A 72089-nucleotide genomic window follows, 5' to 3' on the forward strand; every position below is an offset into this window, starting at 1 on the left:
TGGAAGGTCTTGGGGCTCACTGGTTTTTCATTGGATCCAGGCTAAAGGAAATAGGACATGTACTTATAATTTTTTTGTTTCCATTCCTTCTATACGCCAGAGTGAGATGCTCCTGATGTCTAATCGACCGAGTTACCAAAGCCCGATTAGACGAGACGCCCTGGAGACCAAACCATGGACCAGATGCAGAGGATTCCAAACCAGCCGGCGACCAACGCAATCCGCCACCTCCTGACTTACCTCCCGAAGAAAAGAATCTCCGAGTCAATATTTGTTTTTAAGATTAATTTTCTTTGCCAAAAAAAATCTATGTGTCAAGATTGACTTTTTGTTTTCCATCCTCTGTTTTGTTTTATGGATTCAGGACTTTTCGTAGAAAAGAGGAGGGACTGTTGTGGAAATTTTATTAGGATGTGTTTTTAATATATTATATATTGTCATCATGTCTCTCAGTGTCAGGGTAAACCATTGGAGTGGATATCTTCCTGTGCATGTGGAGACGCAGCCGCCGGGCGCAGAGATCTCCATTGGCGAACGGTCCATGTGCTATGCGCTGGGCTGTGGGCCTGGGGAGACTGATGTGCGGCGGAGCAGTGTTTTCTTTGCAAATGTATGGACGCCGGCTAGGGCCCCCGTGCAAGGCGCAGATTTATTGGCTTGGTGTGCATGCATTTGTTAAGAGAACAATATATGAAAGTAACATGCATTTGTTGTCTCTAGTGCGCCTGATCAACCGCTGGAGATAATAACATTGTCCCTGTAAATAAGAACGCATGAGAATCATAGTAACTTTATTTGGCATTGATCACTGAGCAAGGCTGGATAAAGTTCACTCCAGTGGTAATGGGAGATTATTGTATATATGTGTTTTGTTAGCTGGCTATGATAGGGCCCGGCATGAAGTACAGTGGCAATTTCAGGCCCCATCAGAGCACTCCATGCCTCCATTACATGCATAATATGGGGGGGGGGGGGGGGGGGGGGGGGGGAGGGGGGGGGGCGCGCACTCACTCACACACCCGGCCAGGCAGTTCGTTTCCATAGTGAAGCAGGGAAACCTCTCTGCTCCCTGCTTAACTGGTCTGACAGGAGCTCCCCCTGCTGGCCCCACATCGCACTGCTGGCTGTGGGAGGAGAGCTAAAAGCCCGGGAATCTGCCTTCAGCACAGCCAGCAGCGCGATGAGTGTGGGAGCCTGTCATCAGGGAAGAAGGTAAGTATGTGTTTTTTTTTTATTTTTCTAACGCTGCAGACTGGGGGCAAGGGGGAAGGTGGGTTGTTTGATGGGCACAACTAGAGTGAGGGGGCACAAAAGTGGGCATCTCTACTGAGGGGCACCTAATCTGCCATAACTAATTTGAGGGGGCACATATGAAGGCATAACAACTGTGAGGGGGCACGTAATCTGGCATAACCACTGTGAGGGGAACATATGTGGCCATATTTAATGTGAGGTGCACATAATCTGGCATAACCACTCTGACGGGGCACATATCTGGGCATATCTACTTTGAGGGGGCACATAACCGGGCATAAATACTGTGAAGGGGCACATAATCTGGCATTACTACTGTGAGGGGACACATAATCTGGCATAACCACTCTGAGGGGGCACATATCTGGGCATATCTAGCATAACCGGGCATAAATACTGTGAAGGGGCACATAATCTGGCATTACTACTGTGAGGGGACACATAATCTGGCATAACCACTCTGAGGGGGCACATAATCTGGCATTACTACTGTGAGGGGCACATAATCTGGCATTACTACTGTGAGGGAACACATAATCTGGCATACCTACTGTGAGGGGACACATAATCTGGCATTACTACTGTGAGGGGACACATAATCTGGCATTACTATTGTGAGGGAGGCACATATCTAGGCATAACTACTGTAAGGGGACACATATTTGGTATAACTACCGTGAGGGGGCATATCTCTGGGCATAACTACTGTGACAGGATCAAAGGTGGGCATAACTACTGTGAGGGGCCACAAGGTGGGCATCAGTACTGTGTGGTTGAATTTAGGGGAAATGTCCTAGATTACCCTGCTATACATTGTCATGGCTCAGTCTTAAAGGCCAGGACAGCGCCCCCTGCTGGTGATTTCACAGGGGCAGTCACCATCCCTTCTTTATGTGATTATTATTTTTTTCTCACCACAGAGATCTTGTTCTGGATCCAGCGGACATCACGCCAACGCCAGTGACACACTGGATGAGGTAGGACCAGATTTTATTAGGACTAGCTGAGTGTAGCCATGCATTGGGCTTAGGGCTCTTTAACACGAGCAGATCCCGTGCGGGTAATCAGTTGCGTGAAAGAGAGCCAAGCTCCATTCCGGACAGCAGAGACACGGAGCAGTAACATGATTGATAATGCTCCGTGCCTCTCTGTGATCTTTTTACTACAAAATCACAGTGAGATAAAGTTGTCACCGTGATTTTGTAGTAAAAAGATCACAGTCAATCATGTTACTGCTCCGTGTCTCTGCTGTCCAGAATGGGGCTTGGCACTCATTCACGCAGCGGATTAGATGCACGGAATTAGCCCTTAGTAAGAAAATCTGCCGCTTCTTTGTAAAAATGGGGGGGAAGAGGGCCCAATCCAAAGTTTGTACTGTTGCCCATAACACTATAGTTAAGCCACTGGCCACTGGGCAATGTTCCCTCTAAGCTGCGCGGGGTGGGGTTGGGTGGAGGTAGGTTGGGGGGGCATGACGGGGAGGGGGGCCCATGGATCAGTTTTGCACTAGGGCCCCATGGATTGTGTGTACGCCACTGACTGTACATGAAGGAAGTGGTCGGGTGACAGACCTGCCCCTTTATATTTTTTCCCCTTTGGTGGCTATAAAATAAAAGTGAAGAGACTGGGCAGGAGGAGGGGGAGTGCTCAACAGAAGCTCTACGATGAAACACCTTATCTGACTCTGGATGAGTGTTACCTTTCCTTACGCGAAAGAGCTTGATACACGTGCTTTTAAGCACGGAAAAAATTATTTGTGGTTGGCGTACTTTGGCACACTTTTAGCGCAGCTTGGATATGTGCGTCTGACGCAAGCACATTTTTACAACACTGGTAATGTCACTGCCAGAAGCGGACACCGTCTATTGAAAAAGTACACTGGATGTCGCAGATTTTTTTTTTCAGTGCATACGTTACACTGCAGATGTGGCCCTGGTAATGTCACTGTCAGAAGCGGACATCGGCTAATAAAAAAGTACACTGTATGTCACAAATATTTTTTTTTTGGATGCGCACACTGTACACAGGAAATGTGGCGCAGCTAATGTCACAGTCCGCAGAGGACACCGTCTACGGAAAAAGTACACTGGATGTCACAAATATTTTTTGAATGCGCACACTTTACACAGGAGATGTGGTGCAGCTAATGTCACTGTCTGCAGCGGACACCGTCTAGCAAAACAGGAAACTGGATGTCACAGATATTTTTTGGATGAACACACTTTACACTGGAGATGTGACGCAGCTAAAGTCACTGTCCGCAGCGGACACCGTCTATGGAAAAAGGACACTGGATGTCACAGATATTTTTTGGGATGCGCACACTTTACACAGGAGATGTGGCGCAGCTAATGTTGCTGTCTGCAGCTGCCTAACTATTGCATGCTATTTAGCGCAGGATGCGCTAAAAATAGATATTGCTGCCAGACACAACAGTCCTTAAAAGGACTTTTGGGTCTGTAAAGTTTTAGCAATTTAGTGCAGTTTGCGCTAAAAATATATATTGCTGCTGCCACACACAACAAAAGTCCTTAAAAGGACTTTTGGGTCTCTGAAAAGTTTTTCTAATAAAATTATTCCTATACCACTCCCTACACTGTCCCTACCTCAGCACAGCTCTCCCTCACTAAGACTGAGCCAAACACGCGTCATCGGGTGCTATATAGCACCCGATGACGTGTTCCGTCCAGCCAATCACTGTAATGCCAGTAACCAAAATGGCTGTGGCATTACATTAAGGGCAGCACTTACCTGCACGTTTATTGGCTGCGTAGCAGCCAAGAAACGTGCGAGGAGGAGACTCGAGCCTCGGCCGAATACTGCCATGTGCCGAGCATCGAGATGCTCGAGCCGAACTGGTGTTTGCCAGAGCATGCTCTATCAACACTACTCATTTGTATATAGGATCATAATCCCTGACAAGTAGAGCAGAGAGGAGGATGAGGCAGCTCTTTACCCCAGTGTTGTAAAGTAACGTGTGTGATCAGGACAGGTTTTGTGTTTACTAGTAGGACAGCGGCCATTTTGTTTCTCCTAATGATTGCTCCCCAGACAAAATGAACCATTATAACTAATGAAATGTATTTGGGAATATATTTATACTAAAGTAATATTTAAGTATTTTCATTTTCTTAATTCCCATTTAATGCACTGAAGGTTACACATTGAATGTACGTATTATTTTATCCACTATTTTCATGTTTTTTTCTGTTTTAATTCTACAGTAGTTTCTATTCAATGGGAAAAAAGTTAACCCGGTGATCTTCAGAACAATGCACAGACATGCTTTTACTTTCGACCCTTCATATAAATATATCATATGTTCTGCCTTTTCACTTTTGAAATCAAGGCTCTGACGTGCATACATTAAATGCGTTAGTAAAACAGTCAAATAAAATGTGATTTGCAGTAATCAAATAATGTAAATAACATAGGGCATTGTCTTTATACTAACAATGTTCCATTCAGGGTCTGACCTAGAGAATGAAAGAATTTATGTATACCATTTATCCTCATTCTGGTATAACATGGCACTTGTCATCTCAGTACTGCAGATAGTTTCTTAGCCCATTAATAGCTGTTTTTGTTATATAAAATAATTTAAGCTAGATATGTCTGCGTGAATCCTATTTATGCATCTATTAACATTTCCTTTTTGGCGCTGAGGTCTGCAAAGTGATGTTTCTATTATAATAGTCCAGTGAACTGGGAGATCACTCACAAAAACATGTATTCTTTATACAAATAATTTAGAGAAGTCTGAAGCTGAAGACAATAATCACTATATTAGTGCACCCATTATCCTACAGTTCACATGACAGAATTCCCTAATTATATCTGTATCTTTAGACCTCTGGCTGCGCTTTAGGTCTCTTTGCACGCAATGCTATAAAACAGGCATCCTCAAACTGCGGCCCTCCAGCTTTTGCAAAACTACAACTCCCAGCATGCCCGAACAGCCTACAGGTATCAGCCTACAGCAGGGCATTGTGGGAGTTGTAGTTTTACAACAGCTGGAGGGCCGCAGTTTGAGGATTCCTGCTATAAAATATGTACACTAGAGACATTCAAGGTGAATGTCCGCCCCAAAGGCTACCTGCACATGATGTGGACGTATTTGCACAAATCTAATTGAAATCCGGGCATAAACAACATTAAAAATGCACATAAATCCACACTATTTAGTTTGGGCATGTTTTTGTGTTTTTATACATTTTTTGTTATGCATTCTGGAGCAGATTTTCTGTTTATGTTAACAACCCCATTGAAGTCTATGGAGAAAAGCACTATACATTAAGTGCGGAATAGCACAAATAGTTGACATGCTGCAGATCTTAAAATCTGCACTGCAGGTCAATTTTGGCACTAAAAAAACATGCAAAGTGTACAAAAGATTTGTCAAATCTCATCCTTTTACTGGTACTGTATTCTGCTTGGAAAAAACGTGTGTAATCTGCAACATACTGCAACATGCATGCAGGTAGCCTAAAGTCCATTTGGTATGTTCATTATAAAAATGTCTAAAATGCTTTGCTGGTTAAAGGGGTTGTCCGGGTTCAGAGCTGAACCCGGACATGTCCCCTTCTTGCCCCACTCAGCCCCTCTGACCTGGGCCCCCGTCACCAAAGGGGCCCCCTTCCAGTCAGTGGCGGATGACGTTCGGATTGGCAGCCCCGGGCCCAGCACTGCTGGGGGGCCCAATGCCGACCCGAACACCCACATACTGCGGCGGAGCACGGGAGCGCAAAGTTCCCCGCCGCCGATCACCATCATATGCTTCTGGCCTAGTACGCCTGAGGCCTATGCGGTAGTGAAATCCCGGAGCATTACTATATGGGGCAATGTGGGGGAAACTACTGTGTGGGAGAAACTACTGTGTGGGGGAAACTACTGTGTGGGGGAAACTATTGTGTGGGGGCAGTGTGGGGGAAACTACTGTGTGGGCGCAGTGTGGGGTAAACTACTGTTTCGGGCAGTGTGGGGTAAACTACTATTTAGGGCAGTGTGGGGTAAACTATTGTGTGGGGGCAGTGTGGGGGAAACTTCTCTGTGGGGGCAGTGTGAGGGAAACTTCTCTGTGGGGGCAGTGTGAGGGAACTACTGTGTGGGGGAAACTACTGTGTAGGGTCAGTGTGGGGTAAACTACTGTGTGGGGTCAGTGTGGGGTAAACTACTGTGTGGGGGCAGTGTGGGGTAAACTACTGTGTGGGGCAGCGTGGGGGGCCTTGCTATTGGGGAGGCACTGTAGGGGCAATTCTATTATTTTTGGGGACACTATACAGGGATTATTACCTGGAGCACAATATAGGGTGTTACTATTATTACTGGGCCACTCAAGGGGACATTATAGCTGCTGTGGACACTATAGGGACATTTGGGGTAATTAATCAAACTGGTGTGAATTAGAACTGGCTTAGTTGCCCATAGCAACCAATCAGATTCCACCTTTTATTTTTGACAGCTCTTTTGGAAATCGAGTTCTACTTTACACCAGTTTGATAAATGACCCCAATTATGTCTATTAGGGTCACTATTTTTTCAGCAGTATAGTACCTGGGGCCTTGGGGACCACAACGGGCACAGTATTAGGAGTGGCAGCAGGATGACACTGTCAGGACACCAGGATGGGGAGGTTGATGAAAAAATTGAGAAATCTAACGTGTCTGTGTTACAAACTCTGTAGAGACGAGATGCGGCTGAAAGAATTTGTCATGGTGGTTTGGTTCAAACGGAGAAGAAGAGGAAAGAGAAGGTCTACATGACACAAGATGTCCCTGGACGTAACAGGTATGTGGTCACTATCACATGTAGAAAGTGTTTTTAAAGGAGAGTTACACTTTAAAGGCTATATTTTGTCTTTACAACCTTCTTCTTGTTTTTTTCAGCTAAAAGGTTTACCTGGGAATTTGATATGGATGGTCTATCCTCAGGATAGGTTATCAGTATCAGATCCGACTTCTGACACCCCTGCTGATCAGCTGTTTAAAGAGGTCACGGCGCTCACCAGAGCTCCGGTGAGCACTGCAGTCTCTTTATAGTTTACCAAGCACAGTGCCGTACATTAGACAGCAGCAATGCTTGGTATTGCAGCTCATCTCCTTTCACTTGAATGGGACTGAACTGCAACTAGGCCATGTGACTGATATACAGTGACATCGCTGGCTTCCCAAAAGTTGATTGGCAGGTGTCCCGGGCGAAGGACGCCAGCCGATCTGATATTGATGACTTATCCTAAAGATAATCTTATATACCTTGCTGGTACTGTATTACACTGCAGTTTCTCTGCACGAGAATCTGCATGGAAAAACCATGTGTAATCCACAATCAGTGCAGGCAGGCTATGTGTGAATGTCTTGTTTGTGCAATATTTCTTTTGGGGCCCTACTCAAAATTTTGCACAGGGCCACACTTTGTCTAAAACCGGCCCTTCCTCTGACATGAGCATCGGAGCATTTCATGCTCTGATCCTCTCCCTTGCCCTGCTCTGTATCGCGCAGGGCAAGGGCTTTTTTGTTTATCTTTTTTCACTGCTAGGCGGATGCTTCTGCCTAGCAGTGTTCCCAGTGACTTCACCGCCACTAGCGGGTGGGCTTTAGCAAGGATAGAGTGATTGAACTCTACAAGTGCATTACTCCAAGACGGAAACTACAAAAGGGTTTGTTGTCACGTTAATTGGTTTAATTGGTTATATTCTGATTAATTGTATTGTACACTTAATAGTTCTGTATGGATAGGTCAGGGTTAACTATCCTTACTCAGCCTCTTTTAGGATGCTTGGAGATGGACTTAGAACCGCCCCTAGTTCAGTGTGTAAATTTAGTGTTAGCTAAGGAAGAGAGGAGCTCACTTCTAAGAAATGTAGGTCTGAGTCCCAGAGAACCATTGTTATGGAAGGTGGGTGTGGACCCACTATGCCAACTAACCAGTTTGGTTTTGGGCTAAACCTGAGGGCATTGTCCTGGTGATTCCCTGGTATTCACCCTTTAACCCCTGTACAGAGAGCTGGACTTTTCCGCAAGGAACCAACCAGGCCGCAACCTCCTGGAGTAGTCCTGGTGTAGTTGATTACTGACCCACGGGGAACAGAGACACTGGTGCAAAGCACCAAGGACACAGGCAGAGGCGTAGTCTAAACATAGTCCAATAGTCAGGGCAGGCTGAGTACTTGTGTATTCCAAATAGCAGTTCCAATGTCAGGACAGGCTGAGTACAAGCGTAATCCAGGACACAGTTCCAAGGTCGGGGCAGGCAGCAAGAGGCGGAATCGGAAGGCAAACAAGGTTCAGTACACGGATATCCAGATGAGATCAGTGTCACTGGTTAATAGCAAGGAATAACCTCAAAGCTCAGGCAAGGAGGTGGAGCTACAGCCCAGCTAAATATGGGAGACTGATCAGCAACTTAACCAGCACCTGGACAGGGGGAAAGCATTAACTCTCTCAGTGTGGAAGGAAAGTTCACAGAGCTCTAATCCCGATTCACATAGGGAGAGCAGAGTAACGTCCGTTCTTGCCCGGGACAGCAATACCGTGGCGGGCCAGAACGCCAACATGACAACCATCATCTCTGAGACATTTACAGCAAGAAAGCCTTTGCGACATTAGGATACTCCAGAGAGAGAAGGAAGAACTAAAAGGTCCAGAATCTGCAAGGCTATGCACTGGAGTCAGCTAGTTATTGTGTTTGTTTAAGGCTGAGAAAGGGAACATTGCCACTACATCCTTCCACATTTTGACACAGTTTTGGCCAGCTGTATCTTAATCATGTGTACCCCTCAGACTGGGAATGACAGACAAGTTTGCAAGAACCTTATTTGCTAACTTTAGATTCTGCAGAGAGAAAGACTTTGGAAACATAGGGGGACGGAGTACCACAGCCCCATCATTGCTACTCAGGAAACTATTCTGTAATACCGTTGGATGTACTACAACTCCCATTCTGCAATTTAGCATTTATTTTATATCACAGGCCTGGTTATTGATGAAGCACCATTTGTCTTACGTCTCCTGCCTTGCACCCTTACAAAATGCTTAAAGGGGTTGTCTCATTTCAGCAAATGACATTTATCATGTAGACCAAGTTAATACAAGGCACTTATTAATGTATTGTGATTTTCCATATTGCCTCCTTTGCTGGCTTGATTAATTTTTCCATTACATTATACACTGCTCGTTTCCAGGGCTTATGACCACCCTGCATTTCAGCAGCAATGGTGGCTGTGCTTGCACTCTATAGGAAAAAGCACCAGCCTCTCTGGAGGTCGAGACCGTGAGAGTATGCATAGGCCAGTGCTTTTTCTTACAGTGTGCAAGCACGGCCATCACTTATGGATTGCAGAGTGGTCGTAACCATGGAAACGAGCAGTATATAATGTGATGGAAAAATGAATCCAGCCAACAAAAGAGGTATTAACTTTCTCCACATGATAAATGCAATTTGCTGAAGTGAGACAACCCCTTTAACACCAAGGGTACCCCAACTACTATCAGGCAGGAGCTGTAACATCAGGATGTGCCACAAGGGAAGAAAGAGTGCGCCCATCTGTCGTTGCCCGGCCCTAGGGAGCAACGCCGCTATCACTCCCAGCCTCTTCTCCTCCTGGGCTTGCGGCACAAGCAATTTCACCACCTTAGGCCCCATTCAATCGACGGTATTTTTGGTCAACATCCGATCCGCATTTTTTGCACATTGCCCACGAACCCATTCATTTTTATAGGTCGGCAAAAAAGAACAGCACACCGTGTGCTGTCCGCATCCGTATGTCTGTTCCGCAGTCCTGCAAAAAAGATAGGACATGCCCTATGAGATGATAGGTCATACCCTTTACCTCTTTGTTAACCAATACCATAATGAAATAAAAACACGACACAAATAATTGTTTGGAAAATTAACAAAACTTTTGGCCAAGGCAACCTGTGCAATAACTTCATAACTCCAAACTACATAATGTTATAACAAATCCAAACCATAACAGTCACAGGAAAAAGTCAAGCTCAGCCATAAGCTTGAGATCAATTAAACATTTACATAAAATACCCCAGGTCAACATAATAGTACCGTGACTGTAATCCATCCTTTAAGGAGGGCTGGGCGGGTGGTTCAGACACTCCTCAGCTTCAGGTAACGAGGTACTGTGATCCGACCCTTCAAACCCACATATTTATTCACCTACAGACCACCAATGAGAACTTTGTTACTAGGGCTAAATCCGCCTATTCTATAAATACCTATTGGACCATAAAACAACCAATAGAATACATGTTACCACGCCGGGTCAAAACTGCCCAGGCAGTGGCAAACCAATAAAATACCTGTTGCTGATGACCCATATAATCTGCCTATTGATGATGTCCACCAGAATCTTTGGCGAGAAAATCCCAGCCAAAAACAGCTAGGGATCAACATGGGATGACCATAATCCATGTGGATGCCTCTCTAATGTCCGGGATCCCTCCATTCTTGTCTGTTTTGCAGACAAGAATAGATATTGTTACAATAGGTTTGCAAATAAAAAACGGATGCAACATTGATGTCATCCATATTTTTTGCAGATCCGAGTTTTGCAGACTACAAAATACATACCGTCATGTGAATGCACCCCAAATAAGATTATTTATCAACTTCCACATATATTCAGATAAATCTTGGGTGGGGGAGTCTGACCCTAATATGAAGTGCTTATAAAGTTCAGTTAAAGTCAGGTCAGATTCATGTATTGTTGCTATGAAAAGGCAGAAATGCTATATCAGGGGAATTAATAGGCCGGCACAGGTGAGTCTCCTCGGAAAACATGAGAGTTCTCCCACAGGGACAAACACAAGTGAGGCAACAAATTAATCTGAAATATTTCCCCATATAGTCACGCTCAGTTAATTTAGTTACAATAATTTGGTTTTCTGCTCGCTGATCAGGTACAGATTCATAATATATTATTTTAACACTGCTGATCTGATCTGAAGTTTGATATGTCTTTCTTAGAGGAAGTTGAATTATATTTCATTTTATTTGCACGGTTTTCAGCTTGCATTCCGGCACTCCTTAGGATTTGGATGCCAAGTGTGCACTAAATGAGCATGGTGATAGAGATAACTTACCAAGCTTGGTTTGAGAAACATGTCAAGTACAGAAGTCTTCACTTTCTAGAAATGTTTCATTATAGTTAGTGTTGAGCGAACTTTAGAAAAATTCTGCTGCTTTGACGAATTTCACAAAGAAATTCACTTTGTGACGAATTGTTTCATCACAAAGCGCATTTCTTTGTAAGTAGCGGGTGCAATGACAGGGAACGACTGCCACCCCCCCCATCATTGGTCCCCTTAGATACTGCATTCATTGTGCAGTAAGCCGGATTGGGACTGATGCACACTGGCGCAATAATAATAGTTTTTGTTCGTGACGCCAATTGCAATGTGCGCAGGTTATAGTCCCTTTAAGATGATATAACTCACGTACCAGGTGAGGAATGCCAGAGTAGGGATAATGTCTCGGTATAGTTGGTAGGTATAGTGTCAATGGTGTCTCCTACCTTGGTACGGCTGGACTCCTGGATCCTGGCTCACTTGCAATAAATTGAGTGTTGTTAGTAGGAGTAATTGAGGAACTTTGATAATAAGGAATGAGATCCAGACTGGTGATATAATCCAACTTGTCTTTACTTAATGGCAGCGTAATCCATACAAGTACAGCAATAGTCTTGGGTCCCAGCAGGTATTGGCAATATGTGGCAGGAATCAATATATATTCTGCTTCTTATCATATGCCTAGTGAATCTGGCAGGTATCTATCTTCTGCTCTGTCTCTCTGCTTGGTGTGGGCCTGACTAGCTGAGGAGGAATTTGGCTTCTCCTGGTCTCTGGATAAGTTACTCACAGGACTGCTCGCAGGGAATGGTCCTTCCTGGAGTTCAGTAGTTCTGGAGGTGCTGCTTGCTGGTCCACAGTCGAGGCTGAAGGGCTCAGACTGGGAAGAGGGATCTTTGGCCTCAGCCGAGGCTCGATCCTAGGTTGGGATCCCTGTAACTGGGAGCTCCTACCAACACAGCCTTCCCCTAGCAGGGGGGCTGGTACACTAACTAGAACTTTCCTTCCTCCCCATGAGACAGGACATGGGCCAGCCCACTTCTGCTCAAAGAGGGAGGGAGACTAGACTGGAATTAACTATTCCAGTCTAGCAATACTAAACTGGCTAAGGTCTGCTGAACATATTGCTGCCACCTGCTGGTGTACATGGAAATTACAGCATAATATATAAAACAGTCCTAGAAAATGCACATAATTGAGAATGCAGTGTTAGATTACACAAGATGACAATAAATGTACACCTAACATGTTGTAGCGGGGAGAAAGAGTTTAGTGACATACTCCGGGATGTTACAATTGCTGACCATGGCACCTGAGAATAATAGTGAGAGCTTTCACGGGTTAATAAAAAAATATATATAAATAAATAAATAATACTCACCTTATCCATTTGAGCGCGAAAAGGCCACCGCAGCCATCGTGATTGAAGACACTGAGTGAAATCTTGCATGGTGCATGATGATATCATCATGCTGGCCAGCGTGTTGACGTCATAAGCCACCACGCACAAGATTTTGCACAGGATCTTCAATGAAGATGGCTGCGGAGACCTCCTCGTGCTCAATAGTTTTTTTTTAACACCATTTAAGTGAAAATTAATTCTTTACCACAAAGCAAGAGGAAATTCGGCTTCACGACGAATAAATTTTTTTCCTGAAATTCAGAATGAAGTCCACTTCAGATACTTTGATTCGCTCGACCCTAATTATAGAGCTCATTCACCTTTTGACAACTCCATAGACCTTCCACATAGACTGAAAGTTTGAGCATTTATAGATACAGATCCTGTCTAGAGTCAATCTGAAGCCCATCACTAGTAACGAGAAGATCTCTGCAGACAGAGGTATAAACTTAACCTTCTCAGCCCACAATACACTGCTGGAGAAATGTAGTACTACATGACAGCCATTCCTATTACATTCTGGTTTAAAGAGTTGGGTCTGGGGTGGGGATCCTCTTTTTGAAGTCCATATGCTTTAATAGGTCAGGGGTTGTCTTCACGAGGCAACCCCTTTCAAAAAGTGGCTCCTGGCACCCCAGGCAAACAGAAGCCTCTGTGAGTGGAATGTAGTACTAAATGGCGGCCAGTGAGATGAATGGCCATCAATGTAATAAAAGGATGTCTCGATTCCACCAGAATGGAAGCTGCTCATACAGAGCCACACACCATTTTTGCTCATAGAGTAGGGTCCTGAGCAGGGGACCATCTCTTTTATGTCCCTATGCCCTCATGACACATGGTGCTATACTCAAATCTGCCAAATGAAACATTATATAATATTATTTAAAGGAAGTGTGTCATCAGAAAATAATATATTGTTTAAATTGTGTTTTTATGTTTAACATTTTTTCAACCTTCTAACAGTCACAATAATATTGGAAAAACCTCTCAAAAAATGTTAATTTTTTATTGTAGATTTTTAATATGTGTCTGCAGTAAATCTTGTTGGCGCACAACTCAGGGGACACAATTGCATTTTTAACCCCTTTGTGACCAATATTTTCCCCCTTTGTGTTCCAGCAGTCATAACTTTTTAATTTTTTCTCCTAAATTATGTGGGTCAGTACACTGATGATAATGCCACATTTCTATATACACTGCTCAAAAAAATAAAGGGAACACAAAAATAACACATCCTAGATCTGAATTAATTAAATATTCTTCTGAAATACTTTGTTCTTTACATAGTTGAATGTGCTAGCAACAAAATCACACAAAAATAAAAAAATTGAAATCAAATTTTTCAACCTATGGAGGTCTGGATTTGGAGTCACACTCAAAATGAAAGTGGAAAAACACACTACAGGCTGATCCAACTTTGATGTAATGTCCTTAAAACAAGTCAAAATGAGGCTCAGTAGTGTGTGTGGCCTCCACGTGCCTGTATGACCTCCCTACAACGCCTGTGCATGCTCCCGATGAGGTGGCAGACGGTCTCCTGAGGGATCTCCTCCCAGCCCTGGACAGTGCCATCTTAAGAGCATTATAGGCCCCCGGGCAATACAGTGCACTGGGGCCCTGTCTACACAATCACGCACTAGAATAGTATACACCCTATAGTATACAGCACCACACAGTATGCAGTATAGCACCCTATAGTATACAGCACCACACAGTATGCAGTATAGCACCCTATAGTATACAGCACCACACAGTATGCAGTATAGCACCCTATAGTATACAGCACCACACAGTATGCAGTATAGCACCCTATAGTATACAGCACCACACAGTATGCAGTATAGCACCCTATAGTATACAGCACCACACAGTATGCAGTATAGCACCCTATAGTATACAGCACCACACAGTATGCAGTATAGCACCCTATAGTATACAGCACCACACAGTATGCAGTATAGCACCCTATAGTATACAGCACCACACAGTATGCAGTATAGCACCCTATAGTATACAGCACCACACAGTATGCAGTATAGCACCCTATAGTATACAGCACCACACAGTATGCAGTATAGCACCCTATAGTATACAGCACCACACAGTATGCAGTATAGCACCCTATAGTATACAGCACCACACAGTATGCAGTATAGCACCCTATAGTATACAGCACCACACAGTATGCAGTTTAGCACCCTATAGTATACAGCACCACACAGTATGCAGTATAGCACCCTATAGTATACAGCACCACACAGTATGCAGTATAGCACCCTATAGTATACAGCACCACACAGTATGCAGTATAGCACCCTATAGTATACAGCACCACACAGTATGCAGTATAGCACCCTATAGTATACAGCACCACACAGTATGCAGTATAGCACCCTATAGTATACAGCACCACACAGTATGCAGTATAGCACCCCACACTATACAGTACCCCACAGTATATAGTAGAGCAGTATAGACCCCCACACTATACAGCACCTCACTGTATACAGCACCCCAAACTATACACGATACAGCCCCCCACACTATACAGTACAGCACTCTACACTATACCGCACCCACAGTATACAGCCCCCCACACTATACAGTACAGCAGTATAGCACTCCCCCCACTATACAGCCCCCCCCCACACTATACAGGCCCCCCACACTATACAGGCCCCCCACACTATACAGCCCACCACACAGTATACAGGCCACCCCCCCCCCACACACAGTATACAGCCCACCACACAATATACAGCCCATTACACAATATATAGCCCACCACACAATATACAGCCCACCACACAGTATACAGGCCCCCACACAGTATACAGCCCCCCACACAGTACACAGCACCCCACTATACAGTAGTTTACAGTATATTAAAATAACAACCCCATGTCACCTTTTTCTGATGTAATCTTTACACAGAAAAGCTCCACAGTTAACTTCTGCAACACTCCTGATAGGACCTGTGATGACTTCATAGCCATGTGACCAGTAATTGCTAGGTTACTGGTCACATGGTAATGATGTCATTAAGGTCCTAGATCAAAACTCATTAAGGTCCTAGAATTAAGATCATTAACACAGTACGATCATGATGCCTGTGTAGCCGACAGCCTGACACCCGGGGCAGTAGCTAGCAGGGCTCAAGAGGCAGCTGCCTTGGGCCCCCCCAGGAGCAACTGGGCCCAGGGCAGCTGCCCCTTTTGCCCCTTGGTAAAGACGGCCGTGGCGGCAACGCTGCTAAATGACGGTTGGGAAGTTGGCTGGTGGGTTCACTGGGCAGGCGGGCCCCCAGGCAAGTGGGGCCCCCGGGCAACTGCCCAGCGTGCCCATTCGAAAAGACGGCCCTGGCCCTGGACTAAAGCATCTGCCAACTCCTGGACAGTCTGTGGTGCAACGTGACGTTGGTGGATAGAGCGAGACATGATGTCCCAGATGTGCTCAATTGGATTCAGGTCTGGGGAACTGGCGGGCCAGTCCATAGCATCAATGCCTTCGTCTTGCAGGAACTGCTGACACACTCCAGCCACATGAGATCTAGCATTGTCTTGCATTAGGAGGAACCCAGGGCCAACCGCACCAGAATATGGTCTCACAAGGGGTCTGAGGATCTCATCTCGGTACCTAATGGCAATCAGGCTACCTCTGGCGAGCACATGGAGGGCTGTGCGGCCCTCCAAAGAAATGCCACCCCACACCATTACTGACCCAATGCCAAACCGGTCATGCTGGAGGATGTTGCAGGCAGCAGAACGTTCTCCACGTCATCTCCAGACTCTGTCACGTCTGTCACATGTGCTCAGTGTGAACCTGCTTTCATCTGTGAAGAGCAAAGGGCGCCAGTGGCCGTTGCCAATCTTGGTGTTCTCTGGCAAATGCCAAACTTCCTGCACGGTGTTGGGCTGAAAGCACAACCCCCACCTGTGGACGTCGGGCCCTCATATCACCCTCATGGAGTCTGTTTCTGACCGTTTGAGCAGACACATGCACATTTGTGGCCTGCTGGAGGTCATTTTGCAGGGCTCTGGCAGTGATCCTCCTGTTCCTCCTTGCACAAAGGCGGAGGTAGCGGTCCTGCTGCTGGTTTGTTGCCCTCCTACGGCCTCCTCCACGTCTCCTGATGTACTGGCCTGTCTCCTGGTAGCGCCTCCATGCTCTGGCCACTACGCTGACAGACACAGCAAACCTTCTTGCCACAGCTCGCATTGATGTGCCATCCTGGATAAGCTGCACTACCTGAGCCATTTGTGTGGGTTGTAGACTCCGTCTCATGCTACCACTAGAGTGAAAGCACCGCCAGCATTCAAAAGTGACCAAAACATCAGCCAGGAAGCATAGGAACTGAGAAGTGGTCCTGTGGTCACCACCTGCAGAACCACTCCTTTATTGGGGGTGTCTTGCTAATTGCCTATAATTTCCACCTGTTGTCTATCCCATTTGCACAACAGCATGTGAAATTGATTGTCACTCAGTGTTGCTTCCTAAGTGGACAGTTTGATTTCACAGAAGTGTGATTGACTTGGAGTTACATTGTGTTGTTTAAGTGTTCCCTTTATTTTTTTGAGCAGTGTATATTTTTTTTATATATTTCTCTCGTCCTGCAGGCTGTCAGCTCTGCAACTGCTTCCCCTCCTCCACACTGACAAAGAGTGGGGCAGCTGCATTACCTGCTCATATCTCTGGTTTAGTAGCAGCTAGAGATATTGAGATATTCAAACAATACCAGAATGACAGCATTATCTTCAGTACATGGGAGGATATCACTGTTAGAAATCGAGATGCAGTAAATTCAGCTAAAAGTGAAATGAAAAACAGGTTTTACCCGCGATTATTCCCCACTCTATTTCTAACAGTGATAGCTCCTGCTTATCATGGGCTAATAGAATGCCAGCATTCAAACAAGACCAGGTCCATGCTTCTAGCTGCTACCAATCAGGAGATATCAGCAGTTAAAGCAGTCCCCCCCCCCTCCACTCAGGCAAAAGAGTTAGATGGTTAAAGAATTTTTGATGATATTTTTTCCATGTCAATATCTGTATTTAAGCAAAAATCATTAAATCCTGCAGTTTTTGCACTGGCCACTAAGCCTAATAAAAGGTGCCACTTCTTGGTCTGTACAGATCACTTTTATGCAGTTACCTGCTTATTCTAATCCTGCCTGTAATGATATCACCTCTGTGTATAGATAAGACAGGATCCACCATTCACAATAGGTGATTGTCAAAGCTTATCTATTTTTTTCCCTTGTACAATGACCTCTGCACAGGTCACAGAGCATGCCTAGAAAACTAACCCATAGAAGTCAATGAGGTCAGCTCCTGTCCATTGTGTCTATGGATCATGTGGCTGTATGTGGCTCAATCCTTGGTGGATAGCATATATGGACATAAGTGCACCACAGGGTAATTTATTAAAATTTCATCCACTGTGCTGGTGCTGTGATTCACTGCAGGTTTTCCATCTGCAATTTGGAGACAGAGAATCATCAGCATATCCACAGACTTCCACATGTGACCTTACTCTTAGGGCCCATGCACACGACCGTGTGCGGGCCGGGGCCCATACTGCAGACTGTAAATTGCAGTCCGCAATGTATGGGCACCGACTGTGGGGCAGCCGCATACGGATCGCGGACCCATTCACTTGAATGGGGTCCTTGATCCGCATCCTACGGTCCGCACCGCAAAAAAGTAGTGCATGCACTACTTTTTTTCGGTGCGGAGGCACTGACAGAAAACCCACGGAAGCACTCCATAGTGCTTCCGTGGGCTTCCGATCCGCACCGCATCTCCCGGATTGCGGACCCATTCAAGTGAATGGCTCCGCATCCATGATGCGGGGTGCACATGGCTAGTGCAAGTATGGCCACCACTGATGGATTGCAGGGTGGTCGTAACCATGGAAACGAGCAGTGCATAATGTGATTGAAAAATGAATACAGGAGGCAATATGGACAATCACATTAGTAAGTGCCTGGTATTAACCTTCCCAACATGATAAATGCCACTTGCTGAAGTAAGACAACCCCTTTAAGCCTTTTTCCCACGTCAGTGTTTTGGTCAGTGATTGTGAGCCAAAACCCATACTGGAGCCTCCACAGACATAAGGTATAAGGGAAAGTGTTCTGTGTTTAGAGTCGCACCTGGTTTTGACTCAAAATCACTGATGGAAATCACTGATCGAACACTGACAAGTGAATGAGTGCAGCATCCCACTACGTGTGTGTGGGCACTGCTTAAAAGCACTTTTTATATTATTATAAGCACTAGGTTGTCATGTATAATTTTGCATTTGTGTAACTGCAAAATCCCTGTTAACAGGCCTATTAGGTGCAATTTATACATCCCACCTCTAGATGGGGATAGAGCTTAGGTCTTATATATATATTCAGGTCAGGCCTAGTGAGACGGAGGAGTTGAGAGTAGTTGAGATGAGTTGAGAGTAGTTGAGATGAGAGGAGTTGAAACCAGGATGTAGTTCAGAAGTGAGCAGATCTGAGGTAGTCAGATCAAGTTAGTGGGAGGAAAGATAGAGTGAAGACTTCTCAACACAGATTAGTGAGTGGAGCCAACTTCGCTAGGAGGTGCTTACTCAGATGTGAGGCGCAGAAGAGCGTTTTCCTTCTGTGGCCGGACTATAGACTTTCATCCCTGACCAGTAGGAGAGAATTTGCCTCCCTGGAATAGAAACAAGCTTCCTAAGGAATCATCGGTGATAAGAGCCATTATTGAGGGCCACAGACACCTTTGCATGGTGGAGGATTTATAGCTTCAGGCAGCCACACCAACCTTCTGAGGGACAGTTGAGTTTTCCTGTCTAAAAATATTTAGCTTGTAGGGAAAGACAAGGAATAGGATCCAAAGCATCTAAAGGAACCAGGTACACCTAACCCACTGCTCCAAAACCACAAAAACCTGACAAGCCAGTGGATTTGCAGAATTACCTCTGTATCATCTAAAGACTGCATAATTGTACTACTGCAACTGAAAGACATCCAAAGTAAAAGTTGTGAGTTGCATCTTACCACTGTCTACCTCATTATTACTACCTATGGTTGTACCACCATTAACGGTACTGGCGTCACGACAAAAATCATCAAAGGACTCAGCCGCAACAAGCACCCTAAGCACCCCTAACATCAAGGGCACCTCAACCACCATCTTGGCTGATGCTTCCCTACCACAGAGCGTGCCCCGGAGGATTTCGTGCTGTCCACCTCAACACTGTGCTGCCGGCCCAGGGAGGCTTTCTGCTAACCGTGAGTAAACTGATGAACTGTGTGTTATATTATTTGGCCCCTCATCGGTCCACCGTGCACCTCACGTGTTCCCCCTGCGACTGGCTGGCTGCATGAGGCATTATTAAAACAAAAATTTGCACAAGTCCTGACAGCGAAACACTATTTTATGTCCGTGTTGAACCAGGATTGTCGCAGTTTGTTAGCTTTTTCTGTGTGGCATCAGTGAAAAAAATGAAGAATGCCCACCCAACATGTGGTATTGGTGGCATTACTCCGCTCATCTCATCACTTATAACATGACTCAGTAGTTGAAATAATATGTTTTTGAATAACTTCATATCAGCATTAGATCATAGACCAGTGGTCTGCAACCTTTGGCACTCCAGCTGCTGTGAAACTACAACTCCTAGCATGCCCACTTACTTGGCTGTTCCTATAGAAATGAAAGGAGGATTCTGGGAGTTGTAGTTTCAGAACAGCTGGAGTGCTGGACGTTGCTGATCCCTGTCATAGACCAAGCTTCTGCTATATGTGAGTGCACACTGTAACCACTGGGCATACCAGAGAAAGTCCAGACCGTATGTCGCACTCAGATGCATTATAGTCAACAAGATAGATAGGACATACAGTAGCCCTTCACGCTTACTACAGGATACTTTCTTATTTTTAGCTTTATTTCCAGTAGCATCTAAAATGTTACCTAAGTGACTAGATATCCTCCTCCATGGTAACCTGAAGCACTCGCAGCGGGTTTTTATAAGAGAAGTGGCGGTACATTGGCAATAAATACCAGCAATAATATCTTATACAGCTCGCTGCTGCCAATATCCATGTTGCTGAACACGGAATTTTACAGGCACACATAGTCCTTGTTGCCCACACATTATAGCCTAATGATGGTGCCTGAAGCACTGAAAGATAAGATGATTTGACCAAAACCACACAGGAGCTGACAGTGGAAAGTATTCTGTGTAAACTTATTTCAGTGTCAGGGGCATTGCACATAAAACCTTTTTGCTGATAGAAATGTCTTCAAAAGGAAAATGAAATAAAAAGGGCAGAGCATAAGAACCTGGGAGGCATGAGGCACGATGCCAGCTATTGTTTTGTTAAGGGAATAGACAGGAAATGGCAAAGATCAAGGTGAAGTAACTCCCAAGACCACAGGTGCTGGTAAGAGTAAGCAGTGCCCTCAGGAGAGCGGTAGCCATAGTGGCAGGCTGCGAGGTTTGAATGTGCAGTTGTCATCCATGCTGCTGTTTGTAGCACTCGTATTCAGCTTCCACAAGACTGGGAGTCATGTTCTGGGACCTTGGCAAGTGTTTTTTTTTTTTTTTTAAGAATGAGGTTCATATATCATATACAAAATCAAATTGGCTGGAAAAAGAGTATTCGTAGCGTTTTTATGAATAGGTCGTCTGAGTAATGCGTCCCCATGGTCTTTGTTTACTTGGCTGCAGCAGTGACATGTGCAGCTAGGCCCGAGGAGCCGGTGCAGAGGATGGAAGTAGTAGTGGTCCTGATGAAATGTTGTGACACCGTGTACTCTCTCAGGCTGTTGCTCCCTGGGGATTGATGCGGTGGAAAGGTGGTTTGAAGAATCAGGCGAGAAGTAAACATATGAAAGGCTCCCCTTGCTTAGTGCAAAATATAACTTGTGGCACATCCAGCAAAGTAATAAGTAGAAAGTGTGGATTCTGGCACCAGATCACGAAGTATGGTGGCTGGTAGAGGTGTTGCGAACATAAAATTTTCCGTTCGTGAACGGGCGAACCGCCATAGACTTCAATAGACAGGCGAATTTTAAAACCCACAGGGACTCTTTCTGGCCACAATAGTGATGGAAAAGTTGTTTCACCTGGACTGTGGCATGCCGGAGGGGGATCCATGGCAAAACTACCATGGAAAATTACGTAGTTGACGCAGAGTGTGGTAAGTTGAATTTGCAATGAGATTAATATAACCTGCATTAATCGCATTGCGAATTCAACTTAGATCTGAGTTCCTAATGGTTGTATTGCTAGAATTGACGAATATAACGAATATAGCACTATATTCTCAATCTTCGTTATATTCTAGCAATACAACCATTAGGTACCCAGCTCTAAGTTGAATTCGCAATGCGATTAATGCAGGTTATATTAATCTCATTGCGATTACAACTTAGTCAAATTTGTGACACTGCAGCTTCAGAATGAATCTAAGATGGATGCTGTCCTTGCTTTTTGATAGGAGTTGGGAGGTCTGGGAGGGAGGGTATGCTGCTGATTGGCTGGAATGTGTCTGCTGACTGTGAGGTACAGGGTCAAAGTTTGCTCAATGATGATGTATAGGGGGCGGACCGAACATTGCATATGTTCGCCCGCCGCGGCGAACGCGAACAAGCTATGTTCGCCGGGAACTGTTTCGCCGGCGAATAGTTCGGGACATCTCTAGTGGCTGGTAGCTGCAGTCACCTGCAGCAGTGTCTATAAAGCTGTTATTTCGCTAATCACTCTGCTCTTTTGGAAAACTGATGCTTTCTGGGAACAGCGTTCTAGATGCTGAAGATGTCTCTGGAGTGATGCTCTCACAAGAGATTTGGATATGGTCCCCGGAAGTAGGAGTTCGGCATGTGTTTCCTCTCCCTTTCACTATCTACTATGGAACTCACTTTCCTGGCAGGAAGTAGGACTAGTCCACTCCTACCAAGAGGGGAGGAACAGGGGGAGGAGCTAGAGTGGCCACTGCCAGTAGGAATCCATTGCTGTTTGGTTCTTCTTAGACCCAGTGTTGCAGGTTCACATCAGTTTAGTGTTTGCACCACATCCTTTCCGTGGGATAACATACGTTCTATAGATTTTTTGGGCCAGGAGATAAGGAAGCAACCTGTTTGTATGATCTGTGCGCTGTGCTAGTACCGCATTTCCCAAGGAACACTGTACCTACCCTACCTGGTCCAGGTTTCCAAAAACAGGATCCAGTCCAGTGCTCCACTGCAGCAGCAAGCAGTCATGCTAACAGACTAAGGTGCCTTCTTGCTGGCTTCTGCTGTTGCAATCCAACCCATTCACCTCAACGCTAATTCATTGGATGGACAGGTCTGTCCAAACCTCTAGATCAGGCATGCTCAACCTGCGGCCCTCTAGCTGTTGTAAAACTACAACTCCCCCAATGCCCTGATGTAAGCTGATAGCTGTAGGCAGTTCGGGCATGCTGGAAGTTGTAGTTTTGCAACAGCTGGAGGGCCGCAGGTTGAGCATGCCTGCTCTAGATAATCAGTATGGCATCCCCAAGTGTGCACAGATGGAATACTGCACATGTCACATTTGGGGCCCCACAGCGTCCATGGACAATGACATCAAAGAGGGTGTGTGCTGTTTACCTTTCTGGTGGCACTATTGACAGCTTCATTCATCAGTCAGTTGTGCAACTGTGCACATCAGGAGGTGAGGGCATGTGTATGGGTGTGTGTTGGCTGATTGTGTACATCCATATGAGGAGGGGCATGTCCTGAAGAGGCACTGTTGTGCCAATAGTGTAGTACCCCATTAGTGTAGTACCCCAGACCTGGGGGTACTACAATTTGTTTATATTGTTTTGTCACTACCAGCAAGGAAGGAATGGCATAGGTTGGCAGGAAAAGGGTTATCCTGTTGGTAGGAATGGCTTGGTCCTGCTTCCTGCTAGGAGGGGGAGTTCCTGTCTAGAGACAGAGAGGAGAGGAAGCAAGTTGCACTGCTCCTGCTCCTGTTACAGTTTCCACAGAAACCACAAATATTTCAATATGTGTGACGCTATACCAAGACTCACCAAACACTTAAACACACACATATAATGTAAGGTCATAGTATATTGATAGAAATTCATACACTACATAATAAATATCATGATTAAATTTAGCAGCAGAACAAGAAGTGCTGTGACAAAAGGTATGCCCCCCAAGTCTACAAGGTCACATATTTATTTGGATCTTGTGAGGGTCGAGACTCCATTTTGTGCCTTCAGATTCCATCTTGTGCTTACTACTGCCATTTTATGTTATAAACTGTGAACTTCTTTGCTAAGGTTACTATAACCTTAAGGTCACTCCTAGCCCCCACCAACCTGGTCTAGTAAGGAATTTCTATAATTGCTAGAAAGACTGGTACGTGATTAACACCCACACTTAAGATTAGGGAGACGCTCCGGGCGTATAGCCAAGGGATACTAATTTCTGATTGTAGTTTTAGGCTACGTCTACACGACGACATTTGTCGCGCGACAATAAGTTGCGTGACAGATAGGGCACAACTACACTGCAACATTTGTAGCGCAACATTTTGTTGCACTAATGTTGCGCAACAATTTTTATAATGGCACCTATGCAGCTCGTGTCATTGTTAACGCTGACCTCTAGGGGCACTGACAAGTTAATCCCTACCGGGGACATTACTTTATTGATCATAGAACACTGTGGAGACTGCATATCCACCTCTGGTACGTGTGGTACACCCTCTAGGACTGCCACCCTTTCTTGCACATTCACCAGAGTAGGATCGCTCCACTCTGTGCTCACAATATTTATCAACCCTTCTGCTTTTTTTTTTTCCTCCAGGAGGCGCCATTTTCCCGACCACATCCTGTAACGGAAAAGGCATGTCATCATCATCACCTATTTCACAAGGCGTCACGTTTTCATTTTGCATTTTATCAGCACCATTGTTTCTAATGGTCACTTCATGTAAGGGCTAGAAACCACTTCTGCAGGAGTTTCACCACTAGCTACAGAAGTGTTTCCCCACTTCACCTCATGCACGAATACCTTAACATCAAGTTCACATCTTTTACAAAAATCCACATTGTCATTATGGTGCTCAAGTAACTTGACACTTTCACTTTGCATCTTATCTGCACCCTTGTTCTTAATGTGCAGCTCCTTCACATTATCATTTAAAGGGACAGGTACAGGTACAGGTTCTGCAGGAGTTTTGTCACTCTCTGCAGAAGTGTCTCCATTACTCAAAACCTCCAAGCATAAGGAAAAATTACGGCCCACCATTCCCTCACGTACGAGCGTACTTGTAACATCAGGTTCACAAGTCCCAGTTCTCACCGGAGACTCTCCCTCAGTGAGAACCACCTGATAGTCCGTATTATCCACATAATTGTCCCGAACACTATCAGTCTCTGGGGCGGCCATCATGCTACTTCTTACCCGGGCTAGCATGGGATCTCTGACTTTCACCACCCTAAATCTAGCTTTGATCACAGGCTCTTTGGGTGACTCAGAAACCATTTCTGTTTGTTGCTTATCGGCCCCTGTGTTGCAGATTCACATCAGTTTAGTGTTTCACCTGCCCACCCTTCCATGGTATACTATGCAAGTAAGTTCTGTAGATTTTTGGGCTAAGGAAATGGAGAAAGAGCCCATCTGTATGATCTACGTGCTGTAGTGACATTGCACTTCCTTAGGACTGCTGCACCCGTCCTACCTGATCCTGGTTTCCAAAAACAAAATCCAGTCCAGTGCTCCGGTGCAGCTCCAAGCAATCTTGCGTGAAGACTAGGGTGCCTCCTTGATGGCGTCTGCTGTTGCAATCCCTTCATTCACTACTCATTCATCCACTCATGAAATACAGCACTGCAGTAGTTCAGAACAACATGAATCTTTATTGACTGAAGAGTACAAAGCAGTAAAAATTTCTTACGCATTTCGGGCTACACTGGCTCTTTCTCAAAGCATAACAAAATGTTGAAATACACTTTTAATAACTATGAGCCATTAGAAACAAAACATACAAAATATGTCATTAATTAATAAGGCACACCTTACCAGGGCCGATCCTAGGGTCACAGGCGCCTGGGTGCAGAAATATTTCTGGCGCCCCCCACATGGGCGTGGTTATCTTACTAACTCCTCCCCTTTACAATGTTTCTATGGCAACAACTTCAGCCCCCAACTTCAGCCCCACGAATCGGCGGCTCGGCTGCTCGGCTTAAAAAAAAAAAAAAGTCAAAAAAAAAAAAGTCCCGGCGGCTCGCTCGGCCAGGGCCGGACTGGGGATAAAAACCAGCCCTGGAAAAAGTTGCACACCAGCCCCACAGCATTGCGTCATTATTTACTTGTTTATAATAGGAGAAAGCATTCATTTTAAAACACGTGTGTAAACACGAATATGAACTTTGCCCCACGATAGCTCTTTTGTAGAACCCCCATAAAAACTTACAGTTACTTGACTTGGCCCTTGGGGATCTCGGACGCCACTTCAACACTTTGGCCGGGGGCTCGGCGGAGCTGATGTTGTGCTTTAACCTAATGAGAAAGATTTCATAATAAGGATTTGGAGAAAGGGCAGAGGGATAGCAGAGCAGGGAGAGGCTGGTGCTGCTACTAGGGGGTCATACCATGGGGGAGTAATAAAGCCCACCATAATGCCCCCCCAGTAGTAATAATTCTCCTTATAATATGCAAAACATTTGTAATGCCCCCAGTTGAGCTAATGTTCCCATAATGTGCCAATATAAAATACCCCTTCTCAGTGCCCCCGTAGATGACCCCCATAGTGCCCCCCCTTCCCCATAGTACCCACCATAATGTGTCCCAGTATAAAATGCCCCTATACAGAGCCCCCATATAAAATATCCTTTTTTAGCCTCAGTAGATGCCCCTATAGTGCCCCCCAATAATCTGCAGTAAGATGTGCCCCCATAGATGCCCCCAATCATGTGCCAGTAATAAGAGCCCCCCCACCATCATGTGCCAGTAGCCAGAGCCCCCCCATATCATGTCAGTAGCCAGAGCCCCCCCATATCATGTCAGTAGCCAGAGCCCCCCCATATCATGTGCCAGTAGCCAGAGTGCCCCCAATCATGTGCCAGAAATAAGAGCCCCCCCACCATCATGTGCCAGTAGCCAGAGCCCCCCCATATCATGTGCCAGTAGCCAGAGCCCCCCATATCATGTGCCAGTAGCCCCCCATATCATGTGCCAGTAGCCAGAGCCCCCCCCCTTATCATGTGCCAGTAGCCAGAGCCCCCCCCCCATATCATGTGCCAGTAGCCAGATCCCCCCCATTATCATGTGCCAGTAGCCAGAGTGCCCCCATATCATGTGCCAGTAGCCAGAGTGCCCCCATATCATGTGCCAGTAGCCAGAGTGCCCCCATATCATGTGCCAGTAGCCCCCATATCATGTGCCAGTAGCCCCCCTTATCATGTGCCAGCCCAGTAGTCCCCCCTTATCATGTGCCAGCCCAGTAGTCCCCCCTTATCATGTGCCAGCCCAGTAGTCCCCCCTTATCATGTGCCAGCCCAGTAGCCCCCCTTATCATGTGCCAGCCCAGCCCAGTAGTCCCCCCTTATGTGCCAGCCCAGTAGCCCCCCTTATGTGCCAGCCCAGTAGCCCCCCTTATCATGTGCCAGCCCAGTATTGTACCTATATAAAAAAATTAAAAAAAATAATACACTTATACTTACCTCCAGCAATGCGATGCGATGCAGGCCGCCTCTTCCGTCTGTGTCCCTCGCTATACGGCTCAGGCGACGCGATGACGTCACCGCGCCGCCTGCACCGGCCTCTGATAGGCTGCCAGCACTAAGCCGGCAGCCTATCAGAGGAACAGGAGGGGACACACCTCTCCCTCCTCTGCCGCAGCACAGGCATCTGTATTGCCGTCCTGAGGACGGCAATACAGATGACTATGGAGATGAGCGCTTCCGCAATGGAGGCGCTCATCTCCTGCTCTGCCCTGCCGCCGGCCGCGGCCGCCCCCACTTGTCACCAAGGCCGCGGCCTTGCGGCACTCAGGCTTGCCGGCCCACCGGGAAATTTCCCGCTATCCCGGCAGGCCAGTCCGGCCCTGCGCTCGGCGCCTTTCGGGTGACAGCGCTGGGGTGCGGGGCACCCACTGCACCCCGTGTAGGATCGGCCCTGCACCTTACTAGGTTAATCCTTCACATGTTTATATGAACAGAGTAGTAATGGTGATTTGAGTTAAAACTTAACTTTTAATTATTAAGGTAGAATATGTCCCTACATGTGATACTTCGATACAAGGAGAGTGTATGATAGCACAAGGGATACAAAAATATATACTTGGTGCACGGCGGCACCTTTACATTCACAGTAGATAAGTGCACGGCGGCACCCAGAGTAACCGGTGGTCTTACCCTTTCAGCCACGGACCTCTGGTATTTGGTGATGTCCAGCGCAAGCAGGTATGCTGTGGAAAAAGAGCGAATGGGGCCCGGCGGGGGTGAGATTGGGTTAAAAGGTGCCTAGACAGCCCTAATATATAAGTGCTATCACGGCCCTAGCGTCCTATTTACGGAGCACCTGTTCTGATAAGAACGACCCCGTCCGGAACCTGACCCTTTCGCTACTTGGCCCTATTGTGCCCTAGTGTAGCTAGTCCCTACACGCATGTTTCGTTTTTCGGAACTCATCAGGGGAATTTAGGCACACACAGGGGGGCAATATGATGTGGTGACGTATCGTGTTGGTATCTTTAGTTCGTCAACACATACATCAATACAGTTATGATAATGACACAATTGATACTTCAAAGTGGCAGCCTACAGTCGGGGCTCCACTCCTGTATCAGGGCTGGGTACTTGCCTAATGATGTAGAGACAAGATGGAGGGGGTCGCTTGATGATGGCCCGATCTCTCGTGTGGAGCTCAGCGGCGTGTCCAGAGGCTGTGATGAAGCCTGCTGACAGGGAATCGCCCGCTCCCATTTGAACATTGTGTGGTCTCAGAACGAGGCCTGAAGCACAGCGCGATGACGTCAGCGGGGCCGCCGACGCGCTCGCGCATGCGCTGTCAGTGCTATGGGAAAGCACTATTCCGCCTCAGAAGGAGGCTTGGAGAGCAGCGCGGTGACGTCAGCGGGGCAGCCGATGCGACCGCGCATGCGCTTATTCACACCGAAGATAGCCTGCGTGATGTTGAGTATAATGACGTAATCCAATGGGGAGGCGTCTTAACATAGGGCTGAGGGTTATGTCGTTAGCCCGGGACATATATTGACCCACAGCCATTGTTTACTTTGTTGCCTAGTAACCGGGACTTAGTGTGGCAAACCTATTAATGACACCGTCTATAGCGAATGCGGTGTATATTAATGTGACATTTCTTGCAGTAGGATGACAGTAAGAGTATTCTGGTCGGTAATGGACAGACACGGATGCATAGAGAGCAACCCATAATGCATAGGAACTTTTGTATGAAAGGATGCACTTATCAGAAGTTAAAATCCAGTAGTAGATTTAAGTGGAGTGTCTCACAACAAAGTTTATTATGTGTGAGGAATCTCATGTGTATTAGATTCCATATTTTCCTGACAGAGGCCCTCCCTGCATGCGGTTCATATTGTCACGGGCATAAGGGGTGCCATATGGGGAATACACTTCTAATTCCCTTAGAAGTGTTTGTCATTGATGGATAGGTACAGTCTGGTTGGGAGGATGAATACCAGAGGGTGTGTTGTTGTGTTACGTCTATCTCTTGACATCTGCTATTGTGATGGCAGTGTAGTTCTTCTGTCTATTAAAGGCGGTTGGTCCCGATCATGTCGGGATATATGACGTAATGGGTAAATTGGCTCGTCAGATGAAGCAACCAAAACAAAGTTGCTCGTTTAGGCCTTGGGGGGCTGTCGTACGTAGCGTGTGGATCCAGCGTGCTTCATGTTGTAAAAGTATGCGGTCCCAGTCCCCTCCTCGTAGGGGGGGGGTGACTACCTCGATGCCCATGGCTGTAATACTCCGTGGGTTGCCCTGGTGGTATTCGTGTATATGGCGTGCTACGGCCGTATCTTTTCTATTGGCGATGTCCCGCAGATGTTCGCCAATTCGTCTCCGCAGTTCTCGCTTTGTTTTACCTATATATTCCAAGGGACATTCGCAGGTGATTTTGTAAATGACCCCCCTGGAACGGCAGTTTATAAAGTCCTTAATTTTGAAGGATTTTTGAAGAATGACACTGACAAATTCTTTGCCTGTTTGTATTGTACTACAGGCTATACATCCACTGCACCTGAAACACCCTCGTGGTTTTCTGTCTAGCCAGGTTCCTTTTCCAGTTGGTTTATGGTGGCTGTGTACCAATAGGTCTCTAAGGCTGTTACCCTGCCTGAAAGTAATCTGAGGGAAATCAAAGATCTTTTCTTTGATGTCTGGGTCCATCATCAGTATGGGCCAGTGTTTTTGCAAAATGTTTCTTACGTCTCTGGCCGCCTCATCAAAGGTACCAATTACCCTGATCCTTTGTGCAGTATCTGGGGATTTCTTTCTAGGTACCAGAAGTTCGGTTCGTGATGATGTTAATGCTTGTTGGTATGCTGCCCTCAGAACTGAGTCTGGGTATCCTCTGGAGAGGAATCTAGTCCTTAGAATCCCAGCCTGTTTCACAAACTCTGTTTTATTGGAGTAGTTGCGTCTTAGACGCAAATACTGTTCCCTCGGTATTCCCTTCTTGAGAGGTAGGGGGTGGCTGCTGCTCCAATGTAATACAGAGTTTGTTGCTGTTGGTTTCCGATATATTGTGGTAGCCAGCTCGTCTGATACATTTCTCTGGATCAGTATATCAAGGAACGGTAGGCTATTCTCGTTTGTCTCGTGTGTGAAATGTAGTCCCAGCTTGTTCACATTTAGTTTACCGACAAACGTGTTGAACGCTGGTATGGATGCGTTCCAGATGATGAATATGTCATCAATGTACCGGGCCCACAGTACGATGGGCCCGGTCCATGATGACATCGCCTCGCTGAACACCTTGTTGGTCTCCCACCAGCCCAGGAGCAGATTTGCGTAGGATGGTGCACAAGAGCAACCCATCGCGGTGCCCCTGAGCTGGTGGTACCATTTACCATCAAAGACAAAAAAATTATGTGTCAGGATAAAATGAAGGAGTTTTAGGACAAACTCATTATGTTCTCTGAACTGTTGGCCCCTCATACTGAGGTAGTATTCCACTGCTCTGAGGCCTGCCTAATGAGGTATGGATGAGTACAGGGCCTCTACGTCTATGCTGGCTAAGATGGATTGCTGATCTAATGTGATACCATCTATTCTTTTGAGCAGGTCCATACTATCTCGTGTGTACGAGGGTAGGGAGATGACAAAGGGTAAAAGGATCTGGTCGACATATTTGCCTATGTTTTGACATATACTCCCAATCCCCGATACTATTGGTCGTCCTTTTAAGGGATTTGTCCCTTTGTTTATCTTAGGGAGACCATAAAAGGTTGCAGTCACGGGGAATTTGGGGTATAGAAAATCCAGTTCAGTCTCTGAGATGATCTTATTCATTTTCGCCTCTGTTAGGATGTCCCTTAGCTCGGATAGGAAGGGGGCTGTTGGATTGCATGTTAGTGTGCCGTAGGTCTGTTTTTCTTTCAGAAGTTGTAGGCACATCTTGCAGTAGTCCTCTGTATCCATGATAGTGATATTGCCCCCTTTATCCGAGGGTTTGATGGTAATTGTTTCATCCTTTTGTAAGTTGGAGAGGATTTTCTGTTCTCTGCTTGAGAGATTGCCTGATTTTCCAGAGGCTGCTAGTTTGCCCAGGTCTGTGGTTACTAGTTGCAGGAATATGTCTAGGCATGAGATGTCTCCTACCGGGGGCATTTTCTTACTTTTAGCCCTTAGGGAGGTAAAAGGTCCTTTCCCTTCGTCCTGATTGTTAGTGTCAGATAGGCTGTTTAGTAGCCTCACATCTTCCAGCATGTCTGCTGGGATTCCCAGTTCACGACACTGGCGCTTGTCTCCTGATTTGAAACATTTGTGCCATCTTAGTTTTCGGATGAACAGGTTTAAATCCTTTATCCATGAGAATTCATTAAAGCGTTGTGTGGGGACAAATGAAAGTCCCTTACTCAGAACAGCCATTTCTGAGGGGGATAGCGGTCTCTTGGACAGGTTAATTATTTCGGGCCCTGTTGCTCCCGTTGTCTGGAGCGGTTCCTCAGGGGGTAGGAGATTCCTTGGTCTAAAAAATTAGATGGAGCCCCTCCGAATTGTCCTCTTCCTCTATTCCCCCTACCTCTTCCTTTTCTGTATGAGTTTCTTGATTTATTTCTGTTTGGTTGTTCCCATTCGTTATCTGAGATGTCCGTTTCTGTGGTGGAGAGGTCAGAGATTGTTTCTTTTTCGATTGGTTTCTCCCGGAGGACACAGTAGGCCTTATTCTCTTTGAATTCCGCCAGATCGTGATTGAATTGCCGATGTTTCCTATCTCGTAGGAAAAACTGGAATTTTTCGATTGATGTCTGTAAAAGTTTTTCGGCGTTACTGAATTCAGGATCTTGCGAGAACGTTTTTGTTATTTCGATTTGGGCTTTCAGTTTTTCACCAAAGCTTTCCAGCTGGATTTTTTCCTCCTCTAGCAATAGGTTTATAAATTGTAGTGAACTTGCTGTTGCTAGTTGTTCCCATCTCCCATTGAAGCCCGCGCTCCTCTGTTTAGGTACTGGGACAATGGGAATTCTTAGGCCTCTGGGTACAATTCCGTTTTTGATATAGTTGTCCAGGCTTTGTACCTCCCACCAACTAGAGATGTGTTCGCGGTATAGTTTATTAAGCTCCTTGAAGGCTGATTTAAACGATGGCGTAAATTTTTTCTGAGTATATGTTTTATTTGAGAACACTTCCTTGGCTTCTGCAAGCCATGCATCCGTGTCTATCCCCCCCGCCAGAAACCCTGCCATACCACAGGGGTAGTACGTAATAGCTAAGGGGAGCTATATACTAAGTTGATGACTTAATCACCAGTATATTTAGAAATTTATATGAACAGAGTAGTAATGGTGATTTGAGTTAAAACTTAACTTTTAATTATTAAGGTAGAATATGTCCCTACATGTGATACTTCGATACAAGTAGAGTGTATGATAGCACAAGGGATACAAAAATATATACTTGGTGCACGGCGGCACCTTTACCTTCACAGTAGATAAGTGCACGGCGGCACCCAGAGTAACCGGTGGTCTTATCCTTTCAGCCACGGACCTCTGGTATTTGGTGATGTCCAGCGCAAGCAGGTATGCTGTGGAAAAAGAGCGAATGGGGCCCGGCGGGGGTGAGATTGGGTTAAAAGGTGCCTAGACAGCCCTAATATATAAGTGCTATCACGGCCCTAGCGTCCTATTTACGGAGCACCCGTTCTGATTAGAACGACCCCGTCTGGAACCTGACCCTTTCGCTACTTGGCCCTATTGTGCCCTAGTGTAGCTAGTCCCTACACGCATGTTTCGTTTTTCGGAACTCATCAGGGGAATTTAGGCACACACAGGGGGGCAATATGATGTGGTGACGTATCGTGTTGGTATCTTTAGTTCGTCAACACATACATCAATACAGTTATGATAATGACACAATTGATACTTCAAAGTGGCAGCCTACAGTCGGGGCTCCACTCCTGTATCAGGGCTGGGTACTTGCCTAATGATGTAGAGACAAGATGGAGGGGGTCGCTTGATGATGGCCCGATCTCTCGTGTGGAGCTCAGCGGCGTGTCCAGAGGCTGTGATGAAGCCTGCTGACAGGGAATCGCCCGCTCCTATTTGAACATCGTGTGGTCTCAGAACGAGGCCTGAAGCGCAGCGCGATGACGTCAGCGGGGCCGCCGACGCGCTCGCGCATGCGCTGTCAGTGCTATGGGAAAGCACTATTCCGCCTCAGAAGCAGGCTTGGAGCGCAGCGCGGTGACGTCAGCGGGGCGGCCAATGCGACTGCGCATGCGCTTATTCACACCGAAGATAGCCAGCGTGATGTTGAGTATAATGACGTAATCCAATGGGGAGGCGTCTTAACATAGGGCTGAGGGTTATGTCGTTAGCCCGGGACATATATTGACCCACAGCCATTGTTTACTTTGTTGCCTAGTAACCAGGACTTAGTGTGGCAAACCTATTAATGACACCGTCTATAGCAAATGCGGTGTATATTAATGTGACATTTCTTTCACCGGTTACTCTGGGTGCCGCCGTGCACTTATCTACTGTGAATGTAAAGGTGCCGCCGTGCACCAAGTATATATTTTTGTATCCCTTGTGCTATCATACACTCTCCTTGTATCGAAGTAATTAAAAGTTAAGTTTTAACTCAAATCACCATTACTACTCTGTTCATATAAATTTCTAAATATACTGGTGATTAAGTCATCAACTTAGTATATAGCTCCCCTTAGCTATTAATCCTTCACATGATTGGAAGAAAAAATGAAAACAAACGTGCAACTTATAACTTCATTGTTCTCAATCTAAATATAATAAACAAAAATGCTCATGGTGTGAACAAATCCAATAATAATAATCAATAACATACTGCCCAATAATCAAACCATTATCTATAATAGTAGCCGGGGAAAAGATCTAAAAGCGTACATGGTAAAAACACCATTAAAGGGGTTATCCGGGAGTATAAAAATGTCCCCCAGTATGCCGGGCCCCCCACATTAAATATACTTACCCTGCACCGCTCCTGGTCCCTGCACCTCCGCTGCTGCTTCTGTAGTGTCCCACTCCCGTGTGTATGGTCGACTCCAAATTGTTGTGTAAGATGATGTTATTTTATACTATTTCTTTGTCTATGCTGCTAAATCCATATTTCAGGCTGGTAACTTGCACTACATACTTTTCACCACTAGAGATCTCTAACACACTACTTATATAGTGCAGACACAGGAAGTGAAAGGGGAGTAGAGAATAGGAGTGGAGGAGTTAGGAGGCAGGAGAGGAGACAGTCTTGTCTCTGTCCTCCTGGGCCTAGCCCAGGGGAACCAACTGGTTTCAACCATTGAGGCCAAAGATCAGGACTGTAGAATCGGGGTATCAAGTGGATTATTTACTCTGAAGACCACAACCTTTTCAAATAATGAAGCAGAGTGTTTGCCTGCCATGAGGGAGATCGCCCTTGGGTTGTTGGATCATTGAACTAAAGACTATAGGCGAAGGAAGGTAACTGTCATTTATCAGACTCCTTTGCATCAGATGGAGAGATTCTAAGCTTCCGGCAGCTCCACCATAATCAAGGACAGAAAGGCCATCTGTCAGAATACTCATTTATAGAGGATCTAAACTAATAGCGAAAGGTTGAGGGATCAGAGCAAGACCTGGAACCAAGTACAAATAAGAACATCACCTTCTCTCAAGTGGGCTGGAGGTAACCTATTCACTTCACTTAGGTTCCTGCTAATTCACTTAGCCTGCTAATTCGGATTTTGCAGCTTTACCCTTTTTGCCATCTGTATGAAAGACAAAGTGATGTTATTGGATGTCTTACTACATCTGAGAAGTAAAGTTCCTGCTTGGTTCAACTGCTGCCTCTCTCATCATTCCACTTCTCCTCCGCATTGCACCTTACGGTGCTGGCGTCACGAACCAGGGGCCCAGCCGCAAAAGCACCTTACACCAATTACCATCAAGGGCACCTCAACTTCCATCTGGCTGATGTTCCCTGTAACTGAGAGTGCCCCAGAGGATTTCGTGCTGTCTTCCCATCCACTGTACGCCAGCCCAGGGAGGCATCTGCTAACCGTTAGTACATGAACTATTGCCCCCATCGGCCCACCGTGAGCCTCTCGTGTTTTACCCTGTGGTTTGGTATGCTATACTTCTCCCCCTGCATGTATGAAAACATCCGGTGTAGGGGAAGGGAGCAGCCAATGGCAGGCGGGGAAGGGGATGAACAGCAGCGGCGGTGCTGGGACCAGGAGCAGCACAGGGAGCGGGGACCCGAGTAAGTATATTCAATGTGGGGGGCCCGGCGTATTGGGGGACATTTTTATACTCTTGGATTACCCCTTTAAGTATTCTAATAGCTAAGGTGACCGTCCAGAAACACATATAGTTTGAACAATGGTCAGACACTAATACTAATTAGAGATGTTCGAAGTTTTGAAAAATTAGATTCGGCAACTTCGCCAAAGTTTACCAAGAAATTTGATTTGTTCTGAATTAATTTGTCATTAATTGCTATAAATCAGGTATACCCTGACACTCTGCCTTAGGGTACGTCCACACGAATTAGCCCGCAGCTGCCTTTCATTTAATAATGAAGACTGCACTGTACAGTCCTTCTTTATTGTTAATGGCTGCACGGCACCTTTAAAGGGAGTCTGTCACCTCCATATGGCCATATACAGTGCTTACATGGCTCTGTAGCACACCTATACAGGATTGTAACGGTACCTTTGTCTTTGTCTTTAGATTTGCACCAGCAGGAAAAACTGAGTTTAATTCATATGCAAATGAGCACTCGCAAGTGCCCAGGGAGGAGTTCAGTGTGTAGGAACCCAGGCTGCTCTGCCTTCTATTCACTTTACTCCTCCCCAGTCTCTGCCTTTCCCCGCCCTCCAAGTCTCTTGCCTCATCGATAGGTCCGGACTTGAGGGCGGGGAAAGGCAGAGACTGGGGAGGAGTAAAGTGAATAGAAGGCAGAGCAGCCTGAGCTCCTACACACTGAACTCCTCCCTGGGCACTTGCGAGCCCTCATTTGCATATGAATTAAACTCCGTTTTTCCTGCTGGTGCAAATCTAAAGACAAAGACAAAGGTACCGTTACAATCCTGTATAGGTGTGCTACAGAGCCATGTAAGCATTGTATATGGCCATATGGAGGTGACAGACTCCCTTTAATGCAGTTTTAAACAGGGGCTGTTACTGGTATGGGGTCTGGCTGGTTAAGTGGGGGCACAATATGCAAATTATTGATGTTCTTCCCTGCATCCTTCTGCAGGTTATTTGACAGTAAACGCAGAATATTAATGAGCTCTGGCATACCCTCTTCTCCAACCCCAGCGCTCCCCTGCCCTACAAGTGGGAGCCCTTCTTCTGCCATCTGCTTTTCCTCCTTTTCTACATCATCTAATATCAATGAGAATATGTCATCAGAAACATCCAGCTCCTCCTCTCTCTGCATCTTGCTGACTTTTCTAGGACATGGAGACTTTGAAGGATGATTTGGAAAACTGACGCAGTATAAATGTCCCTGCAGTCTCCCTCTCAATATTCTTCTATTAATCATTTTCAGCAACACTGTCCCTAGCACTTGAGCGCTTGCCACGTTTCTCTCTATGCTGAACTCACAGGACAAAGGCGGAGACGGGATAAGGGTTTTATAGGGTATGACATCACAGGGGATGGTTATCTGAGAATTGACTGGCTGCACAGCATTATGGGTGATCCTGCATTCCCAGGCTTGTCTCCTCTACACTTAGTTTTGCTTTCTAACACAAGCAGCCGCCAGGAAAGCCTGATTCGTTACCACGAAGTGCAAGGAAATTCGGATAATTTAGAATCAAAGTTTTCCTAAACCTTGGACCAAATTCCACTTCCCTTTGCTCAACATTAATAATAATAGATCACATCCAATGTTCATACCATTAGGTATTCTAGTAGACAAGTTGAAGATCCAGAAGGTTTCTCGTAATAACTATTTACTTTGAAGATCTCCACCTCTAGGGGATTTAAAAACCCACTCAATGTCACAAAAAACAAACAAGTCCGTGTACCAATGTAAATGGTTTGGATACGGTGGAAAGGTTGGCGGCATTGTTATTTTTAGTGAATTTCTAGTTTTTAGTGAATTTGTAGTATTTCCTACATATTGTAACCTGCACCTGTTGCAGTTATTAAGATATACAACATGTGCAGTGTTACAATGAAAGGGGTTATCCAAGTCAGACAGACCTCTCAGAGTGGTTGACCTACAGTGGAGATCATAATTTTGGATTACCCCTTTAACATTAGCATTGATGTTATGAATAGTGCCATCACTAAAAGTGTTCAACTGTTTGGTAACCTCGGCAAAACGACAGGATCAGCAGAATTTATGACTGCATTTAAAAAACCTTTTGTATTAAGCCACGTCACCTGGTGTTCTTTCCCTAAATATAAACTTGGGGACACAACATTACCTATAGTGGGTGCTCTCCTAGAAAAACAGGTGAATTACTTTTGTAAAATATCAGAAAAAAACTCATCTTGATCTAATATAGGGATGTAGTACGTACCTATGTATAATTCTAAATATTTCATTATATTCCCTACTATATGTTGTGTTGAAGACCACACATTGCTTGATGTTCTTTTTAGTATCTCTCTTGGTATTCATCAATAATTCTGTTCTTCTTTTATGAATAGTAATATATTCTGCTCTCTCTCACACTCTTGTAAGAAAAATTGATAATCCATACAGTTGTGACTTGATATAATCATTACCCCTTTGGGGATATTTTTAATAACGTGTACAGGATAACAGAAATCTGCATGAGATATAGAATTACCTGCAGATGGTTTAATATAAGTATGTAACCACTTTATTCCCCTGTGTACTCAAAGTAAGATCTAAGAAGCAGGATCCGGCCCGGGCGCTTGGGTTCAACTGCAAGCAGTAGTGCGTGGAGACTAGGGTACCATTTTGCTGGCTTCTGCTGTTGCAAACCAACCCATTCATGACAGAGCTAATTCATTGAATTCACGGGTCTGTCTAATTCCAAATCAAAGTGGCAGCATCTGGTTAGTATGGAAGCCCCCATCAATACGTGCATAGACTGAACACTGTGTGTCACAATGGAGACCCTCAGCATTCAGGGACGATGACATCACAAAGGGTCCTGGTTATTTACCTCCCTAACGGCTGCCCAGAAGGCTTTGTCATTCAGGTTTGCAACTGTGCACATCAACAGGTGAGACATCGTTGTTGGGTCGATGTGTATGTCAGCCGAGGGTGCGCATCTATAGAGGGAGGGGAATGTTCCGTAAAAGTGTTTTTGTGCAGATTGGAATACTGCTGCAGCTTATTTTGGCAAGTGCAGAACAGACAAGCCACCGCAGTTGTTTTCTGACAGGATAGCCCTCTGGACTTGCAGAGTACACAGGTGCCACCACTGGAGCAGAACCATTTCTGTTTGTTTCTTCTTGGCCCCTGTATTGCAAGCTCAGATCAGTATATGAGTGTGTGCACTTCCCCCCTTCCGTGGGATGCCATATGTTCTATGGATTTTTGGGTCAGGGAATTGGAGAATAAACATATACAATCCAAGTGCTGTGCTGATATTATACTTCCCAAGGGCCACGGCACCCAACCTGGTCCAGGTTTCTGAAAGCAGGATACAGCACAGCCCTCTGGTGCAGCTATAAGTAATCACAAATGGAGACTAGGGTGCCGGTTTGCTGGCTTCTGTTGTTGCAAGTCAGCCCATTCCCACAGCAATAATTCATTCGATTTACATGCCTGTCTAAGTGGAGGTCACAGTGGCAGCTTCTAGAAAATAAGTAGAACCAGAGATGACCCCTGCAGTCTGTTATACAGACGGTGCCGGTGGGAGAAATATTCCAAATCATAAGATAGGTAAAATCAAGTGACGTAACGAGAAGTGACTGGGCCACACAACAAATTTTTGCATGGTCCCTGCCTCCTCTCCCCAGCAACACGCTCCTCCCGTGTAAGGGCTCGGGCCATTTTTAACGAATCCGTTTTTAAGTTTTTTGTTTCAGTAGTGTTTTCTGGTCCGTTCCGTTTTTACGTATGGCATATACAGTATACAGTAATTACATAGAAAAAAATTGGGCTGGGCATAAAATTTTCAATAGATGGTTCCGCAAAAACGGAACGGATACGGAAGACATACGGAGTACATTCCGTATGTGTTCTGTTTTTATTGCGGACCCATTGACTTGAATGGAGCCACGGAACGTGATTTGCGGGCAATAATAGGACATGTTCTATCTTTGAACGGAAGGGAAAAACGGAAATATGGAAATGGAATGCATACGGTGTACATTCCGTTTTTTTTTGGCGGAACCATTGAAATGAATGGTTCCGTATACGGAACGCAAAAAACGGCCCGTATACGGAACGCAAAAAACCTTAGTGTGAACGAACCCTAACCCTCACTCTTGCCGCTAATCAAGATAACTCTCTCAGACGAGGCCGGGCAGCCGCTCCGTCCGTTCCCTACACATATATGCTGTATGTCATTTCACTGTACAGTCGTGGCCAAAAGTTTTGAGAATGACACAAATATTAGTTTTCACAAAGTTTGCTGCTAAACTGCTTTTAGATCTTTGTTTCAGTTGTTTCTGTGATGTAGTGAAATATAATTACACACACTTCATACGTTTCAAAGGCTTTTATCGACAATTACATGACATTTATGCAAAGAGTCAGTATTTGCAGTGTTGGCCCTTCTTTTTCAGGACCTCTGCAATTCGACTGGGCATGCTCTCAATCAACTTCTGGGCCAATTCCTGACTGATAGCAACCCATTCTTTCATAATCAGTTCTTGGAGTTTGTCAGAATTAGTGGGTTTTTGTTTGTCCATCCGCCTCTTGAGGATTGACCACAAGTTCTCAATGGGATTAAGATCTGCAGAGTTTCCAGGCCATGGACCCAAAATGTCAACGTTTTAGTCCCCGAGCCACTTAGTTATCACTTTTGCCTTATGGGACGGTGCTCCATCGTGCTGGAAAATGCATTGTTCTTCACCAAACTGTTGTTGGATTGTTGGAAGTAGTTGCTGTTGGAGGGTGTTTTGGTACCATTCTTTATTCATGGCTGTGTTTTTGGGCAAAATTGCGAGTAAGCCTACTCCCTTGGATGAGAAGCAACCCCACACATGAATGTTCTCAGGATGCTTTACTGTTGGCATGACACAGGACTGATGGTAGCACTCACCTTTTCTTCTCCGGACAAGCCTTTTTCCAGATGCCCCAAACAATCGGAAAGAGGCTTCATCGGAGAATATGACTTTGCCCCAGTCCTCAGCAGTCCATTCACCATACTTTCTGCAGAAGATCAATCTGTCCCTGATGTTTTTTTTGGAGAGAAGTGGCTTCTTTGCAAGCTCTGCACTGGTGGCACTCTGATCCCGCAGCTGAATCCTCTTTAGGAGACGATCCTGGCACTTGCTGGACTTTCTTGGACGCCCTGAAGCCTTCGTAACAAGAATTGAACCTCTTTCCTTGAAGTTCTTGATGATCCTATAAATTGTTGATTGAGGTGCAATCTTAGTAGCCACAATATCCTTGCCTGTGAAGCCATTTTTATGCAACTCAATGATGGCTGCACGCGTTTCTTTGCAGGTCACCATGGTTAACAATGGAAGAACAATGATTTCAAGCATCACCCTCCTTTTAACATGTCAAGTCTACAATTTTAACCCAATCAGCCTGACATAATGATCTCGAGCCTTGTGCTTGTCAACATTCTCACCTGAGTTAACAAGACGATTACTGAAATGATCTCAGCAGGTCCTTTAATGACAGCAATGAAATGCAGTGGAAAGTTTTTTTTGGGATTAGGTTAATTTTCATGGCAAAGAAGGACTATGCAATACATCTGATCACTCTTCATAACATTCTGGAGTATATGCAAATTGCTATTATAAAAATTTAAGCAGAAACTTTTCCAATTTCCAATATTTATGTAATTCTCAAAACTTTTGGCCACGACTGTACATAATGTCACTGTATATAATGTCATTGTATAATACTGTTGACAGGCTCTGACAGTAAAATCTTTCAGTCCCTCTCCTGGGTGGGCTCTTTCTGAGTTTGGGTCCCGTAAGAAGCTGCTTCCCCTGCCTCCACTATCGCTACACCCCTGGTAAAATCCCCAGCACTCGTAATGTTGATGATCAATGGATTATTTTATTAATGCAGATTTACATGGTAGGATCCAGAACAAGTAAAGCTGTCATATCAGGACATGCTGATATATTCAAGAACGTTTCATTCGGCCCACCTTCTTCAGCTATACGAGCCTCTGTCTAACAGCATGAGCGCACGCTGGACCACAGCATTAATTAATTGGATTCACAGGACTGTCCAAATGCAAATCACAGTGGCAGACTCTAGATAATCAGTATGGCATTCCGCATGAAATGAGTACAGACAGAACACTGCATGTATCACAATTTGGCTCCTCAGCATCCAGAGACAATGACATCATAAGCAGTCTCAACCCTTTATCTCCTTAGGCTACTTTCACACTAGCGTTCAGAGCGGGTCCGTCTGGTGTCTGTACAGACGGATCCTCTCCTATAATGCAGACGTTTGGATCCGTTTAGAACGTATCCGTCTGCATTATAGTTTAGAAAAAATTCTAAGTGTGAAAGTTGTTTAGACGGATCCGTCCAGACTTTACATTGAAAGTCAATGGGGACGGATCCGTTTGAAAATTGAGCCATATTGTGTCAACTTCAAACGGATCCGTCCCCATTGACTTACATTGTAAGACTACTTTCACACTTGCTTTGTTCTTTTCCGGCATAGAGTTCCGTCACAGGGGCTCTATACCGGAAAAGAACTGATCAGGCATGTCCCCATGCATTCTGAATGGAGAGTAAGGCCTCTTTCACACTTGCGTTGTTGGGATCCGGCATGCACTTCCGTTGCCGGAGGTGCCTGCCGGATCCGGAAAAACGCAAGTGTACTGAAAGCATTTGAAGACGGAACCGTCTTCCAAATGCTTTCAGTGTTACTATGGCACCCAGGACGCTATTAAAGTCCTGGTTGCCATAGTAGTAGTGGGGAGCGGGGGAGCGGTATACTTACAGTCCGTGCGGCTCCCGGGGCGCTCCAGAATGACGTCAGAGCGCCCCATGCGCATGGATGACGTGATCACATGGATCACGTGATCCATGCGCTTGGGGCGCCCTGACGTCACTCTGGAGCGCCCGGGGAGCCGCACGGACGGTAAGTACACTGCTCCCCCGCTCCCCACTACACTTACCATGGCTGTCAGGACTTTAGCGTCCCGGCAGCCATGGTAACCACTCAGAAAAAGCTAAATGTCGGCTCCGGCAATGCGCCGAAACGACGTTTAGCTTAAGGCCGGATCCGGATCAATGCCTTCCAATGGGCATTAATTCCGGATCCGGCCTTGCGGCAAGTGTTCCGGATTTTTGGCCGGAGCAAAAAGCGCAGCATGCTGCGGTATTTTCTCCGGCCAACAAACGTTCCGTACCGGAACTGAAGACATCCTGATGCATCCTGAACGGATTACTCTCCATTCAGAATGCATTAGGATAATCCTGATCAGGATTCTTCCGGCATAGAGCCCCGACGACGGAACTCTATGCCGGAAGAAAAGAACGCAGGTGTGAAAGAGCAGTAATCCGTTCAGTTTGCATCAGGATGTCTTCAGTTCAGTCGTTTTGACTGATCAGGCAAAAGAGAAAACCGTAGCATGCTACGGTTTTATCTCCGGCTAAAAAAACTGAAGACTTTTGCCGGATGACACCGGAAAGACGGATCCGGCATTTCAATGCATTTTTTTGACTGATCAGGCATTTTTAAGACTGATCAGGATCCTGATCAGTCTTACTAATGCCATCAGTTAGCATACATTTTGCCTGATCCGGCAGGCAGTTCCGGCGACGGAACTGCTTGCCGGATCTCTCTGCCGCAAGTGTGAAAGTAGCCTAAGGCTACTTTCACACTAGCGTTCGGGGCTCCGCTTGTGAGTTCCGTTTGAAGGCTCTCACAAGCGGCCCCGAACGGATCCGTACAGCCCCAATGCATTCTGAGTGAATGCGGATCCGCTCAGAATGCATCAGTCTGGCAGCGTTCAGCCTCAGCTCCGCTCAGCAGGCGGACACCCGAACGCAGCTTGCAGCGTTTTCGTGTCCGCCTGGCCGTGCGGAGCCAAACGGATCCGTCCAGACTTACAATGCAAGTCAATGGGGACGGATCCGTTTGACGTTGACACAATATGGTGCAATTTCAAACGGATCCGTCCCCCATTGACTTTCAATGTAAAGTCAGGAGTCCCTATTAATATACCATCAGATCTGAGTTTTCTCCAATCCGATGGTATATTTTAACTTGAAGCGTCCCCATTACCATGGGAACGCCTCTATGTTAGAATATACCATCGGATTTGAGTTACATCGTGAAACTCAAATCCGACAGTATATTCTAACACAGAGGCGTTCCCATGGTGATGGGGATGCTTCAAGTTAGAATATACTGAGAACTATGTACATGACTGCCCCCTGCTGCCTGGCAGATGCTGCCAGGCAGCAGGGGGCAGACCCCCCCCCTCCTGTATTTAACTTATTGGTGGCCAGTGCGGCCCCCCCTCCCTCCCTAGTATTAATTGTAACCCGTGCGGCCCCCCTCCCTCTATATTCATCGGTGGCCAGTGCGGATTCCCAGTATTAAATATGACCAGTGCGGCCTCCCCCTCCCTCCCTCCCCAGTATTAAATATGACCAGTGCGGCCTCCCCCTCCATCTATATTTATTGGTGGCCAGTGCGGATTCCAAGTATTGTGACCAGTGCGGCCTCCCCTCTTCCCCCCCCCCTAATTAAAATCAACCCGCCCCCCCCATCATTGGTGGCTGTGGAGAGTACCGATCGGAGTCCCAGTTTAAATCTCTGGGGCTCCGATCGGTTACCATGGCAGCCAAGACGCTATTGCAGTCTTGGCTGCCATGGTTACTTAGCAATAAATAGAAGCATTATACTTACCTGAAGAGCTGCGATGTCTGTGTCCGGCCGGGAGCTCCTCCTACTGGTAAGTGAAAGGTCTGTGCGGCGCATTGCCGCATTTTAATTAGGGGGGGGGGGAGAGGGGAGGCCGCACTGGTCATAATACTTGGAATCCGCACTGGCCACCAATGAATATAGAGGGAGGGGGAGGCCGCACTGGTCATATTTAATACTGGGGAGGGAGGGAGGGGGAGGCCGCACTGGTCATATTTAATACTGGGAATCCGCACTGGCCACCGATAAATATAGAGGGAGGGGGGGCCGCACGGGTTACAATTAATACTGGGGAGGGAGGGGGGGCCGCATCTGCCAGGCAGCAGGGGGCAGTCATGTACACAGTTCTCAGTATATTCTAACTTGAAGCGTCCCCATCACCATGGGAACGCTTCTGTGTTTAGAATATACTGTCGGATCTGAGTTTTCCGAAGTGAAAAATCAGATCTGAAATAAACAGTTATGCAGACGGATCCGTTCTGAACGGATGCAAGCGTTTGCATTATAGGAGCGGATCCGTCTGTGCAGACACCAGACGGATCCGCTCCTAACGCAAGTGTGAAAGTAGCCTAAGTCTGGACGGATCCGTTGGAGGCTGAACGCTGCCAGACTGATGCATTCTGAGCGGATCCGCATCCACTCAGAATGCATTAGGGCAGTACGGATGCGTTCGGGGCCGCTTGTGAGAGCCTTCAAATGGAGCTCACAAGTGGAGCCCCGAACGCTAGTGTGAAAGTAGCCTTAGTTGCAGTTATGATAGTTTCATTCGATGGCTAGGTTTGGAATTGTGCACATCAGTAGGTGAGGGCTTGTATGGGTGTGTATTGGCTGAAGATGAAGATTGGAATACTGTGAGGGTCTATTCACATGTCCGAATGTGTTTTGCGGATCCGCAAATTGCAGATCCGCAAAACACGGACACCGGCAATGTGCGTTCCGCATTTTGCGTACCGCACATCACCGGCACTCTCGTAGAAAATGCCTTTTCTTGTCCGCAATTGCGGACAAGAATAGGACATGGTCTATTTTTTTTGCCGAACGAAAGTGCGGATCCGCAAATTCGGATGCGGACAGAACATTCAGGCCCCATTGAAAATGAATAGGTCCGCACCTGTTCCGCAAGATTGCGGAACGAATGAGGACCCATTTTGCTGACTTTTGAATGGACCCTTAGGGTACTTTCACACTTGCGGCAGAGGATTCCGGCAGGCAGTTCCGTCGCCGGAACTGCCTTCCGGATCCGGCAATCCTGACGCAAACGGATGGCATTTGTCAGACGGATCCGGATCCATCTGACAAATGCATTGAAATACCGGATCCGTCTCTGCGGTGTCACACGGAAAAACGGATCCGGTATTTATTTATATTTTTTTGCATTTTTAAAGGTTTTGCCGGAACACTTAATGCCGGATCCGGCACTAATACAGTAAAGTCCATAAATATTGGGACATGGACACAATTCTAACATTTTTGGCTCTATACACCACCACAATGGATTTGAATTGAAATGAAACAAACAAGATGTGCTTTACCTGCAGACTGTCAGCTTTAATTTGAGGGTATTTACATCCAAATCAGGTGAACGGTGTAAGAATTACAATAGTTTGTATATGTGTCTCCCACTTGTTAAGGAACCAAAAGTAATGGGACATAATAATAATAATCATAAATCAAACTTTCACTTTTTAGTACTTGGTTGCAAATCCTTTGCAGTCAATTACAGCCTGAAGTCTGGAATGCATAGACATCACCAGATGCTGGGTTTCATCCCTGGTGATGCTCTGCCAGGCCTCTACTGCAACTGTCTTCAGTTCCTGCTTGTTCTTGGGGCATTTTCCCTTCAGTTTTGTCTTCAGCAAGTGAAATGCATGCTCAGTCGGATTCAGGTCAGGTGATTGACTTGGCCATTGCATAACATTCCACTTCTTTCCCTTAAAAAACTCTTTGGTTGCTTTTGCAGTATGCTTTGGGTCATTGTCCATCTGCACTGTGAAGCGCCGTCCAATGATTTCTGAAGCATTTGGCTGAATATGAGCAGATAATATTGCCTGAAACACTTCAGAATTCATCCTGCTGCTTTTGTCAGCAGTCACATCAATAAATACAAGAGAACCAGTTCCATTCGCAGCCATACATGTCCACGCCATGACACTACCACCACCATACTTCACTGATGAGGTAGTATGCTTAGGATCATGAGCAGTTCCTTTCCTTCTCCTTACTCTTCTCTTCCCATCACTCTGGTACAAGTTGATCTTGGTCTCATCTGTCCATAGGGTGTTGTTCAAGAACTGTAAAGGCTTTTTTAGATGTCGTTTGGCCTTCCTGTTTTTGAGGCTCACCAATGGTTTACATCTTGTGGTAAACCCTCTGTATGCACTCTGGTGAAGTCTTCTCTTCATTGTTGACTTTGACACACATACACCTACCTCCTGGAGAGTGTTCTTGATCTGGCCAACTGTTGTGAAGGGTGTTTTCTTCACCAGGGGAAGAATTCTTCGGTCATCCACCACAGTTGTTTTCCGTGGTCTTCCGGGTCTTTTGGTGTTGCTGAGCTCACCGATGCGTTCCTTCTTTTTAAGAATGTTCCAAACAGTTGTTTTGGCCATGCCTAATGTTTTTGCTATCTCTCTGATGGGTTTGTTTTGTTTTTTCAGCCTGATGATGGCTTGCTTCACTGATAGTGAGAGCTCTTTGGATCTCATCTTGAGAGTTGACAGCAACAGATTCCAAATGCAAATAGCACACTTGAAATGAACTCTGGACCTATTATCTGCTCATTATAATTAGGATAATGAGGGAATAACACACACCTGGCCATGGAACAGCTGAGAAGCCAATTGTCCCATTACAATTGGTCCCTTAACAAGTGGGAGGCACATATGCAAACTGTTGTAATTCTTATACCGTTCACCTGATTTGGATGTAAATACCCTCAAATTAAAGCTGACAGTCTGCAGTTAAAGCACATCTTGTTCGTTTCATTTCAAATCCATTGTGGTGGTGTATAGGGCCAAAAATGTTAGAACTGTGTCGAAGTCCCGATATTTATGGACCCGACTGTACATGCATATCTTCTCTCTTGGCTTCCTTACCAAAAAACTATGGGACCCACCACTATCACAGGGCTGCCAATTAACTGATTCCTACCTATATACAGCCTTTCAGAATATAAGTGTATGGTAAAACCACATTAACCATTTGTGCATAGATAGCATACATCAGTGATGGCTAACCTCCGACACTCCAGCTGTGTTAAAACTCCGACTCGCAGCATGCTCCATTCATTTCTATGGAGTTATGAGAACAGCCAAGCAAATGTGCATCTTGGGAGTTGTAGTTTTACCACAGCTGCAGTGCCGGAGGTTAGCCATCACAGGCATACATTAACACTTGTGCCACAGTAAATCACATTGCAGTATCACATTAAGCCTTTTGCAGTTAACTATGGGGCATTAGAACATTAACCCGTTAGCAATAAATCCTTTTGTCATTGCAATAGTGTGACCTCTGTAAAAATTATGCCCAATAATGACAATATGACAATTTATGGTAGATTAGTAATATTTACTCATGGGCATATCATCAGATAATAACATGATAACCCTGATACAATTTAGTCCTTTTGGTTTACATGTGTAATGACCCGGTGTGCCATTACCACTTCTTTTGGTGCCTTGCTACCATTTCCATGTGCTAATTTATATCACCTAATGTATTTCCTATAATGTGCATATCTATTCCTGAAACTGTTATTTTCAAGTGTAATAACCTGGTCCACCAGCAGATGGCGGAAACAGCATTGGCAGTATTAGCTTCCCTGGAGAGGAATCTTTTGTTTCTTTACAGCCCTCTGTAGCTAGAGGGAGGAGTTTAGTTAGTTAGTTAGTTAGTTAGAGGTCAGTTCTAGTCCATCCTCCTTAGCGAGAGGTTGTGTGCTGGCTAGCAGAGCGCTGCCTGCTCTGCTAGGCCCAGAGGCCCTGCCTCTGAAGTCTACATGGTTGCTTGTCCCCTCCTGGGCTTGCATTGCCTTCATCCAAGCTGAGCCGAAGCTTGAGGTACTCTAAAGCCAGGACAAGAAGTTCTTAGGATTATAAGTAAGAGACAGACTACAGACTAGCAGCTAACTTAAATTCCAGCAGAAGAGGAAGAGTTTCCTATTTATCCAGCCAAGCATAGCAGAGCTGAGAGAGCTACCGCATAGCAGAGCTTAGATTGTTGCATAGAAATATTTGCCTGTCAAAGTTAAGCCAATACCTGCTGATGACCAAGATATCGTTTGGAAGCTGTTTGAATTATCAATTTATGCCAAATAAAAGCAACTGTTAAACGTTACTACAAAGTCTCGACTTCATTTATGCTACCCATCCACTTCTTCGTACCACATCACATCTGGGATCCACGGATATCCAGGTAGGAACAGCGTGATATGTGTATATAACATCTACAGAGACTGTAGGCCATCCTGCACCACTCTGGCAATCCTACCTCTGGGTACTAACATTACCATCTACATAGGGAGCCTTGAGCTTCTGCTGCTTAACCGCAGCTGGCGTCACGTTTACTTGCTCTATAAAGAGAGACATATTTCGTAGAAACCTCCTAAGGGGCAAGGGATACCCGAGACGTGGCCCTGTGGGTGCGTTGCACATGTATAACCATTTTATGTTTTGGGAGACATATGGATCTCAGTTCATCTTCTGGGTTTAGCTAGATGAATCTTGCAGCATTCCTGAAGACTATACAATATGCTCTCCAGTCAGTGAGGACAAAGCATTCATTGAGATCAGCATTAACACACCACTCTTAATATATCCCCCTCTGATGTCAGATGCACCACATTTAGAAGGCGCACACCTTTTAATAATTGTGGCGTATCTGTGCAAGTCCATGTGTCAGAATTGAAATCTAAACCAGCAAAAGAACCCACTCTCTGCCTCATTCTTACCACTTTTGGAAAAGTTGTGTGCAAATGCCAAACCCCCAAAAAGTGTCTCGTTTTTCATAAGCATGTACAAAATTTGAGACTTTTTGATATAAAAAAACTCCCATAGGGAAATTACAAATGTTCCTCAAATTTTTACAGGAAATGCTGCCTCCCAACCATCCTGGATCTGGTGACTGTTCTGGGGTCCTGGGTAGGCTGTACCCTGACCTGATTTCAACTGTATCTGCATCCTGAGGAGGAGTTTAATGGTGAAGCTTCTTGCTCCATCTCGTCTGCCTGTGTGATCCTGGCAGGAAGGAGTGATGCAGTGGTGTCATCATGCCTGCTGCACTTAACAGGAAATAGCACAGGCCAGGGAAAAATGTGCTCCGTTCAGGAATGGTCCTAGATGAGTATTGCGTTTTATTTTATATAGACTAACTATGTGGGCTTCACTACTGTGAAGGTGCACTAAGGAAGCAGCACTGTTGTGAGGGGTGCATTAAGGGGGCAGCATTATTGTGCAAGGGCTCTAAGGGGGTAGCACTATTGTGAGGGGGCACTAAGGCGGCAGCACTATTGTGAAGGGGCATTAAGGGGGCAGCACTATTGTGTATGGAGAACTAAGTGGTCTTCTTCCTGTGAATGGGCACTTAGGGTGTAATAACTACTGTGTGGGGCATTAACGGGACACTCTACTGCATGAGAGCACTAAGAAACTACTTTGTAGGCACTAAGGGGTATAACTACTGATAAGGGGCACCTTTTCAAAACCCATGAGTCCCACAATGTGAAGGCCCATACCTATGAAGGAATCCACCATCAATATACCATGGACCTCCACTCACCTAAGTTTTTGGCGGTAAACTAAAACACTTAGTTTGCCCTCTCATACAAAATATTGTCAGACGAATCATGCAGTGTACGGTCAAAGGGCAAGAATATTACTCCTCATGCTTCATTTGCTTATAATAAATGAGAAAAACTGTGCTATCATTTTGGCATGCTTTTTCACATGAAGGATTTTCATCATTTAGCTAATTAAAGCTGCACTATGTATTACAGATGCTCAATTGTTGGTCTGGTCATCACTCTAAAGTTTCCCAGATTTTGACCTCTGTCCTGTTATCTTGGGTGTCTAGAGTGTCCTTTACCATTGGGTCTCAATTAGTCCCAGCAGTTGAGAGGACAGTATGTAGTAAAAATTGTGATATCTATGAGGCATTACTAGTTATATGTATACTAATGATATCTATGTATACTAGTCCCCTTTGAGTGGTGAGAATGAGATAAATAGTGTCTGGCTCTGTTGTTTGTGAGAAATTTCCTGGACACTACAGTATAAGGTCTATGTGGGCACATTAACTGCCTTTACAGCCATGTGACCTGTGAGATCTATGGAAATGGCACTTTTCTAAGATCTGCCAGTCCATGCATGCTTAGAACTGTGACTAAAGTACCGGAACTTGATTCGTCAGTAAATAACCATTCTGCTGTTATCTTGGTCTCATTATTTCCTGCACTTCCACACTGCACCAACATAATCAGCTGCTAATGGACACTGCTTTGCACCTCAAAATTCATCACCATCAAGGGCATCCTGAACAACCATCAGATAGGAGAACCCCATAACCAGGGCGTGCTCTAAACGGAGTAAAAGGTTCACCCTTCCTCTCAATGCATGGCTTAAAGAGTGTCCGAACTGTGAGTACTACTACTCACAACCTCCACACTGCCCCTGCATTATGCTGCAAATGTGATGCACTGATTTGTGTATTGCACTAATTGATAATGTCCATATTGGGATACTGCACACTTTAATTTCAGTCTATTGGAGGAATGTATATGTATAGCTATATGTAAAATATGTATATATATGTATATGTAAAATGTAAAGGTAATATATGCGATTCTTGTATGTACAGTACATTGTTACTTTAAATTGATTATCCAGGACTTAGGTATTGATGGCCTGTCCTCAGGATAGGACATCAATATCAGATCAATTGGCATCCAGCACCTGGCAGTTATGTCAGGAAGCTCCCAGCACTGGAAACTATACACTGGAAGGAAGGCTCCACTATGTAAATTCTGACGCCAGCGTACTGCACCTACCGTACCTCCCATTTAATTTAATTTGAGTTGAGCTGCAGTACCCCAGCATGGCCACTACACAGTTGACAGAACTTTGTGCTTCTGATTCTGTCCACTGTTTAGTTTCTGGCATTGGGTGCTGTCTGAAGCAGCTGATCAGTGGACATGTCGGGTGCTGAACCCTCCCCATTCTTATATTGATGACTGTCCTGAGGATGGGCCATCAATATCTAAGTACCACAAAAACCCTTTAAATAGCATCTGTCACCATGATCAACCCTATTAAATCAAACATACTGCCTGGCAGGGTTGATCATCAAATATATAAAGCTGAGTGTATGTGTGTCCATTAAAGGATCCCGCACCGTCGCATTAACAATCATGAAATTTGGCACACATGTATCTGGGAAGGTTTTAGACCAGGTCTCAGCTCTCTAGGATGTACCGTTCCTGAGATATTCCCAAAAAATGCATTAGCCAATAGAAGCTTGTTCACATGACCCTCATCAGCCAATAGAAACTCGCAGGCCGTTAGCCTCCACATACACCCTGTGGAGGTCACTGTGAAGGGGCAGGGTGCTATAGATGTCACGGTAGTGAGTACAAATGACGTGTTTTGATCAACTAAACGATCTTAATCATAACATTTGAGGGACAGTAGGGCAAACGCCAAAGATAATCCTGCCCTTGAGCTACAGTAGATGGCCTGAGTTTTGTGAAGATCCTGAGATCCAACGGAGCAAGGTATTCCACACCCTACACTTCACCTGACTCTGCTCTGCATGATAACAATAGGCCCTCTGAACTGCTTTAGGAGCAGCCCTGGAGTCGGTGACTGGTTACAGACTAAGCCCCTGTTCAAAGTTATTGTGGGTGACCCGAGTTCAAGACAGAGTTACTTGCAAGTAATTATGGATCATTGCCCAGCTGTATTTTGTAGTAGGTCATCAACCTGAGCAACCAGCAAGTGTGATCAGCCAGTTGGCCCACCTGTTGTATGCCTTAGGGGGTACTACTGTATTGACATGGTGTGTCAACCACAGACTGTGAGTGATATTGCGTACTGTACCTGGCTGACTGGTGTACAACAAATTATCTGGTGGCTGGAGTACAGATGCAGCAGAGTTTACACTCACAGTCATAACGCGTTAACTAGATGCCATAACTCACCAAATGTGTGTGTTAACTCTGCTACATCTGTAGGCCTTGCTAAGAGTAGTGCCACTCGAGGGTCTGCAGAGGATAGTTGTAACATACCTGCTAATTTAACTGCCTTTCCCAAGAAGTGTAACCACCAAGCATATACTGCCTTTGTGAACTGTTGTGCTGTAACCAATAATCTTGTACTCATTCAGAGAGACTGTAACCGTCATTGTTACAATACTGAGTAATACTGAGTTAACACCTTTTCCTATTAAATTTGCTGAGGCCATGTTAGCCACTGCACCATCCTCTTGTGGGATCTTGAGGACCAATGTAACCTGTAAGGACTGAGTTTCTTGCATCCTGGCTTTTATTTGTACAAAACATTTAGACTAATTACATTTTCCAAGGCTTATATAAGTAGAGCATTAAGATTTTAGGACGGGGGCAGTTGATATTTTAGTTTAATGGTTCGTTTATTTAATCTGTAATCATTCTGTGTTATGTGAATCAACTTCACATGCACTGATTTTCTGGTCAGTGTGTGCAGGGATTCTGTTTATGACTGTGAACTCCTCTGGACAAGCAGAGCTGAGGTGTAGAACAAGGGGAGGAGCAGAAATTTGAGCCACGGAGACAAGAGGCGAATTTTAGATTACCTTATTATTCCAATAGACAATGCTTCTAACCTGAAGTCACAGATCATAGTTGTTCTTTAATGAAGTACAATTTCCAAGCACTTAACACAACCCTCTGGTTCAAGAAAAAAAAAAAGCACATTAAAGGGGTTCTCCAGGAATGATTTAAAATGGCCACAAGCAACCTGGTTGCCCTATTTGCAGAGCTGCCTAGAGGAGGAGGCAGGGCTTCACTGCACTGCTGTACAATATATGGTAATGATGTGATCCTGCCTACGATATGCCGTCATGGCTGACCAGCCTGACAAGAACTCTCACCAATGTGTAGTATATGCAAGTGCCAGAGCGTAATGTCTAATGTCATCCTCTCACCCCCAAGGCAGCTCTGCATGTGGAGGTAACCAGTCCTGCTCACATTCTAGTACAGGTTACTTGCAAACATTTTACATCCTTCCTGGAGACCCCCTTTGATGTTATTTTTTTTTTCTTAAACCAGAGGGTTGCTTTAAAGGGGTTGTCCGAGTTATGAAAAAAAAAAAAGATATAGCACTATAAATCTGATGGTCAGCGATATACACTGCTCAAAAAAATAAAGGGAACACTTAAACACACAATGTAACTCCAAGTCAATCACACTTCTGTGAAATCAAACTGTCCACTTAGGAGCAACACTGAGTGACAATCAATTTCACATGCTGTTGTGCAAATGGGATAGACAACAGGTGGAATTATAGGCAATTAGCAAGACACCCCCCAATAAAGGAGTGGTTCCGCAGGTGGTTACACAGACCACTTCTTCAGTTCCTATGCTTCCTGGCTGATGTTTTGGTCACTTTTGAATGCTGGCGGTGCTTTCACTCTAGTGGTAGCATGAGACGGAGTCTACTGCCCACACAAGTGGCTCAGGTAGTGCAGCTTATCCAGGATGGCACATCAATGCAAGCTGTGGCAAGAAGGTTTGCTGTGTCTGTCAGCGTAGTGTCCAGAGCATGGAGGCGCTACCAGGAGACAGGCCAGTACATCAGGAGACGTGGAGGAGGCCGTAGGAGGGCAACAACCCAGCAGCAGGACCCGCTACCCTCCGCCTTTGTGCAAGGAGGAACAATAGGAGCACTGCCAGAGCCCTGCAAAATGACCTCCAGCAGGCCACAAATGTGCATGTGTCTGCTCAAACGGTCAGACACAGACTCCATGAGGGTGATATGAGGGCCCGACGTCCACAGATGGGGGTTGTGCTTACAGCCCAACACCGTGCAGGACGTTTGGCATTTGCCAGAGAACACCAAGATTGGCAAATTCGCCACTGGCGCCCTGTGCTCTTCACAGATGAAAGCAGGTTCACACTGAGCACATGTGACAGATGTGACAGAGTCTGGAGACGCCGTGGAGAACGTTCTGCTGCCTGCAAAATCCTCCAGCATGACCGGTTTGGCATTGGGTCAGTAATGGTGTGGGGTGGCATTTCTTTGGAGGGCCGCACAGCCCTCCATGTGCTCGCCAGAGGTGGCCTGACTGCCATTAGGTACCGAGATGAGATCCTCAGACCCCTTGTGAGACCATATGCTGGTGCGGTTGGCCCTGGAATCCTCCTAATGCAAGACAATGCTAGACCTCATGTGGCTGGAGTGTGTCAGCAGTTCCTGCAAGACGAAGGCATTGATGCTATGGACTGGCCCGCCCGTTCCCCAGACCTGAATCCAATTGAGCACATCTGGGACATCATGTCTCCCTCTATCCACCAACGTCACGTTGCACCACAGACTGTCCAGGAGTTGGCAGATGCTTTAGTCCAGGTCTGGGAGGAGATCCCTCAGGAGACCGTCCGCCACCTCATCAGGAGCATGCACAGGCGTTGTAGGGAGGTCATACAGGCACGTGGAGGCCACACACACTACTGAGCCTCATTTTGACTTGTTTTAAGGACATTACATCAAAGTTGGATCAGCCTGTAGTGTGTTTTTCCACTTTAATTTTGAGTGTGACTCCAAATCCAGACCTCCATGGGTTGAAAAATTAGATTTCCATTTTTTTAAATTTCTGTGTGATTTTGTTGTCAGCACATTCAACTATGTAAAGAACAAAGTATTTCAGAAGAATTATTTGATTAATTCAGATCTAGGATGTGTTATTTTTGTGTTCCCTTTATTTTTTTGAGCAGTGTATAACTAAGCTAAGCAAGTTTTAGGCAAAAAAATATCTATTTCCTCATTTCCCTGGTTCTCTTTTGGCCCTTTGTTTACTTGTAATAAAAACAATCTCTGCCCCTCCCCCTGCACTGCTAAGGGAGTCAATACAAGTGCTGCCTGAGTGACATGTCCTGCCTGCTGGGAGACTCAGCAGCATGTTGTATGTATAGAACTACAAGTCCTAGCTTGTACAATCACACTGCTGATACACACAGGATCTTCCCCTACCGGCAATGCTCTGCAGAATTTCTCTTTCAGCTCTGTGCCCAGCATTTGTCTCCTCACTGCCTGCAGCTACACAGTAAACACTTCAGCCCTGAGTCTGTGCAGCTGAAGGGGTTAAGAATCCTGGGAGAGAGCAATAAGCAGCAGCCGGCAGTGCAGGGGGGCGTGGCCAGCACAGTGAAATCTTGTGTACAGATCTCTCAGGCTTGTGCAGTAACATTATCAGAGCAGGGAGAGTGAAATCTGAGAAAACCAGCCACTGGAGAAAAAGGAGTTAATTGGAAAGCGGTTAGATTTGCCTAGTTAGAAACATAGAAGAATAAAAAAATAACTCAGACAACCCCTTTAAGTGCTTGGAATGATTACAGATTTAAGAATAGGATAGGTACTTGCGGCCATTTTAAGTCATTCCTGGTGAACTGCTTTAACTGGGGAGGGAACAAGACACTTACCGGGTGACCTCAATTTCATCTTTTTAGTTACAGATCTGCTAATTCTTGGTCTCCTCTTCTGTCATCCAAGATGGGCACACCAATTCTCAGACTGCAAGACTGAATGACATTGTGTATCCCAAGATATTTACTAACTTTACAGCCTTGCCCTTAGATTGGCCAGCACTGCTCACTTGGCCAGTGCTCGCCAATCCAAGAGCAAATGAAATTGTCTTGGGTTACCAAATGCACAGTATGCATTAGGCAGTCTGAGAAGTGGTGCAGCCATCTTGGATTGCATGATAGGAGCCCGAGAAGTGAGGAGGGACCCAGGTAAGTGTTCTGTTCCTTCCAGAGTTAATGTAAATGTTTTCTTGAGCCAGAGGGTCATTTTAAGTAGCCAATATATAAGAAAAGGTAAGATAAAAAAGATGCAAAGGCAGATGTTTTTTAGATCACATCTGTACTTTAACCTTATGGAACAAGAGTTCAAAATCTGCCCAAGGAATTTAGTTTTTCTGTTCCATCATCGGAGCAGTAAAGTGAAATTCAAGCTGAGACGATTCTATCTAAAGATAGACCTCAAAAGTCACTATTTTTTATGGCAAATATGACATCCCCTGCAAAGTGAGCTGCGAACACCGCATCTCTAAAGTCCTATGCTAATAAGTATATTATAATTGGTTCCCTATCATTTGCAACCATTTACCCTGAGACTCTGCATGTCGATGAAATAATCCCCACTTTCTCTGTAAGCTAATTCTTGTGTTTGCTCTATTAATAAAGTCGGATACACAGAAGTGATTTCAAACAATAAAATCTCTCATTTGTAAGCCAACCTCAGTAAGTGAGAGACTATGTGCCAGTGGCTATATGCAATAACAGTGACTTTCAGAGACTTGACTCAAGCTTCATTAACAGCTCTATGTAAATACTCAAGGTCTGGAAGCTTTTGGGCCAAAAGGCATGAACCGGTAAGAGACATGTTGAAACTTTTAAGAGGGGATTGTTGAGCAGGGGGGGATTTAAAAGTAGCAAACATAGTCATTCTAAATGCTGAACTAGGATGTAATGCAAAAGAGGAGAAAATATTAAAAAAGCCCAAGGCAGTTATCTCTTATGCTGACTCACCCTCATTAGCTTTTCTAATCGAATCAAGCAATGTGTCTTCTGGAATTTTAAAGAGCAGAAGGACACTGACAGCAGCATAATGGCACTTAGCTGTGATCATAGAGAGTGGGAAGACAGGAAAACTTTCACCAGAGACAGTGACAATGACGCCTTTTTTTTTTACTATGATGTAGCTATAATAAAAACAGTTTATTGCAGTGACCGGGTTGGAAGTGGCCCTAAACACTACGCTGAATCCCATTGAGGTGTCACCATGTGTGTGCTTCTTTCTAGAAGGCATTGGTAAGGAGCGGTGCAACCCAATGGGAAATAAGTCCAGAGAGTCAAGGTTAGCAGTAAACAGGTATGCTTCTTTCCTGGAGGAATGGAAGTGTAAAACAATATAGGCAATGCACTGAACTGACTTCTCCAGTCTCCTTTCTGGCAGAAGAAAGTTCCATGCTGAGGAAAGGCCTGAGCTAGCTGTCCCTTTTTCTCAGAAGGCTGGGTACCCTGGTCAAAAGGTTGGGGGTCTGCCGGCTCGGTCATCATGGCAGAGTATCCCAGTCTCATCATCTTCTTCTGGTCACTTGCGCAGTCTCGCAGAGTCTCTCCTATTAAACACTGGTCCCTATCTGCAGACAACTAGGTGCTCTGACTGCCCTACTGTTATACAGCTGACAACTGATTCAGTGCCAGTGTTGCAGTTTATGGCTGCAATAGACTTACAAGTCAATGGGAATGACCAAGCAGTTTACAGACATAAACAACCATCTGACAGAGCTAAACCAGATGGTCAAAAGTTTCGCACTAAAACTTCTCTGCATGGGCCCTTATGGTAACTGTAGAAAATTACTATCTTCTCAGTGCATAGGCTGGAAAATCTCAAAGTCTCTCATTATTAGCTGGCTGTGTAATGCTCCTGTACAGTGCAAATAACGTGCAAATGGAGAGAATATATTACAATAAACATATAAAAAGGCAGTTTAAAAATCATAAAACAGTATAGTTGCAAACAACTGCACACATCATTGTGCAAGTTAACCCTTCAAAGTGCATTAAAGTAGTGAGTTGATAGTTGATAGTTTTGCATAGCAGTAGTAGGGGCTAATGTCCACAAACGTCCAGAGTCCAAAGTACCCTTGCTCCAGGGCCCTAATTTATGAACAGCTCACCTGCTTGACACACATGCTGCACATCCAAGTAATGCTTACTAGTGTTGGTCGAGCACCAAAGTGCTTGGGTGCTCGGGTATTCGAGTAGAACACCTCGGGATGCTCTACCGAGCACAATGGAAGTCAATGGGAGAGCCCGAGCATTAAACCAGGCACCCCCTGCTCTGAAGAGGGGAGGGTGTCTGGTTCATAGTAAAAGGCCAGAAATTTATGAAAACACCACTGAAATGGTTCGTGATCAGCATGGGGAGAATGTCTGTATGCATCTTGGACTCCCAGGTCGCCACTGCTGTGTTCCTCTCGTCTCCCCCCCCTCTTTGGTTGGCCAAGGAACTACGTACTCTGCAGCCAGCGTTGTCAGCTAAACAATTTTTGGAGCAATTTTTCCACAAGGACCTTCTGGTATTGCACCATTTTTCTCATCCTCTCCACCACAGGAATGAGAGATGAGAAGTTCTCTTTGTAGTGGTGGTCGAGAAGGGTGAACAACCAGTAATCGGTGTTGGCCAAAATGTGAACCCTCTGTAACGGAGGCAATCTTCTACTCCTCATCATCATCCAATTTGCGCTGAGAAGATGAACTGAGGGTGGTCTGGCTATTACCCTGTGTACTGTCTTCCCTCATTTCCACCTCTTCCACATGCAAAGCATCTGCCTTAATTGTGAGCAGCAAGCGTTTGAGTAGACACAGAAGTGGGATGGTTATGCTGATAATAGCGTTATCGCCGCTCACCATCTGTGTTGATTGCTCAAAGTTGCTTAAAACCTCACAGAAGTCAGACATCAATGCCCACTGGCCGCTTGTAAAGAGTGGAAGCTGACTGGAAAGGCGATGAACATTTGGCAGCTAGTATTCCACTACTGCCCTCTGCTGCTCACAAAGCCTGGCCAACACGTGGAACGTGGAGTTCCAGTGCGTGTTCACGTCGCAGCATTGCCAGAAGCCGTTGATGACTTGCGGAAATGGGCACACACACGGCGCACCTTCACCAGTAGCTCAGGCAAATTGGGGTAGGTTTTGAGAAACCGCTAAACCACTAAGTTGAACACGTGGGCTAGGCATGGTAGTTGTGTGAGCTAGCCGAGCTCCAAAGCTGCCACCAAGTTACGGCCATTACCAGACACAACCAGCCTGTTGTAGGTTGAGTGGCGAGAGCCACATTTCAGTCTGGTTCCTTATCCCTGCCACAGCACTGCTGCGTGGAGCTGTTTGTCACCTAAGCAGATCAGTTGCCGCTTCCCCACTGCAGTGCTACACTGCTTCCAGCTACTGACTGATGGCTGACTGGTGCTGCAAGATGATAATTCAGAGGTTGCAGTGGAGGAGGAGAAGGGGGGGGGGGGTTGCAGCAACTAACGTAGGCGGAAACCCTGATGGAAGTAGGGCTCGCAATCCTTGGCATCGGTAGCACCTGTGCCATCCCAGGGTACGGCTCGCTTCCAGCCTCCACAACGTTCACCCAGTGTGCCATCAGGGAAATGTAGTGTCCATGGCCAAAAGCACTTGTCCATGTGTCAGTCGTTAAGTGGACCTTCACAATAACTGCGTTGGTCAGGGCATGGGTGATGTTATGGGACGCATGCTGGTGTAAGGCTGGGACTGCACACCATGAAAAATATTGTCAGCTGGGAACAGAGTACCACGAGACAGCCGTCAGGCTGCGGAAAGCCTCATTGTCCGCAAGCCTAAATGGCAAAATTTCTAGGGCCAGCAATTTGGAAAGGTGCACATTTAGTGCTATGGTCTGTGGGTGGGTGGCTGGGTATTTGCGCTTTCGTTCAAAGGCCTGGGGTATAGACATCTGTGCGCTGCGCTGGGACACAGAAGTGGATGTGCTAGCTGATGGTGCTTGCGAAGGTCCAGGTGCAGGGCGGGAGGCATCCGGGCCTGCGTCTTGGACAGGGGATTGTCCAGCACGTAACACAGGGGAAGAGGAGGCAGTGGTGTTGAGGTGGTGAGGTTGCTAGTGTTCACACCCCTGCTCATTTTGGTATGGCACAGGTTGCAAGTGACAATTCTTTTATCGTTCGCACTTTCCTCTTGGCAAGGGAGTGCTCCGGGGAACAGTTACGGGCCTGTTTTGTAAAGCCCGTCTTCTCCCTTTTGCCACTCAACTGCCTCTACCAGCCTGTTGTGGTGCTGCGGATCCCTCCCCCTCTATACTGCTGTCCTCGCTCGGCTTGCCACCTTCCCAGGTTTGGTCAGTGACTTCATCATCCAGCACCTCCTCTTCCACTTCCTCACTCTGGCCAACCTCCTGACTTGTTGACCTAACAACCTCAGTTATTGACATCTGTGTCCTCATCATGAACATCTTCATACACTAATTGCGGTTGACTTATTGGCAACTGTGTCTCATCATCACCCACCTCATGAAACACTAATTGCCGTTACTGACTGTGGATGCTCCAGAGTTTGGGAATCAGGGCACAAGATCTCCTCATGTCCCTCTTCAAGCAGGCTTGGCGAGAGGCCCAAATTAAGGAATGGCGATGAAAACAGCTCCTCGGTATATCCGAGTGTGGGATCACTTGTTTACCAAGACTCTCCATGGTGGGTGGAAGGAGTATCAGGGTGAGGATTCTGTTGACCAGACTCTTGGCTACTGAGACTGGACTTTGTGGAAGACAGGGTGGTGCTTAACCGACTGAAAGCATTATCTGCTGCAATGGTCTGACTTCGAGAGTGGTGTCCTATGCAGCCCTGCAAACTGGGACATGAAGCTAGGTATCGTGGATGAGTGTGTTTCTTGTGCTCTGGCAGCAAGCACAGTTTCACCGTGCCCAGGGCCACGGCCTCTGCGTGCACCATCAGCAGCACAGCCACTTCTCTGTCCCTTACTGTTCACCTTGCGCATATTAAATGGTATATATGCTTGCAAGTATGTCACACGTACAGTAGCACAGGTTTTTTTCAGTGTATGCGCAAATAGAGTACACAGAATGTCACAGATATTTTTAGGAAAAAGAATTAGGTGGTCACTTGGACCTTAGCGTGACCTTTGCAGCCTCTCTGACTAATAGTAAAATAAATCTTTATTAATCACTCTATTAAAAACATAAACTACTTGGGAACTTGATGTTTAAAACTCTCAAGGATAATAGGGTCCGGGAAATCGATAGTACTTGTGATTTTATATGTGTTCTCACATCGGACTCAGCCGGGCAGAGAAAATTGACCACCCCCTGAGTCTCCAATTCTCTAAATTTATCTATGTATCTCACTGTCTAGATTTCATTTTCCACTTTGGGATCCCTGCCTGTTATTCCTGACCTAAAAACTAAGTTCCTGCATCCCTACATGTTTCGCCGAAGATTCGGCGTCTTCAGGGGATAAAGCAGGCTCTATGTGTGGGGGCGGGGATCGGGCTTTTAAATCCTCGGTTGTGTTGGTGCATACTGTTCATCCAATCATCATGTCCCTAGTGATGATCGAAATCGTATCCACCAATGAATTGTCTATTCGGGGCGCACTCTGAAGACGTCGCTGTGACATCATCAGCGACGTCATCTAGGGTGTGCTGCGCATGCGCCAGTGCCTACACAGGATTGGACTACCTGTTGCTTGTTTCTGCGCTTGTGCTTCTCCACTGTACAAGTATTCCCATAGATCATGCTCCTGCGCATGCGCCCACACTTAGAAAATACATCACTTCAAGATCTCATACTGGTGTATGCATCGATCTTATGAAACCAGTGGTGGGTTTCTCATCCGGAGATTGACATTGTTATTAAGTGACAAGATAACATATCTGGACCTGTCCCTTTGTATATCATGAGTACTGGAAAAGCACAAGTATATTATTTGTGCTATTTATGCTATTGCATACAGTCTTCCTCCATCACTTTCATCTGCAATAGAGGTGTAGTAGGAAAGATATGGCAGGTTTTCTTTCAAATCAATTGAACAGTCAAACCTTTTTGTCAGAGGCGAATATAATTTCTCGAGTGACAACCTTCAACTAAATAGTCTGGATATCTCCCAAGCGTTCAAAGAGATCAATAAGACATATAAGATCTCTTTGGGAGATTACCAGCTTGGAGACCTATGTTCAACAGAAATTTGTGTATAGGGGTATGCGTATACATATCACCCCTAACGCACATCAGGAGGACACAGACTTCATTAAAGGGTGGGAGGATTTGCTCACAGATAATTCCCTACGCATGCAGGCCTATATATGTGAATACGTAAAAAAGTTACTTACCAGATTGGCTTCGCAGCTTGAGAAGGAGATAGGAGATATTCAGATTTTTCGAGGCAGGTAGTAGGTGCAGGAAGTCTGGCAGAGGCGTAGTCGGTAGGCAGGCGGTGGGTCAGGGCAGGTGGCAGTAAGCGTGGTCAGACAATCCGGATGGCAACGGTGGTAGCAGTTCAGTAGGTAGGGATAAGGCAGAAGAGTAGTCGGTAGGCAGGCGGTGGGTCAGGGCAGGCGGCAGTAAGCGTGGTCAGACAATCCGGATGGCAACGGTGGTAGCAGTTCAGTAGGTAGGGATAAGGCAGAAGAGTAGTCGGTAGGCAATTCCTGGTCAGCAGTGGACTTCCAGCAGTAGCAAGAGCAGCAGATGAGGAGAAGCTTGATCAAGGCTCAGGAGCTCAATAATCAGCAAACTGGAGTGCAAGAGGCTGGACTTATATAGGGAAGTACCAGGTGTGGGGAATCAAGGGTAATGAGCAAGGCTTGGCAAGACTGAGGTTAAAGGGTTTCTGTCACCCCATTAAACAGTTTTTTTTTTTTTTCATTAATAATAATCCCTATAGTGCGATCTCTTGATACATAATAAAATTAATCATTTTGATTCAGTAGATTTAGCTAAAAAACGATTTTTAAAATATGCTAATGACCTTGCTACCAGCAAGTAGGGCGGCTACTTGCTGGTAGCTGCCGCATCCTCCGTTCGTAATAACGCCCCCTCGGCATGCTGATTGACAGGGCCAGGGAAGGGAATCCTTCTCTGCTGGCGCTGTTCGAATTCGAAATCTCGCGCCTGCGCCGTACCTGGCTTCAATCGGCGCAGGCGCACTGAGAGGCGGCCGCTCGCTCGACCGCTCCATCCTCAATGCGCCTGCGTCGATGACGTCATCGCATACACCCGGAAGAGAAGACGCCGGCGTTATTACGAACGGAGGATGCGGCAGCTACCAGCAAGTAGCCGCCCTACTTGCTGGTAGCAAGGTAATTAGCATATTTTAAAAATCGTTTTTTAGCTAAATCTACTGAATCAAAATGATTAATTTTATTATGTATCAAGAGATCGCACTATAGGGATTATTATTAATGAAAAAAAAAAAAACTGTTTAATGGGGTGACAGAAACCCTTTAACTAATAGGCTTCAGGGAGGAATGTCCAGAGAGGACGGTAGCCTAGTAAGCAGGGCTACCGCCTGGGATGTGGCTGGTCACGGGTTCGAATCCCGACAAACAGGCAGGGATCCCAAAGTGGAAAATGAAATCTAGACAGGGAGATACATAGATAAATTTAGAGAATTGGAGACTCAGGGGGTGGTCAATTTTCTCTGCCCGGCTGAGTCCGATGTGAGAACACATATACAATCACAAGTACTATCGATTTCCCGGACCCTATTATCCCTGAGAGTTTTAAAGTTCCCAAGTAGTTTATGTTTTTAATAGAGTGATTAATAAAGATTTATTTTACTATTAGTCAGAGAGGCTGCAAAGGTCACGCTAAGGTCCAAGTGACCACCTAATTCTTTTTGCAAAACAGATATAGCGTTGCAACCTCCTGAGTAGAGTTGAGCGAACACCTGGATGTTCGGGTTCGAGAAGTTCGGCCGAACTTCCCGGAAATGTTCGGGTTCGGGATCCGAACCCGACCCAAACTTCGTCCCGAACCCGAACCCGAACCCCATTGAAGTCAATGGGGACCCGAACTTTTCGGCACTAAAAAGGCTGTAAAACAGCCCAGGAAAGAGCTAGAGGGCTGCAAAAGGCAGCAACATGTAGGTAAATCCCCTGCAAACAAATGTGGATAGGGAAATTAATAAAAATAAAAATAAAATATATAAAAATAAACCAATATCAATTGGAGAGAGGTCCCATAGCAGAGAATCTGGCTTCACATCAGCAGAGAATCAGTCTTCATGCCATAGCAGAGAATCTGGCTTCACGTCACCCACCTGCAGTGTCCCAGGAGGTCAGTAGTGTAGCTTCTGGTACGCTGGGCTTTGTAGTGCAGGGCAACCCACTAACCTGGGACTCACTGTCGTCTTCAATCGGGTCAACACTGGAACAGGCAGGTGATGAATGTCGTGACGCCAGTGCCAATTGAACGGTGGCACACCGTGTAGTGATAGGTGGAATAATTGAGCAATCCTTATATTTGAATAACAGGATAACTTTACTGAACGAATTTGAAGATAGATGAACAGTCAGTAGGTACAGTTCCAGAATTATTCCACACGTTACAATACAGTCACAGCAGTGGTTCAGGCTATTACTCACAGTCGCAAAAGACTATCTTCAAGACAGGCCTCCTAGGATCAGGGATTTCCACTTACTCTAAATGCAGCAATACACTTCAGGCAACTATTCTCTCTGCAGGGGTACACGTACTTTCTCTCCTGCTTTAGTTCCTGGATGTAGGCAATACTCTCAAGGTCCAGACACCCAAATCACGGTGATAACCCTTGAGCAAAGGTTTTGTAGAGGTTCCCTCCTCTCCTGGTGACAGGCTCTGTCCCACTTGTTAGTGACAGGCTGATACTTAGAGTACCTCAGGTATACTTGACCTGGAAAACTGGGTGGGAATGATCCTCTACACCAGTGGTGCAATTTCTGCACTAGTTACTGAGTCCTGAATCTCTCAGAACTAACTCTGAACTAGAAACTTCCAATTGAACTCCTAGGCTAGGCCCTGGCCTATTTATACTAAACTGGGGGCTCCCTCTGCTGGCTGGAATATGAATTGTCTACTACAGGCCTAACTTTCTTAAAGGGAGATACACATTATAATATAGCAGTGTCGGGTAACCTACCCGTATGCTGCACACCCCCAGACTTTAACGTGAGTAAGGCCTCGTACTCACACACACGCCTTTCTGAACCGGCATCAAATGTTACATAAATTAAGCATTACATTATAAATATGGTAAATAATTATTTCACACAGAAGATATAACATTTGTAACTTAATGAACAGACGACGCAAGGGAAAGGGGCGTCTTCTTGCTTCTTAGACACGGCCGCTGACCTGGCACAGCGGACTTAAGGTGAACCAGGTTAGTCCATAGGAACACATGTCAAGAATAAGATTTTTTTTTTCAAAGTCTCTGTACGTGCAACAAATATGTTAGAGAATGAATGCAAAGATATATCACTTTTTCAAATATAAAAGTTCAACATCAGCCCATTTTTCTTGGCTGAAGTATAATAAGGGAACTACACAGGGGTTTCCTGCGGGTGTATAACAGGCAAGGACTCACGTGGAGGAGTCCATTCTTGCGCACAAACGGCAAGCAAGCTATTTCCAGTAGTAACTGCTCGGGAGGAGACACCACCAGCATAATCAAAGTCCCCTAAACGGACTGGCGGACGTCCCCTGTTCATCCGGGTGGACCTTCTCAACACAGGGGTCTCCTCCTCCCTTAGCATCAAGGTAGAAGAGAGAGGAGCAACAGGAGGGTCTCCATCATTAAGACCCTGGTCAGGAACAACAAGATCCCCTATAAGGGGGACTGGATCCGGGGCATCTTGAACCGGCTCTTCTGGAGGTGAAGACACAGTAGGTGCCGGAGCAGGCACCAACAAATTCAACCATGGTGTCAGGAGCCAATGCATGGGATCAGTGTCATACATGAGATTACTGACAGCCTGCATAGGATCCTCGGGCTGTATTGATGTCTCTGACACAGGTGATTCAGATCTAGAACCCTCAGCACTGGGTTCTTGCGTCAGGCAGAGCTTTAACCGGTTCCTGTGCACAATTTGGGATCCCCTGCCTTCTCGGGTAATCTCATAAGTGTGGGTCCCAGCATTTGGGATTGCAGTGACAACATAGGGAATCTGCTCCCATTTACTGTCCAGTTTACTTGTACGGCGGTTATTTTTCAACCACACCACAGCTCCTACTGTCAAGGGTTCTGCATGGGCTGCTTGATCATAGTCTCTCTGCTGTCGGTCTCTAGCATAATCCATACGTTCCTGAACAATGGCTTTGGCCGTATTCAATCGCCTTTGGTGCTCAGCAACCCAGTCGGTGTTAGGTAATGGGTTGATGCAATCAGGTACGTGTATGTCCAAGGAGTGATCAGCAGGCAACGTTCCTTGGCGCCCAAACATCAAATAAAAAGGGGTATACCCAGTGGAACAATGGATGGTATGGTTGTACGTGTACATGAGCTGTGGCAACAGACTGGGCCAATCCCCTCTGGTCTCAGGAGGCACGGCCCTCAGCATCTCTATCAAGGTCTGATTCATTTTTTTCACACAGCCCGTTACCTTGAGGATGGTAGGCCGTTGTCCGGATCTTCTTGCAGTTGTGTAAGCGGCACAGTTCATGGAACAGATGAGACTCAAAAGCAGGTCCTTGATCGGTGAGGATCTTTTCCGGACATCCGTAGGGCAGGAGGAAGTGTTTCCAGAACAGTTCGGCTGTAGTCTTGGCCGTCTGGTCTCTCACAGGCACTGCTACGACAAACTTGGTGAAGTGGTCAATAATAGTCATGGCATAGTAAAGGGCATCATGTTGGGGGTTATAGGATGATTAGAAGCCGCAAGCTCTCCCGGGGCCGGCTGCTCGGGAACTCCCGGTTCTGACATATTAGTTTATTAAGATGCGGCTGCTGGCGACTAGAGGGGCCGGAACAATCCCCTTCCCTCCGGTTACAAGTCCTTACCGGTATCGCCGGGGTTGCGCAGGCCAAGTCCCGCGAGACTCTGGACGTCCTGTGTACGCGGTGACGTTGCTGACGTAGAAGAAGCAGGGCCGCGGCGGTGCGATGATTAAGAGGGGCGGGATTCTCTGTGTCTTTGAAGGGATCCGCCCACGAAGGTCCTCAGCAGCGCGGGAAACTTTACTCCAGGTGGCCGGCGGCCATCTTGGTCACCATTCCCTGATGGCAAGCAGGGCTGTTGACAAGTTGATAAATTGTAATCCACAAACACGATTTCTCTCTCCCTGGGGGTAGCGCAACACAGCACAGCGCCTCCGATTCCTCCCAGGCACAATTGTAATCCACCGACTTGGAAATAAAGGGTACAGTCCTTGCAATACGGTGGTGGAATAGTTAAAGCACACAGTTCACACTTCTCTGCACTCCAGAAGCATGCGTATCCTGTTCGTGACACCAAAAAGAGCGATGCAGTGTCCCAGGAGGTCAGTAGTGTAGCTTCTGGTACGCTGGGCTTTGTAGTGCAGGGCAACCCACTAACCTGGGACTCACTGTCGTCTTCAATCGGGTCAACACTGGAACAGGCAGGTGATGAATGTCGTGACGCCAGTGCCAATTGAACGGTGGCACACCGTGTAGTGATAGGTGGAATATTTGAGCAATCCTTATATTTGAATAACAGGATAACTTTACTGAACGAATTTGAAGATAGATGAACAGTCAGTAGGTACAGTTCCAGAATTATTCCACACGTTACAATACAGTCACAGCAGTGGTTCAGGCTATTACTCACAGTCGCAAAAGACTATCTTCAAGACAGGCCTCCTAGGATCAGGGATTTCCACTTACTCTAAATGAAGCAATACACTTCAGGCAACTATTCTCTCTGCAGGGGTACACGTACTTTCTCTCCTGCTTTAGTTCCTGGCTGTAGGCAATACTCTCAAGGTCCAGACACCCAAATCACGGTGATAACCCTTGAGCAAAGGTTTTGTAGAGGTTCCCTTCTCTCCTGGTGACAGGCTCTGTCCCACTTGTTAGTGACAGGCTGATACTTAGAGTACCTCAGGTATACTTGACCTGGAAAACTGGGTGGGAATGATCCTCCACACCAGTGGTGCAATTTCTGCACTAGTTACTGAGTCCTGAATCTCTCAGAACTAACTCTGAACTAGAAACTTCCAACTGAACTCCTAGGCTAGGCCCTGGCCTATTTATACTAAACTGGGGGCTCCCTCTGCTGGCTGGAATATGAATTGTCTACTACAGGCCTAACTTTCTTAAAGGGAGATACACATTATAATATAGCAGTGTCGGGTAACCTACCCGTATGCTGCACACCCCCAGACTTTAACGTGAGTAAGGCCTCGTACTCACACACACGCCTTTCTGAACCGGCATCAAATGTTACATAAATTAAGCATTACATTATAAATATGGTAAATAATTATTTCACACAGAAGATATAACATTTGTAACTTAATGAACAGACGACGCAAGGGAAAGGGGCGTCTTCTTGCTTCTTAGACACGGCCGCTGACCTGGCACAGCGGACTTAAGGTGAACCAGGTTAGTCCATAGGAACACATGTCAAGAATAAGATTTTTTTTTTCAAAGTCTCTGTACGTGCAACAAATATGTTAGAGAATGAATGCAAAGATATATCACTTTTTCAAATATAAAAGTTCAACATCAGCCCATTTTTCTTGGCTGAAGTATAATAAGGGAACTACACAGGGGTTTCCTGCGGGTGTATAACAGGCAAGGACTCACGTGGAGGAGTCCATTCTTGCGCACAAACAGCAAGCAAGCTATTTCCAGTAGTAACTGCTCGGGAGGAGACACCACCAGCATAATCAAAGTCCCCTAAACGGACTGGCGGACGTCCCCTGTTCATCCGGGTGGACCTTCTCAACACAGGGGTCTCCTCCTCCCTTAGCATCGAGGTAGAAGAGAGAGGAGCAACAGGAGTCTCTCCATCATTAAGACCCTGGTCAGGAACAACAAGATCCCCTATAAGGGGGACTGGATCCGGGGCATCTTGAACCGGCTCTTCTGGAGGTGAAGACACAGTAGGTGCCGGAGCAGGCACCAACAAATTCAACCATGGTGTCAGGAGCCAATGCATGGGATCAGTGTCATACATGAGATTACTGACAGCCTGCATAGGATCCTCGGGCTGTATTGATGTCTCTGACACAGGTGATTCAGATCTAGAACCCTCAGCACTGGGTTCTTGCGTCAGGCAGAGCTTTAACCGGTTCCTGTGCACAATTTGGGATCCCCTGCCTTCTCGGGTAATCTCATAAGTGTGGGTCCCAGCATTTGGGATTGCAGTGACAACATAGGGAATCTGCTCCCATTTACTGTCCAGTTTACTTGTACGGCGGTTATTTTTCAACCACACCACAGCTCCTATTGTCAAGGGTTCTGCATGGGCTGCTTGATCATAGTCTCTCTGCTGTCGGTCTCTAGCATAATCCATACGTTCCTGAACAATGGCTTTGGCCGTATTCAATCGCCTTTGGTGCTCAGCAACCCAGTCGGTGTTAGGTAATGGGTTGATGCAATCAGGTACGTGTATGTCCAAGGAGTGATCAGCAGGCAACGTTCCTTGGCGCCCAAACATCAAATAAAAAGGGGTATACCCAGTGGAACAATGGATGGTATGGTTGTACGTGTACATGAGCTGTGGCAACAGACTGGGCCAATCCCCTCTGGTCTCAGGAGGCACGGCCCTCAGCATCTCTATCAAGGTCTGATTCATTTTTTCACACAGCCCGTTACCTTGAGGATGGTAGGCCGTTGTCCGGATCTTCTTGCAGTTGTGTAAGCGGCACAGTTCATGGAACAGATGAGACTCAAAAGCAGGTCCTTGATCGGTGAGGATCTTTTCCGGACATCCGTAGGGCAGGAGGAAGTGTTTCCAGAACAGTTCGGCTGTAGTCTTGGCCGTCTGGTCTCTCACAGGCACTGCTACGACAAACTTGGTGAAGTGGTCAATAATAGTCATGGCATAGTAAAGGGCATCATGTTGGGGGTTATAGGATGATTAGAAGCCGCAAGCTCTCCCGGGGCCGGCTGCTCGGGAACTCCCGGTTCTGACATATTAGTTTATTAAGATGCGGCTGCTGGCGACTAGAGGGGCCGGAACAATCCCCTTCCCTCCGGTTACAAGTCCTTACCGGTATCGCCGGGGTTGCGCAGGCCAAGTCCCGCGAGACTCTGGACGTCCTGTGTACGCGGTGACGTTGCTGACGTAGAAGAAGCAGGGCCGCGGCGGTGCGATGATGAAGAGGGGCGGGATTCTCTGTGTCTTTGAAGGGATCCGCCCACGAAGGTCCTCAGCAGCGCGGGAAACTTTACTCCAGGTGGCCGGCGGCCATCTTGGTCACCATTCCCTGATGGCAAGCAGGGGTGTTGACAAGTTGATAAATTGTAATCCACAAACACGATTTCTCTCTCCCTGGGGGTAGCGCAACACAGCACAGCGCCTCCGATTCCTCCCAGGCACAATTGTAATCCACCGACTTGGAAATAAAGGGTACAGTCCTTGCAATACGGTGGTGGAATAGTTAAAGCACACAGTTCACACTTCTCTGCACTCCAGAAGCATGCGTATCCTGTTCGTGACACCAAAAAGAGCGATGCAGTGTCCCAGGAGGTCAGTAGTGTAGCTTCTGGTACGCTGGGCTTTGTAGTGCAGGGCAACCCACTAACCTGGGACTCACTGTCGTCTTCAATCGGGTCAACACTGGAACAGGCAGGTGATGAATGTCGTGACGCCAGTGCCAATTGAACGGTGGCACACCGTGTAGTGATAGGTGGAATAATTGAGCAATCCTTATATTTGAATAACAGGATAACTTTACTGAACGAATTTGAAGATAGATGAACAGTCAGTAGGTACAGTTCCAGAATTATTCCACACGTTACAATACAGTCACAGCAGTGGTTCAGGCTATTACTCACAGTCGCAAAAGACTATCTTCAAGACAGGCCTCCTAGGATCAGGGATTTCCACTTACTCTAAATGAAGCAATACACTTCAGGCAACTATTCTCTCTGCAGGGGTACACGTACTTTCTCTCCTGCTTTAGTTCCTGGCTGTAGGCAATACTCTCAAGGTCCAGACACCCAAATCACGGTGATAACCCTTGAGCAAAGGTTTTGTAGAGGTTCCCTTCTCTCCTGGTGACAGGCTCTGTCCCACTTGTTAGTGACAGGCTGATATTTAGAGTACCTCAGGTATACTTGACCTAGAAAACTGGGTGGGAATGATCCTCCACACCAGTGGTGCAATTTCTGCACTAGTTACTGAGTCCTGAATCTCTCAGAACTAACTCTGAACTAGAAACTTCCAACTGAACTCCTAGGCTAGGCCCTGGCCTATTTATACTAAACTGGGGGCTCCCTCTGCTGGCTGGAATATGAATTGTCTACTACAGGCCTAACTTTCTTAAAGGGAGATACACATTATAATATAGCAGTGCCGGGTAACCTACCCGTATGCTGCACACCACTGTAACAGTCCATTGTCATATATTTAGGCCCCGGCACCCAGGCAGAGGAGAGAGGTCCCATAACAGAGAATCTGGCTTCATGTCAGCAGAGAATCAGTCTGCATGTCATAGCAGAGAATCAGGCTTTACGTCACCCAACACTGGAACAGTCCATTGTCAGATATTTAGGCCCAGGCACCCAGGCAGAGGAGAGAGGTCCCATAACAGAGAATCTGGCTTCATGTCAGCAGAGAATCAGTCTGCATGTCATAGCAGAGAATCAGGCTTCACGTCACCCACCACTGGAACAGGCCACTGTCACATATTTAGGCCCAGGCACCCAGGCAGAGGAGAGAGGTCC

Source organism: Bufo bufo, chromosome 3 (genome assembly GCF_905171765.1).
Source record: "Bufo bufo chromosome 3, aBufBuf1.1, whole genome shotgun sequence".
Lineage (NCBI taxonomy): Eukaryota > Metazoa > Chordata > Amphibia > Anura > Bufonidae > Bufo > Bufo bufo.